This window comes from Phragmites australis, chromosome 2 (genome assembly GCF_958298935.1).
Source record: "Phragmites australis chromosome 2, lpPhrAust1.1, whole genome shotgun sequence".
NCBI classification, from domain to species: Eukaryota; Viridiplantae; Streptophyta; class Magnoliopsida; order Poales; family Poaceae; genus Phragmites; species Phragmites australis.
The window spans coordinates 5,710,517-5,780,902 of NC_084922.1; the positions used below are offsets into that span (position 1 = coordinate 5,710,517).

General features: G+C 43.2%; 6 protein-coding genes, 1 long non-coding RNA gene and 2 pseudogenes across 8 annotated transcripts; 3 read left to right on the plus strand and 6 right to left on the minus strand.

The window, feature by feature from the left end:
• Positions 1–6,150: 6,150 nt before the first annotated feature.
• On the minus strand, positions 6,151–7,271 carry LOC133895991 (16.9 kDa class I heat shock protein 1-like). Its single transcript, XM_062336517.1, has one exon. The coding sequence runs from the start codon at positions 6,957–6,959 to the stop codon at positions 6,360–6,362; it is 600 nt and encodes a 199-aa protein (XP_062192501.1). The 5' UTR covers positions 6,960–7,271; the 3' UTR covers positions 6,151–6,359.
• Positions 7,272–8,706: 1,435 nt separating this feature from the next.
• Positions 8,707–10,627, minus strand: LOC133909792 (uncharacterized). 2 transcript variants are annotated; one of them, XR_009908433.1, is made up of 2 exons: positions 9,792–10,627; positions 8,707–9,071 (listed from the first exon to the last, which is right to left on the minus strand). XR_009908433.1 is itself a non-coding variant. In XM_062352347.1 (1 exon), exon 1 carries the CDS (start codon positions 10,274–10,276, stop codon positions 9,866–9,868), a length of 411 nt encoding a protein of 136 aa, XP_062208331.1. In that variant the 5' UTR covers positions 10,277–10,627; the 3' UTR covers positions 9,713–9,865. The 2 variants fall into 2 exon arrangements, 1 of the variants encoding a protein (XP_062208331.1); XM_062352347.1 differs by lacking the exon at positions 8,707–9,071 and having other exon boundaries at positions 9,713–10,627.
• A 3,805-nt stretch (positions 10,628–14,432) lies between these two features.
• LOC133896002 (LEAF RUST 10 DISEASE-RESISTANCE LOCUS RECEPTOR-LIKE PROTEIN KINASE-like 1.2) lies at positions 14,433–19,799 on the minus strand. Its single transcript, XM_062336523.1, has 4 exons — positions 18,979–19,799; positions 16,233–16,265; positions 15,825–16,079; positions 14,433–15,666 (listed from the first exon to the last, which is right to left on the minus strand). Exons 1-4 carry the CDS (start codon positions 19,655–19,657, stop codon positions 14,744–14,746), a joined length of 1,890 nt encoding a protein of 629 aa, XP_062192507.1. The 5' UTR covers positions 19,658–19,799; the 3' UTR covers positions 14,433–14,743.
• Positions 19,800–24,793: 4,994 nt separating this feature from the next.
• Positions 24,794–25,771, minus strand: LOC133896012 (LEAF RUST 10 DISEASE-RESISTANCE LOCUS RECEPTOR-LIKE PROTEIN KINASE-like 1.2). Its single transcript, XM_062336531.1, has one exon. The coding sequence runs from the start codon at positions 25,716–25,718 to the stop codon at positions 24,819–24,821; it is 900 nt and encodes a 299-aa protein (XP_062192515.1). The 5' UTR covers positions 25,719–25,771; the 3' UTR covers positions 24,794–24,818.
• Positions 25,772–35,193: 9,422 nt separating this feature from the next.
• Positions 35,194–39,322, minus strand: LOC133896022 (LEAF RUST 10 DISEASE-RESISTANCE LOCUS RECEPTOR-LIKE PROTEIN KINASE-like 1.2). The gene is made up of 4 exons (XM_062336540.1): positions 38,432–39,322; positions 36,739–36,771; positions 36,340–36,603; positions 35,194–36,271 (listed from the first exon to the last, which is right to left on the minus strand). Exons 1-4 carry the CDS (start codon positions 39,153–39,155, stop codon positions 35,349–35,351), a joined length of 1,944 nt encoding a protein of 647 aa, XP_062192524.1. The 5' UTR covers positions 39,156–39,322; the 3' UTR covers positions 35,194–35,348.
• Positions 39,323–45,327: 6,005 nt separating this feature from the next.
• Positions 45,328–47,780, plus strand: LOC133896030 (LEAF RUST 10 DISEASE-RESISTANCE LOCUS RECEPTOR-LIKE PROTEIN KINASE-like 2.1; annotated as a pseudogene).
• A 2,496-nt stretch (positions 47,781–50,276) lies between these two features.
• LOC133910323 (uncharacterized) lies at positions 50,277–52,271 on the plus strand. Its single transcript, XM_062352819.1, has 3 exons — positions 50,277–50,671; positions 50,855–51,038; positions 51,621–52,271. Exons 1-3 carry the CDS (start codon positions 50,277–50,279, stop codon positions 52,269–52,271), a joined length of 1,230 nt encoding a protein of 409 aa, XP_062208803.1.
• A 4,040-nt stretch (positions 52,272–56,311) lies between these two features.
• LOC133910324 (PR5-like receptor kinase) lies at positions 56,312–60,321 on the plus strand (annotated as a pseudogene).
• A 7,057-nt stretch (positions 60,322–67,378) lies between these two features.
• On the minus strand, positions 67,379–69,279 carry LOC133909793 (uncharacterized). The gene is made up of 5 exons (XR_009908434.1): positions 68,989–69,279; positions 68,657–68,915; positions 68,156–68,572; positions 67,971–68,089; positions 67,379–67,893 (listed from the first exon to the last, which is right to left on the minus strand). It is a non-coding gene; the product is annotated as an uncharacterized LOC133909793 (long non-coding RNA).
• Positions 69,280–70,386: the final 1,107 nt, after the last annotated feature.

The window sequence follows — 70,386 nt, forward strand, 5'->3', positions numbered from 1 at the left end:
TTTTCATTACTGCCTCATCCCATATAATTAAAGAAGTTTGTAGAAGTAGTTCTGCAAGGAGTGTCCCACGTTTAATTTCGTAAGTTATAGTCTCATTTATATCAATTGGAATTTTGAATCTTGAGTGTGTTGTTCTACCATTTGGTAGCAATAGCGATGCTACTCCAGATGATGCGATAGTTAGAACTATTTTTTTACGAGCTCTAAGATAATAAACAATTGTAGTCCAATTTTTTTTATGTGTCACCGTATACATATACAAAATAGAAACCAGGTTTGTTATCTAACACATTCTATACTATTGTATGGAACGCGTGTTTCTGATCATTATTAAAAAATAGATATAATTTGTTAGCTTTTTCTTCTAATTTATCAACATGGTAACTCATCTCTTATTCTATTAGTCTATTACCATATTTATATGTGTTTGTATATGTTTTTTAGGTAAATTGAAGATATATATATATAAGTGTTCCATTTTTAGAAAGTATATATTCTATGTTCGATAATAACATGTCACGTAGTTGACAATCAATTATTGTGTATTGTATTGGATGAAATCTATTTTGTAGTTGGTAAACAAAATCATCAACCATGAGTTGCTAGTTGTTTTCAAAAAATTGATTTCCATTTTGGATCTTGCAAAATAGTAGCATTGTTGTAAAGAGTTGTTGTAATTGAGCAGAAGTTGCCCATGCTGCAGCCTCATTGAAAGTCCAATATCATTCGTCATCACAGTTTAATAAACCACATGCGACACATGCATCATTAAATGTACTATAGACAACTCCTTTATATGTTTTAATATCATCATAACTTTGAGCTCCTTTTACTATCATTAATAGCTTCCGCAAATAGAATATTTCTCCTTTCATATGGTTAACATAATATAAACGCCCGATTTTATGGCCATGGGTTCTTCTATTTAATGTACGATTTTTGCATCCCATGTAAATTTTGTTGGAAAATCGCAATATGTTAAATCTTGACCTTGTATAGTTCTTATTTGCTATAAAGTATTCAGTTAGCATAGTTTTCTTTTATTTAGGTCTTCTAATAGTTTTTGCAATTTCATGTTTTCTTTATATATAATGCTATTCATAAGTGGCAAAGGAATAGGAAGGCATTCAACCGAGGGTGTATGATGGTGTATCTCATACCCGAGCAATCTCCATAAGGCACCTTGCTCACATATGTATCTACAATCTAGATATTCTTTTATCTCATTAACTTCTCCGGTTTTTGTATCTGTAGGTATATCTTTTCCTTTTTTATCTCCTCAAAAATTATTTTACCTTTGTTAGGGTCTTTATTTACGTATTTGCATATATATTTAAGAATCTTACTTTTATTGACATATTTGACATTGATATGAGCTTGATATTTTTTAATTAAATACAAGTTGTGTGAAACTACCCATCTATTATCCAAGTCATATTCATTTCTCTGCACATGACTCCAATATTATGTCGCCTATATAATGTGAAACCGTTTTCGTCAAATGTAGTTTCTTCTTGGAATTTTTTTGGATAGTATTTAGAGCATTTCCCTTTTTTCATACAAGGGCAGTTTATATTTTTATCACCGTATGGTCCATGTACCATATGTTCTGCTATAAGTACATATCCTAAGGGATCTTCTTTTGGATTAGGTATTTCGGCGGAGATGAAACAATCAATTATGTCAGAAGTTATGTCATATTTATTTTTTTTAGCCAGACTAATATAAGAACATGTGGTAAAACTTGTTTTTGAAATTCTATTGAATATAAAATTGCATTAATTGCTCCAAATATTGATTTGGATTTTATATCATCTAGTAATGAATCTAGTTCATATGAAAAACTCATATTATTATATATGGTCTATCGCTAGGTTCTTGTCCTTCTAATAATACTATTTGAATTTCAAGATATTTAGGATTACATGTGAAAGTTATAAATAGATCTGGTGGTCTATAAACTCGACATATAGCTATACCATCATGATAGTTTTGTATCATGTATCATCTGCATCCCGTATGACTCGATGGTAGGAATATTCTTTTTCCAATTTGATCTCCCTATAGTAAGCCCTTTTTCTATAGCATCTGCTATGCCTTGTAGATATTCAACTCATAATTTATCTTGCTTTTTAGCTATGAATTCCAATCTTGATCTTCTAAAGCTCGAGCATCGACTATTATTTGCTTTGATAATCCACCATAGCATAAGTATGGATTTGGTTGACCTTCACGATAATATACATGGTATTGAAAAATTCATACATAGTTACTTTATTTTGTTTTATTTTTTTTGTCATTGTCAATGTTTTAATAATGGATACAGAGTTGGTTAGCCTCTTTCGCCATAAGGAAAGAGTAGTGGATATTGCAAGACCATCAATGTATGGTGTAGTATTGATATTTCCTGTAGGCCATGGTCCTTACTATAAACTATTATATTATGTTTGAAATTATCTAATGTTAAGTTACTGACTATTAACATAGCTAGATCATATGTGTTTGGCATTTCATATTGCACATGATCTCCTTTGTTAGCTCCAATAATATGAATGCTTATATCTATACCGGCATATTGTTTCATTATGTCTCTAGCAAAGCAAAAAAAAAAAAAAAAAAAAAAAAAATACTAAAGGATTGTGTGCATTTAACATTTCTATTATCGCTTTCACTATATTAGGATTGATATCGTCGATGTCATTTTCTTCTTGTTGTAAAGCACGTATTCTATTCAAAACTTCATTCTCAGTGTCATATATGTATAATTCTATAAATTTAGGAATATTAATGCTTTTAGGAAGTAGGTAGCCAATACGGTGATGTACTTGGCCATTGATACGGAATACTTATGGTCCTTGAGCATGGTTTTTCAATTTATCTATATTCGCTCCTATCGAAGTAAATGCAAATAGACTATTGTAATGTCTAATTTTACGTAGGAAATGTTTTGAGCAGCTATCTCCATTCCATTTTAATAATGTTGATAGAAAATTTGAGGGTTCTTTTAATGGAGGAATTACAAATTTTCCTTCCTTGCAGTATTGTGTGTATGTTAATTCTTTTTTCTGGTACGTTGGTTCCTTATTTCTGTCTTCCGTAGAATGTTTAAGACTCTCTTGAGGCCAATATAGAGCACCACAATATTTGCATTTGCAATTTGCTATTCCAAAGTATGATCATCCAGTACAGGACTCTTTTAGATATTGTATATACTTAGGGGATAAATAAATCATGCTATGTGAAATTGATAAGTAGGCAAATTTTTTCTAGATATTGAGGTTTCGTTTGTTATATATATTTGCTATGGATTCTTCACAATTTGTTTGGATGTCTACTATCTTGCATTTACTATTTCTTGTCCTCCCCATTTATAAACTTGTTATAAGTTATGTTAGTCGGTACAAACAGATGAACTAATATAATTTATTTAAGCAATACAAATAGATTATAGGTACAGACAGAATATATGCTGCTATGTACTAATACATTTTTTTCTCATTACTTTAAACTAATTAACAAGCAATCATCTTCAACAATTTTAGTTATGAGTGATATATGCTTAATTCTATATTTCTGTTAAACTTGTATGAATAATAATGTAGTAGGTAGAGCAGCATACCTTAAATTTTAATATATACAATATGATAGATTGATCTGTAAACAAAATTTATAATGTAGTTGTAGTTAGGAATCAGAAGTAAATAATAATAAGTACTATATGAATATTTTGAATTTATTAACTTGTATGTTGTTGTAGTTCATATACATAATTTTTTTCCCTATAGTGGCTGTCTAATAGTTGTTTAAATGGCTCTGGTAATATAATAAGAATGATCTTTTGCTTAGTGTGCTGGCTTAAGCCCTACAAATGTGATGAGAAGCTCTTCCTTTGTGTTAGTTTTTATTTCTTCCATAGCGAAATCAATATATCCTTATAGATCATCAACTGCATAGCAATTTAGTAAACATAAAAATATTTATTTGTGAAAATACAGTACAGATCGAGGAGATAGCTGCTTGTGTTCATGGCTTGCGTCAGGAATTAGTCTTCTACTAAAATTTGAAGGTTATATAACTTCCCAAATATTTGTAGTAATATTGGCTTTCTATCGTGCAAAATGACAAATTAAGTATATCCATTTCAAGTTGAGTTAGCAGGCAACCATTTTCACTGATTTCACTTGAGTGATGCGTATTTTATATTACATTTTGTAATCACATCATTCAGCAATTCTAGAAGCGAGGACTCAACACTAAATGTATGCAATGATTGAATTTTCAAGTGATAGGTTAGTGTATTTTGTTAGTGCATGAAAATATTGTGTTTGATGCATAGAGGAAGGGCATATTATGTAACATACCTTTTTTTACTTGCAATAGTAGTGTCGTTGCCTCTGTACTTCAATTGGATCGCACAGAGACACCACAGGTTATGATTTCAGGATCGTTGTGATAGATCTTTGTTGCTCTGCACTGTTTTATCTGAACACAAAGGTAAAATTCATTATATATTAGAATTATTATCATGTCTTCTTATTATGTAGTAGCAAGTTAAATAAGTACGCATAGATTAAAATCTCCGGCACATTTGAATTTTGAAGCACTTGAACAATACTTCGTTTGAGCTGCAAAATGAATATTGAGAGTATTAGATTCGATCATCAAAGTGAGACTACGATGGCAAAGAAGTGAAGAATGTTCAATGTGCTTTTGAGAAGAGAACAACACTTCAGTGATAACTATTAGCAGTATAAAGAACAGAATTGAAAAAATAGACATTGTAAAGCAAACTTGAATATAGTCATTAGGAAAACACAGTCTAGAATTGAAAAACCCAGACATTGCAATACATAGTGAAATTGTAATATCTTAGTTTGCTTTGGGATGTTTATCAGATCCATCTATTGAGATCTTAATTCCATTTGAAATAATTTGTTTACTAAACATTGTCATAACCAAAAATCATGAAGCCAGTGAAATTATGAATCAGTCATCTCTCTAACTCTTCAAATTCCAAGAGGGAAGAAATATATAATTTAAGTAACAATACTATCACCATATGTTAATTCTTGTCGACTGATTTTTTTGAAATCACAAATCATAGAAAAATAGTAACAACAGAAGGCTCTCTGTAGAATTAATTGATAGCTGGTAAGAGCAAAATGGAATAAATGGATCATATATTTGAGTTAAAAACACACGTTTTCGCAAAGAGTTCTTAGAATTTTGAGTACAAATGCTTGGAAGAATCAAACATCGTGCAAAAGAAGCATCCTCTTGTTTAGAAGTGATACTTTTCTCTCTTTTACAGAAGCAGACTTCAGATTTGGCAGAATAGATAAATTTGTAATGCTTTCTTGGAACATTGCACATCCTTTATTATTTCATCAAATGGAACATATTAAAAAGGGTTTACATAAGAAGAAAAGGAAACATGAATATATTGCAATCTGTATCATGTGGTCATGTAGAGCTTAAGCCTAGGAATTACTGTTTGAAAGTGCATGGATACTAAGACAAAAATTATGCATGCTTTTGCTATTAGTACAAGTGTCTGACAGACAAATTAGTAGATCCTTTTTCTAACGCTGATCGTAATAATCTGACAAATTAGTAGTGCATTCAAGAGGGCCCCTGTGCAGCAGTTGAGGTCACTTTTAACAGCTCTTTCAACTACCCTATTCAGAGGAAGACAACAACTGGAGCTAGCCTGCAAGCAAGCAGAGATGACCAAGAGGTGCAAAGCAAGCAAGCAGGGATGACCAAGGGGTACCAAGCAAGTTTGGGCCTACTAGGGGCATGGAGAAGGCTCAGAACAGTCGCGGCCCGCTAACGTAAAAGGCCTGGTAGTGGGTTGAGTCTGTAGGGTTGAAAACTTGGGCTTCAATGTGTGTTGGCTCAAACGGGCTTTGACTGGATTAGGGAGGAATTTGGCCCATCCAAAACGGGGGCATAGCTTTGGGTGGGCTAGTGCATTCGACTTCGAAGAGGAAGGATTTAGCTAAAATTTAGTAGCTTGTGGTTCAGAATATTTGCTTTCAGATCGTGCTGAATATATGCTTTTGGTGGAGACCGATCGGGCAAGCTACGATGGTAACTTATATGTCGAAATTTCATCAAAATAAACAAAAAACAGATACATGTTTATGGAAAACGCTTTATTTTGATTTATTGCTCAAGACACCAAAAACACGACTGGACTGACATACACAGTGTCAACAGTGTGCATCGGGTCGAACCGACAAAATCACATTGACCACGAACGAGATGACCGACACATGAGACACGATAGCACTCGAAACACACGGACCAAGCACGACCCGAGCACACGACACAGCTAGCACGACTTTGATGAGCCCTTAGCCAGAGATGTCAATGGCCTTCACCCCGGCCTTCTTCACCTCCGACTTGGGCACGGTGACCGTGAGCACACCGTTCTCTAGCCCGGCCTTCACCTGGTCCACCTTGGCTTTCTCCGGCAGGCGGAACCGCCGGAGGAACTTGCCGCTGCTGCGCTCGACGCGGTGCCACTTGTCGTTCTTGTCCTCCTCCTCCTTGCTGCGCTGGCCGCTGATGACGAGCACGTTGCCGTCCTCCACCTCGACCTTGACCTCCTCCTTCTTGACGCCGGGGAGGTCGGCCTTGAAGACGTGCGCCTCGGGCGTCTCCTTCCAGTCGACGCGGGCGTTGGCGAAGGCAACAGTGTCGGTGTCGGAGGACGCCGCCGACGGGACGATGGAGTGGAACATGTTGTCGAATGGGTCCCAGAGGTCGAGGGAGAAGGGGTTGAAAACGTTGCCGCGCCTCACAAACGACATTACTGCTGCTCTGTAGTGTGGATGAGCAGAACCGAGTGGATTAACAGGAGGTGTTAAGCACTTGCGCTTTGCTATCGTTTCGTGATCTCTTCGCTTGGGTTGCAGCTCACTACGACGCAGGGTATTTATAGGATCATCCATCAGCTAGAACAACCTATTCCTGAGACGTCTGGAGTTTTCTACTTCTGTTTACGCAGTACTTTTGTATGATTGCTTCTAGAAAGGACCCAATTCCCATCGACATCGAGAGTGGTCTGCCAGGTGGCCATTGACATCTCTTGGCCACGACGTGGAGCGAAGCATGGCCGTGAGGTGAAACTATGTGGCGTCAGAATCTCGTGGGTTTTGATGGTACTCGTATATTGTTACTATCTGCTGTTTTGGTTTACTTTCATCAGATTTTTTATAGCAATTTTAATCTTACGAAAAAATTATAAATATTTAAAAGTATATAATATAATATCAAAATTATTACGAAACTTTCAATATCTAATGATACGACGAATCTAATGACTCAAAAGTTTTAGATATCTATAATTTTTTTTAAAATATAATATTAAAATTACTACATTAAAAACTGATAACAAGTAAATGAAAACAAAGATATTACTGTTCTTTGTTATGGGTAGCGTGTACTGTTAAGAGTGTCATGATAATACCTACTCCGTAGTAGTGACGTGTACTTTGCCTTTTTGGTGAGCTCAGATCAGCTCAGTGTGTTCTGCGCGTGAGTAAATTAAAATAAAGCAGTTGTTGTCGTGTGTGTATTCATGTACTCTTGTCCCTTTCAGTCGTGTGATGTCTTGTACTCTGAGTTTTTTTTTCAAAGTAATATTAATTTCGAAAATTACAAAAATATTACTCTATTAAAAAAATCAATTGTAGCCTGCCGATAGGTGGTGAGACAGGAAGCCTATCCGGCATAAAAGCACCTGTCGGCAAGCTGCTTTCCTTTTTGTAATTTTTCGAGAATACATAATATTTTTGTAAATTTTCATTAAATTAATATTATTTAAAAAAATCTTTACTCTTGACCAGTAGTTTCAGGTTTTCAGACCCGTTCAGGCCAATGGCAGTCCGATCTTGGCACACAACTTACAGTCCGGGATGGACTTGTCCAATGGCAGTTCCAAGTCAGGTCTGAGAGTTAAGACAGGCTTGGTCAAGTATCCTAGCCCAATTGCAAGTTTCCTCTGGGGATGGGCCAAGATGAAGCCCAACTAATCAGATGCAACAGCTGTCCTCTTGGAATTTTCTTTATTTTTATATTCTAATATTTGCAAAAATACACTGCCATTTAAAATATTACACATCTAGTCTACCATCGTCCGTTAGATGGGAAACACTAAGATGTCGCCCTTCCAACGAGCGATAACTTTAAAAAAAAATAAAGGTGTCGCTATTCCAACGGACAACACCTTTAAAAAATCAAAAAACATTGTGTTCCACTGCTCTTAAAATTCAAAAAAATATCGAAATTATCATGAAAAATTCTGAAAAAATATGTCATAGAGGGTTCTATAATTTATCTAAAAAAAATCAAATCAAACAATAACTTGTACAATGAGAAACAAAAAAGTAGTGTTTTTTGTCGAAATTTTTAGCGCTTGATCATAATATCCCCTACGACATACATTTTTTCAGAACTTTTTATAACTATTTCGATATTGTTTTGAATTTTGAGAGTTATAGAACGTAGTGTTTTTTTATTTTTTGTAAATGTGTCGTCTATTGAATGGGCGACACCTTTATTTTATTTTTCTAAAGATGTCACATGTTGGAAGTGCGACATTTTGTATCGTTCATTCAACGGTAGTTTACTTATGCAATATTTTGAAATATAACCGTGTATTTTTGCAAATATAAAAATAAAGAAAATTATGTGCTGTTATGCCGCCTAGCCCACCCAATCTAGGTCCAATGCAGTCTGATACTCTGCGAAAGAGCAAAGACGAGTCTAATCGCCGAAAGCAAAGAACAAATTCCAAACAGTAGGCATGAGTGGCCCAGACTTCATTGGATGTTGTCGTGCCAAAGCAAACCTGTTTGTCGCTACTGTGCTAGCTTTTGATTGCTTAAGCACGACTATCCAGACACTGCCAAGCATCCCAGTCACGTCATTTTTGAAATTTGTAAATTTACACTGAAACATTCTTAGGAAAAGTTGGGATTAATCATTGGATTTGCTTTATCAAAGACCGAGTTAGCTGCAGATCGTAGCTCTGTACTGATTACTTTTCTCACCCTGTTTTGCTGCAAAAAAATTTCCCAGTGAAAGATCGTGTAAGTTATAGTAGATTACATCATACTAGGTGGATTGGCGCGTTTATACCACGCCCATTTTTTGTTAGACAGAACATGACAAAAGAAGACTACAAAATTAAGTTTATCCATTTTAGGCATCACAATATTTATTTATGAATTTATTAATATTTAACACATTCATTTAATTATGGGAAAAACAATGGTACGCTCATGCATGGACATAATTTTAACATGCAGACTACAGTAATACGAAACTAACTAAATTTGTTTCATATTTTTTGAGTTTTAGACATTTTCCTATACATTTTAGATTATTTCAACCGATTTATCAATATAACTATTATTACTTTCGCTGTTTTCTGAAATTTTGCAAAAAACTATATATACATATACATATGTATATGTATGAGCATACATACATATAAGTATATATACGTATATGTATTAATATATATATGTACGTGCATACATATGGACCTATATAGACAGTAGGTACGGTAATTTTGCTTTTGCCATTGCTCTAAATCTTAGCCCTTTAATATATGTAATAGATTCTGAAGGAGAAAAGGCAGCAGCGGAAAGGCGGGAAGTCATGCTGACATGCACCACAAGCAGGAGCGAACAAGGAAGAACCGAACAGCATGCAAAGTTACGGTTACAAGTGCATCTGACAAAAAAAAAAAATGAAACGCTCGAATACCGTCGTACGTAGTTGATCGGATCGACGCACTTGGATGCTGCAGTGATTGACATCATCAGACTTCCATTGATCCATCGATCGATCACTCCGGGATGGCGACAAGCATCGGCCGCCACGGTCTCCTCATGAGCAGCCGCCGCCGAAAGCCACCGAACATGAACCTCCGGTGCACGGCCGCGCCGTTGCGGCCTCCCCCACCTGTCATCGACACCGCCGCCGCCTCTGGCCGAGCTAGTGCCGGCAACAGTACCGCCACTGGCTGGTCGTGGTTCTTGGCGCACCGGCAGACGGCGGCGGTATCCCCTGGGGCGCCATCATCCGTCACCAGGAGGAGCTGCTCCAAACGGCTTCTACCGAGGAGACCGCTCTTCTCCTCCTCCGCGTCCCCCTCCGCTGCAGCTGGCGGCGGCTTGTGGTTCTTGCGGAGGAGAAGGCGGCGCACGAGGATCCAGAAGCTCTTCATCTTCGGCTTGTAGAGCCTTCCTGCAGCCATCCTTGATCCTCCTGCTGCTCAATTCTCAGCCTCTGATCCGATCACTCCGAAATGTGGCCATACGGTTATATACCCGTGTTCGTTCTTCCTCACTTTTCTCCGCCGGTGTTGGTGCCTGGGCTACTATATCTACTGTTGCCCACTTGAGATGATCTGGGATTCTGGAGCTGATCCTGGGACGGCGCTTTAGACTATAGTATGCCTCTCAATTTTGTCATGGACTCACATATGTGATTCTTTTATGTCGTAGGAGAATCATCCGCATTTGACCTTCGAGTACATGACCATTTGAACAAGGCCCTTAGACTGCAGCTAGCTGCAATAGCAGAGTAAGGGTTCCTTTGTTGTCCGTATGGCCTTAGTCTGATTTGTATTAGTGAGCCATATTCATTTGTGTTAGGTTGTGCTCATGCAATACAAAACTTCTGAATAGCACTTGCGATCTAAGGTATCCGCTCGTGCATGACTTCTGTGTATTTTTTTGGGTGAAAAAGGTTTCGTGTAAAACCTTTTTGCAAAAAAAAATTTCTCAAAAGTTTTATTCTAAACTTTTTCTTGATAATTTTCTCAAAATTTTTGAGCTAAATTTTTTCTCATTAACTTTTTCTTATAACTTTTCAAATCGAACTTTTTCTCAGCCCTGCTCGCGGTTCCTGCCGCAGCCTGAAGGCTGGTGGCTTGTGCGTGAGCAAGGCTGCACGCACGCATGGGCTAATTAGCACCATCCATATTTTGTTTAGTTCGCTGCATGTGCTCAGCCTAGTTAAAAAAAAAATTAAGTTTAGTTACCTATATTAAGTACATGTTGTATGAGATTGAAATAAAAAACAAGTATTAAAATAACATTTATTTTACAAAAATATAGTATATAGTACTTAATTTATCCTATTAAACCTTAAACTAGTTTAAAATATACCAATATGAGTTAATACACACTGATCATATGTTAATACTATAATTAGCCGAGGCACACCTATATCCCGAGAGCATGACTCTGCAGAAATAGCCAACTTCTACGTTTCCACTCAACCAGATTGAGAACACCTTTTTGCATCCCGTAAACTAGACACATAAGCGCATACAGACAACCAAATATTTGTTTCATACATTTCACGAGTCAGGCTAGTTCATATAAAAAAACCAAACACGTCCTAACCGAATAGCAAGGGGCTGCTTAGCACAGCGCATGGACGTCAAGGTGCAAACTGAAAAGAAAATGGCAAGATTCATTCTCAGATCTCTTTGTTTACGTGTAGCTTGCGAGAGCCGCAAGTGCAGAGCACATCGCCATTTGGAGGGCTGCCAGAGCAGCCCGGGGGATGTGTCTGTCTGCCCATTGGACGAAAGAAATAGGCCAGCGTCCGCATCACTGCATCAGTATCACCGTCAGACGCTAACGACCGGGGGGCTACAAGACGCGCGATTTTTGTTGGGACAAGGGGCGTGCTGCTCGAAGAGTCGGATCAACTTGGTGTCGCCATTGCTTATCATCGGAGCAGTGTTAGTGTATTATTACAGGCCCCTTTCGGATCCCAGTTGGATCGGGACAAAACCATCCATGTGTCATTAGTTTGCGACAGGATTTGACGCGTTCAGTTTTAAGCAGTGGAGTGGTACTGAGTGTGACTGGTTCCAGCTGACGTGAATCGAATCGATTTCTTGTGACATGTGGGGGTGTTGTTCAAATTTTTTGGATAAAGGGTTTATAGTCTGTTTGTTTTAGTTGAAAATTTTAGAAAGTAATTTATAGCAGCTGGATTGTGAAAAGCTAGATTGTAAAAAGTTGAATTACGAAACTTTTAGATTGTAGATTTAAAAAACTATAAAAAAAACTGTCTATTTGTTTCAGCTTCAAAGTGTAAAAGCTGAAAGCCACAAACAAAGCTGAAACAAACATACCTTAATTTTTGTTTTGTTTTGGTTCCTATTTGGAAGCTTGGTACTATGTTTGTGCGTACCGGCTTTCTTTCTTTTTAATCTTTCCAAGCCCATTTGTCTCAGTTGTTGGAAGTGTATTGGCTACGTCTTTTTTTTTCAAGAGCCAGGATATTATTTTATTTTAAAATAAAGCTTCTTTCATAAAAAATGTAGTTTTGCCGAATGAACCTAGCATTGTTGAACTGGGAGTGTACTGTGGCACACTGGCAGTTGGACGATGACAACCGCCAAGTTCCAGACTAATAAAAAAGCTCAAGGCTCAAGAGCCTACTTGGCTCATTTCTAGACTCGATTCGTCCTTTTAAACAAACTATGTTTTCTAGCTTATTATCTTAACGGCCCGGCTTATAAGCTGCTCACGAGTAAATATGACAATCTCAAACCCTAAGTTCAACAATTCAGTGAATTTATTATGTTTGGTCAAGTTGACTTACCGTCTATCCTATAAGCCAAACATAATATTCATAAAATTTATAATAAGTTTTGAAGCATCTATATTATTTGTATATGTTGTCCCATATTGGTATTTTTTTAGTGTCATCATAGGTTATCATTTTAGATATTGTTAACATACTTAAACATTGTTAAAGTGGTTAATCTTACATGGTTCTTGATGTTGAAAATGACTATATTTGGCTCATAAGCCAAACAAGTTAGCTCGAGCTTTCTAAAGATTTGTGTCAAACTTTTTTTTCAACTCATTAGTCTTAATGGGCCGAACCGAGCTAATTGTTTATCACGAAGCGAACCTTAACAAACCAAGTCTTAACGGGCTGAGCCGCTCATTAATCCACCCCTATTCCCAACCCCATACACGAAAGTGGCATACGTGAAATCTTTTTTATTATTTTTATTTTTTTAATATTTACAAAAGTACATATTTATTTTAAAATATTACACATCTAGTGTACCGTCGTTCTTCCAACGGATGAAAACTTAAAAAATAAAAAACATTACATCCTATTGCTCTTAAAATTTAAAACACTGTTTATATATTTATGAATTTTTTTTAAAAATATATGTTGTAGAGTATACTATGATCTAGCTTAAAAAAATAGGATAAAAAATAATTTGTACAATAAGAAATGAAAAAGAAAATTTCGTTGTACACGGTCTGTGTACAACGAAATTTTCTTTTTCATTTCTCATTGTAAAAGTATTAGTTTGAGTTGAATTTTTTTTGAGAGATTATAACATCCTCTACACCATATTTTTTAAGATTTTTTCATAACTATTTTGATAATGTTTTGAATTTTAAGAATAATGAAACATAATATTTTTATTTTTAAATTTGTTTCCTATTAGAAGTGCAATATTTTAAAATAGATATGTAGTTTTGCAAGTATTAAATAAAAAAATTAAAAATCGGCGTATGTGTGCACGAGACGGGCCAGACATAGAGCCCCGAACCCTTTCGTTGGGCTTTAGATTGTGTACGATAGCCTGGCCCGGTAAGCCTACATAGCTGAAACGGGACCGCGCTCCGTGCTGATGCAAAGCTACGCCGCCGCGCCGGTGGCCGTGTCGCAACACATCTCGCGCGGCTCCGGCTGGACACGGCCAAGGGCAGAGGAGGGCGATCCCATTCGCAGCCCGAGAGAGACCGGCGGCAACCTGCGCACTGCCGGCTTGCGCGATCAGCGAGCGACGACGCGATTGCCTTATGGCGAGACGGCTGGTTGCGTCCGATTCAGGTACGCATATGCGGATCTACTTCTATGTATCGTACAGATACAGGTTAAAACCTTTTAACACAAGACATACCTGTAGTTCTCTGATAAATGGAGTATCTGCCACCTCTAGGTGCAAATTTGAACTGCTCTGGTGATACTCACTAAGAGTCTAGGAGCATTCGTTTTTTTTTTTGGTCACTTTGAGAAAATGATAATTGCTTATTTTTCACGTGTCCTACATGCATACACTCAGGACGGCTCACATATTATCCTCAGTAGCAATTGTCATTTCCTTATAATGATAACTGAGCAATTATCCCGAGTCTAGGACATATACTGTAGTACATTAGTTAGTACCAGCAACTAGAGCATGCATGTGGCTTACACGTTAAGCAATCTATGTCCACTGTCAGAAAGTGAGTATAGATAGGAGCCAATGAAAATATAAGACGGAAGTGATTGTGCCAAACAGACCACAAAGCACCGGCCGGCGCCAAGACAAATTGAAACTTGGTGGATCAAAATGCAAGCCCGTCAGGCAATTAAACTACGTACTGGATTTCTTTGTTTCGTGTTGCTCAGTTCAACATCGTGCTTACCTTTCTTTTTTCAACATGAGAATACTACATATTACAATGTTTACTTTGACATTGCCTCCACTACTTGCCCACTTGTTGAATTTCTTGCAAGCTCAGAGTAATGCGTACAACATAAGCTTATACTTCATTATTAGTAAAAAAAAAAAAAAACTTACCTAGATGAATCAGCTCATTAGCAAATCTCTAAACTACATACAACTCATCCGACAGGGCTTCATTTCTTTAAGATCAGTAAAAGTATCTCATCCACTAGCATTTTATGCTACCGAGTGGTTAGTTGATTGACTATGGAATCCGTGGATAACCGAATCACGCGAATACTGTAGGCTATTCTTCAGCAAGTGTGCATCTTCCTTTGGAGATGAGTTCCTATCCATCCGTTTTGCCGGGCACTCCCCATTCTTGATACAGTTCAAGGCCTCTACTACCTCCTTGATCGATGGCCTCGACTCCCTTTCTAACTGCAAGCACTGAAAAGCCAACTCGGCGACAAGATCTATCTTTCTCTTTGTTTCGCTGTCAGTCTCGTAGCCGAGCTCGGGGTCGACCAATTGCTCAACTTCACTGTTCTGAATTCTGTTGAGAGCCATGTTGGCCAAGTTTATCTCACTGTGGCTCCTGCTCATATCCACAGCTGGTTTAGAGGATATTAGCTCTACCAGCACAACACCGAAGCTGTACACGTCGCTCTTATCAGTTAGCTTGTAGCACTGATGGTACACAGGGTCAACATAGCCTGGTGTGCCCTGTGGAACTGTAGAGACATGGGTGACCTCAAGAGGGTACAAACGCGATAACCCAAAGTCGGCGACTTTGACATGGAAGCCGTTGTCCAGCAATATGTTGTTGCTCTTAACATCACGGTGTATGATTTCGACTGCATGGAGGTATGCCAGCGCTTCAGCTGTTTCTATGGCAATGTTCATCCTTACAGGCCATGTAAGACCTCGTTCGGCTGCACGGGGTCCATGAAGATGGTCTGCAACTGTCCCATTAGGGATGAACTCGTACACCAGCAGAAGGTCACGGCTGCTACGAGATGTGCATCCATATAGGATGACAAGGTTCTGGTGGAGTAGACGGGACAAGATGTGTACCTCATTTACGAATTGTTCAACCCGTTTGTAATTGTTTTTGTAAAGGCGCTTCACTGCAACTACTCTCCCATCCCCGAGTTTTCCTGAAGGACAAAAAGGTCACCTTGTCATTGCAAAGTCAATATGAACATATTAATAATTGCGCGGAGCTCCTATCATTTGCAATTTCACATGTAAATGCAGAAATGATGAGATGCAGGGTTACTATAGACAAGGGATTTCTGCAAACATATTTTCCTACCTTTGTAAACAGTTCCAAAACCACCATCACCAAGTTCCCTCGAGGCACTAAATCCATCAGTAGCTTCTTCAAGTTCGTCATAAGTGAAAATATGGGGAGAGCCACCCAACTCAAGATCTTTGCTGTATGATTGCATTGAAGATCCATTACGCATGAGGTCATTTGGAGCTCTAGCTTGTTCCCTTCTCTTGCGCGTGTGCCAGACAAAAAGGAGGAAGCATACTACCAATATACCACCCGCTCCTGCTCCACATGCTGCCCACGATGACAGTGCAACAACATTAGCAATATGCGGTAACCAATTGATCCTACAGATTATGCAACATAGGATGCTTCAAAATTTGGGTAGTGCAGGAAATGAGAACCAATATAATAGATAAGCAATGCAGCTTGCGGGTTGATACTCACCAATTCCAATTATCTTTGTGTCCATCTTTTCTCCTGCATAAGAACAGTCACTGTGAATTGCCATTTAAGATGTAATGAAACATTATAGTAGTCACTCAAGAAACATAAAGAACATTATGTGGTCTAAATTAGTCTTGTTATGAAAACTTTGCCAGCTTTAGTCTATAGTTGAACTTCATTCATGACTGGCAGATAAGATATGACAGTATGTATGAGCAGAATAAAGCCTGAAAAAAAAAGGAAAAAAGAAACCAACTAGAAAAAGATAAGAAGTGTATGTCTAAACACAGAGATGCTCCTCATCATTTGGTTTCCAGCAATTAGTGACCATTGCATTTCCTGTCTTGACATTTTTGCATCTCTGTGTGGCATGGGAACATCAGTCTGTAAGCCATAGATGTACTAGCAAATATTACATATTGGTGCGGCCCAATCACCATTTTCCACCTTCGATATAGGATGGCTGATTATCAGAGCAGGCCGCATATTCCTGTATTGAAAATTCCTCTGATCTCCAGAAAGCTTATGGAAAAGCTGAAGACTGCTTATTTTACTACTTAAAACTGGCTGAAGTGTCTAGGTTTGAATCATCACAGTAAGAGATTGAAGGTGTAAAGTTGAAAATAGCAGCACAAAGAAAGCCCATCAACAGCTGGATTTCAGATTTTCAATTGAAGGTTGTATCATAACAAGGAGCTTTCCTATGTATCATCTTGCTAGAAATAATAATACTGACTTCTGGACCATGATGATGACGTCAAAATTGCATGTTCATATACATTATGTGATCATATTGGCTGTAAAGAAGGGAATCTAATAAATCTACACATAGTTTTCACCAATTTAAACTGAAAATAGGAACAATGTCTGTTTAAAAAACATTTCAGATAAGACAAAGAACCATGATCTGAGCACAACTGGGACAGGTTAAATGATCTAGTAGAAAGGTTGGACAGCAGTAACTCTGTGCCTCATCTGATGAAACTTTCTTGCATTATTATTGGCTTGTTGCCATTGAATTTGACTTTGTCTAAATAGTAGTGGTCCATGGCCCAAACTATCTATATTTTCACCAGCAACTGGCAGAAAAGTTAAAAACATAAAGAATGCTAAATAGTAATGGTCCATGGCCCAAACTATCTATATTTTCACCAGCAACTGGCAGAAAAGTTAAAAACATAAAGAGTGCTAAATAGTAATGGTCCATGGCCCAAACTATCTATATTTTCACCAGCAACTGGCAGAAAAGTTAAAAACATAAAGAGTGAAGATTTGAGGGTAAACTTTCTGACTTCAAAAGAGCCTAAAAGGGAGAGCAATATTCTAGAAATTGATGCACGGAGACAAATTTGTAAGATGAACGTGGAAGGGGATTGAAATCAATCTAGAAACCGGATTGGCCAGCTAAGTCAAGGGTCTTGGTCTAACTAGCTATTGATTACTTTGTTCACTACATTAGCCAAGGATGCAGTTAGGTATATGAAATAAGAATAAGAAAATAGTCCAAGAAAGTTCGTAGCTTAGAAAGTTCCCATGCATACTGGCTTGCATAAAATCCCAAGAAAAGTTTGATGGAAGAAAATAGCACATGCATGTCATGATCACAAAAGGAATCAAGGAGCAATACGATGCGATAAGAGGAAACATCAAACAAGACAATCAAGAAAAAAACAGCATGAAATTTTGTGAATATCGAATCAATCAAATAGTTGTGTCCAAGCCATGCATGCTAATCCATTTTGTTTCTTTCTTCCTTTGTTCAGAAAAAAAGAAAGATATTTATCAGTGCGCTCTTCACGATAATGGTTCGCAGTACTGGAGTGACTGTTCCCCATTTAAATTTACTACAGTATTCAATTCAACTTTAGAACCCCAATTCCACAACGGAGAGATTCAATTATCTGCTTAGAAAATAAAGTGCATTGATTGGCAAACGAGAACGATTTTTCTCTAGCCAGCTATCACTAGAAGAAAAATAGGAATATGGATTGGTACGGCATCATTGTCAAATAGTTTAGTTGGATACTTCAACCAAGCATTTGACTAGAATACAGTGGGCTCCAATTTTCCCATCAGTGGAATATCTTTACTAATCGAACAAACCGAAAATACTTTGCAAGTAGTTGAAGCAAACAATCTAGATTTCGAAACAAAATAATCTTTGTCCAATCAACGATTCTATATCCCTCCTAACATCCACAACGACCATGCCAAAATGCAATAAACACGCCGTGTTATTCTCGATAGCAACTATATGTCACTTGCAGTATCTTAATACGGGTCTTCTAATTCACGCGCGCCAATTACCAACATAGCAACTTTTCAGATAGCCCCTCCCACTTTTTATTTTTAGAAAATTTTCCCTCTCACAACTTTCCTTTTTTGGAAAAGTTTTTCGAACAAAATTGTTCCGATAAATTTTCTGGACAAGTTAATAAGAAAAATTTTGAGGGAAAGTTTTGAGTAAAAGTTAATGAGAAAAGTTTACTTTGAAAAGTTTTCAGATTCTTTTTTCCAAAAAATAGGAAGTGGGGCCCGGCGGGGAGGCGCGAGCAACACGCGCAGCGCGCGCGTGCTGATCAGTCTTTCTGGTCTTAATAGCGTTCACATTGTCGGTTAATAGCGCTCACATTGTAGGTTAAACGAACTATGAATTGACTAGGCTATTTTGTCGCACAATTTCAGATTTCTAAACTCATCGCACTTCTGACTAAGCTAATTTTATTAGTTCCAAGAGTGAACTTACCTGAAATCGGCTGCAGCAGCGGCCATGTCAAGAGGAAGCCGTCACTAATTAGTTCCTCGTAGTTGCTCGCGTTCGCCTCGCCAGACCTCGCAAGCACCGGCACGATGGTAGCATCACAGCCCTTCAGAAAGTAGCTGCCCGACTCATCGTATCGCTCGGCAACGCGAACAAACGTGTGGTTACGGCATATCGTCTCCACAATCCTCCCACCCGCCGCCGTTGCCGGCGCCTTGGTGCAGTTGTAGAAGATCAGGTTCTGATTGACAGGACTGATGGAGAATGGAAAACCAAGCTTGGTGGTGCTGTTGTTTGTCGGGGCGTGGCAGCCTTTGGGGCCGGAGCTACTGAAGTCGTGGAGCTTGTGGACATCGACGATGAGCAAGGAGCCGTCGTCGTAGAAGATGTTGAGGATCTGGAACCAATATGCACCCTCGTAGAACCCGAGGTATGGGGTGTTGTTGGAGCAGTGAACCTGGAACCCGAGCATGCCGCACTTGGTCACCGTAGCCTGCTCCGGCACGACTCCAAACAGGGAGGAGATGGTCACGTTGCCGCATAGCACCGGCGGGCAGTCCTCTCGTCGTTGCACGTCCGCCGCCGTCGCAAGCATCAGCGGTAACGCACACGTCCAGGCGGCCCACACCGAGGAGACAAAGAAGAGCATCAAGTTGGGAGCCATGTGAGCATGAGGAGTTTTCGACGATCTCAGTGGCGATCGATGATGGGAAGAACGGCACAGATGGCCGACTAAGAAAGGCACAAGTGGCCGACTAAATGGAGACGGTGAGGGGGCCTATAGGTGGGGGAGTTTGGTTTTCAAATGAGATTTTGTAAAGCTGTATCCTATAAGCAAGTTGAGAAAAAGTAGTTTAAGGAAAGTTATATTTGTTAAAAGGAATAGTGTTTAGTTGATTGTATATCTGAACAGATTAAGCTGAGTTTTTATTTGGTTGATTAAATTTGAAACCGTATGAGAAGATATAGGAGTTGAGATTATAATTGGTTACTCGAATGAAGATGATTTTATGATATTAATAAGTAGGTTTGTCTGTATGAGCAGATACAGAGTCTGCATCTGCTAGGGCAGGTTGCAGAGTTAAGTTACTCTCAAGCTAGGATGATACCGTATATTTACAACCATCGAGCTAAACTGCAACAATGGATACAGACAAACAAATATATTTCTTTTTAAGATTCTACTCATCCACTAAGTTAGAATGGAAGAGATCCGAGAAAATAAACATACCATATATGTACTGACCCAAACATTTGACTGGATAGACATTCAAGCTATCATCATCCGTGCACGGAAATTTTGAAGTGCCCGATGGACAGGGCAAGCAATGACTGTCGTGGACTAGTGTGTGATTGGTTGTTCATATAAAGTATTGTCCGTATAAACTTTATATATATATGTTGAGATGAGTCATATTTATTGAAAATAAGAGTGTTTGATTAATTGTATGTGTATGAATAGATTTAGCTGAGTTTTTATTTGGTTAACTGAATATAAGACTGTATAAACGGGTGCAACAGTTAATATTGTGATTGGTTGTACGCATAAAGATGATCTTGTGACGTTGACGAAGTGTGCCCATCTATACAAATAGGTATAAGAGCCTACATTCGTCAAATCAAATTCGAACAATAAATATAGATAAATAAACACATCTCTGTTTTATGTTATATACACCCGTCGGCCAGGACCGTCTGTACGGGCAACCAATCAATCCTCTAGTGACGTGACTGGCCAGGATGCCCGCCCTGATCAGCTCCGGATAATGCACGCTCCTGTCGGCCAACAAGCCCACCATAGTCTCTCACTATTTTTTGTCAAACACTTGACTGGTATCAGCAAGCGGCAACGAACGTACACACGTAAACCGATAAATGCTAAACGGTAAACTTTGAAGGTGGTCGGCACAATTTATGTTTCCCACCGTATGTCCTCTGTTTGTAATTGTACTGGATAAATTTTGATTTATAATTTCAACCTGAATATGTTGGCAAAAGCTACGAAAGAATATGACAATTCAAGGATTTTTATGACACTCTATTGGTGCTGCTTTTGCCCAGTTAATTTAGATATGTTTACCTTCGTTTGCAGTCGAAGTTTGAGAACTTTGATTGCACATCGGAAATAAAAGAGATAGTTTGTATCTTCTCTCAAACAAATTTGTGTTTCTGTCAATTTCTTAGGAATCTGCTCCCAAAGGTAACATTAGCTTTTTGCTGGATAAGTGCGAACATATCCATGCAGGGGAAAATATCTAGTGGAATCTTGGTTATTGTCAGCCAAAGCCATAGTTCTGATATTACCATAAAATCTTTAAACTCCCAAATAATATGTTTAGGGCCCCTATATGTTAGCAAAAACGGCATGCTAGGCTGAAGAGTGCAACCCTGTTATACTTGGTGGTTTAAATAAGATTTTATCTTTCTTGCAAATAAATAAGATTTTACTGATTCTCTTCAAAAATAAAATTAAAAACACTATATGCTTTGCACTTTAGATGAAACCATCCCTAGAAAAAGACAGCAAATGTGCCAAGGTTGATGAGTAGCCTGAGGTTCACCAATTGGCTCCCCTAAAGATATGCCAAATCCACCATCCATAGCGACCCACATGGCCAAATACTTTGTTCCTTTTCCTCCTTCGTCACTCATTTGCTCCTCTATTCGTTCCTACGTGTGTGTGCCCCCGCATGCATGCCGACAGCTACACATGTGGCCTTGCCAATCCACATGGCATCACCCTACCCACTGGTGAGTCGTGCGATGGCACAAAATTTGAGCGACGTACTTCAAACTTCACTAGAAAGACGCATAAGTCGATACCCCTTTAATAAATTTATGTTGCCATGTCTCAAACATAAACTCTAACTAAGTTTCTATATGTTGTAACGAAAATATAAATATTAGATATGGTAATATCAATCACAAACTCAATGTATAAAGATATAGATACGACATGAGAGAGCCGCCGAATGAATACATTCGAGAGAGATGCCATAATTTGATTTTAAATGTGATTCGACAAGGAGAATGAGATTATCCACTAATTTTCTTCTTAATTTTTATTTATTTTTGTTAGTAAAACGGATTCTATATCCGTAACCGGTTACGAGACGGGGTGGCTAGAGGACGCGGGTGAATTTCAAAAGTGGGTAAATTATTTGAATTTTAAAAATTTGTATTAGATGGAAGAAGAGTACAGTAAGATGTGACACGAGAATCAATTTATATTTTATATAGTAAAGATATGAGCTTTTCATGGTAAACTAAGATAAAGTTTGAAAGATTCAAATAACACAACGACTGCATTTGTAGTTTGTTAGATATACTAATGTGCCAATCAGCGAGCGGGATTGGAAGAAATAGTACATGACAGAGAGAAAGAGTTGGAGTCAAAGAGCACAGGGGAGAAATGTGATTTTTGTGATCAGATTGTCAAACAAAACAGGGGAGATGAAGATGAACAGGTGTCTGAAAAATTAGACCAGTCGCCATTTCTTTGATTTGACTTTTTCTACAAAGTAAAAAATGCAATGATCGATGACAAATACCCCAAGGTTCGGTTGGGCCTTTCATTGTCGTTATTTGTTGCGATTGACGATGAAGATTGAGTCAGCTGGGAGATTGAGTCAGCTGCCATGACTTGTCATTTTGTGTGGCAGGGTCTTCCACGTCACAAAAGTAAAAAATGGAACAACGTACCATAGGGAAGTGAATTATCCATCACAAATGCACGGAATTTCTTTCCCTTGGAACAGACTAAAGATTTTTTTTTCAAACGATGGCATAAGATTTGCCTATTTTATTAAGAAAAGAATTGACTCGGTTTATGAGGTAAATTGGGTTCGAAAACCATACAACCGTACGGTTAATTAGGGGAAATTGGCAAAGACCCCAACTATGGGAATGACAAAAACCAAATCGGCGTACTACCACACACCCGAACAAACACAATTGAAGGGGTCCGACATGAGTCATCGTTGTCAAGCTGCGTTAGCAGCACAGTAGCTCCGACTTCCCATGAAAAACCCTAACCACATCGCAACAAGCCCTTAACGAGGTTGTTTGTGAACAAACTTCATCGTCGATCCCAACCGTACAGGACCCAAGTCGACAGCCACCAAAATCACAGTGAGAGTCCTCCAAGACAATACCTCCAAGAAGGACACGACGCCAATGGTGCCGCCATTGCCGGTCCAAAGCATAGACTGGGTTTTCACCCGAAATGGCTCATTTGAGGTGGAAGAGAAGCCCCATCGACAGACGCCTCCGTGGAGGGGGACGGTGGGTCACCATCATTATCACTAGCAAAACCAGGTTAGACTTTCGCCCTAGACTCCCCCATCCCACCCACTATGAAGATAGCCCAACAATGGGCACACCACCACTACTGTTGCCATCGTCTTCACGAGAGCACACCACCCTAGAGCTTGCCGCACATCGAAAGGCTCCTCGCGGGCCAGATCTGGGGGAATAGACAAGTCCGACAAGGGTAGGAGCTTGAGTGATGGAGAGACAGGGGTGGTAACATAGCCATGGAGACCGGCAGCCACAATAGCAAGCGGCTAACACGCGCAAAGCAGTCGTGGGGAAGGTCAAGCCACTACGACGGCCGCCGCGGCCCATCGCGAAGCCCTGACCATCCATCCAAGACCCATCCAAAGTTCCCGACCGCACATCACGCCGACTGATGGTGCACATCCCGGTGGCGATGGAGCGCAGGAGCCTGGCGGCAGGACGTAGACCAACTGCCCAAATGACGCTGGTGGGGGTTGGCATATCACCATTTGGGTGGCTAAATAGTATCACGCCAACCCTCACCAGCGCTAATTTTTCGCGCCTAGGAATTCAACTCGCTCCAAATCGAAAGCTTTCAAAAGAAGGAGTCCAAATACCACGTAGGATTTGCTAACTTGGTAAGCAATTATGACATACCGTAGTCGGTCATGTTAGTAAACGGTGAGAGCTGAAGCCTGTAAGTATGACGTGTGAGTCCATCTTGTCAGATATGTTCATAGTAACATAAGTGTAGTTTTGTGATAAAGTGATACAAAATAGTGTGATTTTGTGAAATAGGAGGGGGAAAATATAGTTTTGTAATAGTTAAATCAAAAGAATTGTAGTTTTATGATAAAGTGATACAAATTAAGTGTGATTTTATGAAATAGGAAGGAAAAATGTAGTTTTGTGATAGTTTAAAGAAAGTGTAGTTTTGTGATATTCACTAAAACAATATGACCAATGGTATCTCTGTGAATTAGTTACACAAGATGATTTTTGTAGATGCAGACAGCTGGTGAGACTAAATACACCTTGAGGGCTCAAAGTACCCACAATAATTCGTTAAGAAAAATAATAATTCCTAAAAAGTTTTATTAACTAAGAGAAGAGGAGGAGGATCTACACTATTACTAGTACTTGTCTGGTGATGCAAATTAGTCCATACTATTAACTAAAGAGTACGCAGAAAATCTAGAAAACATTTTACTTGGCCTTTGATAATCAGGTTATGTGTCACTTAAATACTTTTACAACAATGGAGTTGTGCAAACACATGGTAGAAACTATGCATTGTACACACTGTATCTGCATACTAGAAGTTCCTGGGTTTCTCTCTCTCTCTCTCTCTCTCTCTCTCTCTCTCTCTCTCTCTCTCTCTCTCTCTCTCTCTCTCTCTCTCTCTCTCTCTCTCTCTCTCAGCTATTACCTAAGTCCAGTGACCTTGAAGATTCCTTTAACATTTTAGAGTTTTGGCAGCTAGCTTGATTTGAGATTTATCGTGTTGATGGAATGATGGCTAGCTTGCCTTAAAGCTGAAAATGCAACTAATGAATTCCATTGACATTGTGCAATGACACCAAATTTAGTTTCGAGTCGGGTATACGTATAGCAAAGGCAAACCAAAACGAAGGAAACAGTAGAGAAATAAAATAAAGCACGAAATTATAAGCATTGGAAAGCTCACCGCAGATCACCGGGTACACACCGTCGGAGCAGTGGCACTCGAACACATCGTCGCTGACATCGATCCTGCACCGGCCGCCGCTCGCCATGCAATCCTTGCAGTCCACAGCCGTGTACTCAAGCAGAAACCCGCCCTTCATTAGCCGCTCATAGTCTGCACCCGTTGCAAACTCGTATGCCAGCACCGGCATCATCGACACGGTGCAGTTCCCCGGCAGCGGCGTCCAAGTACCCTCGGGCCTGTACTGCCCAGCAAGCCAGGCAAACGAGTTGGACGAGTAATCAGCACAGCTCACGGGCGCCCAAGAACGAGGCTGCCGTCGTGCCTGCTGGTTGCAGTCGTAGAGAAAGAACAGCTCGTGGTTCTTCGGGCTAATCTTGAACGGCGCGAGGCCAAGGTCGGAGGAGGCGTTGACGAAATTCTCGACGTCGCAAGTGCCGTCCAACAGGTCGACGTTGGTGACTCTGAACGAGCTGTTTTTGTAGAAGATATCCAGGATCTGGTACGTCCAGAGCGAGTTCTCGAGGGAAGCGTTGCCCTCGGCGCATGCAACCTGGAAGGCCTGGTAGCCACACTCGGGCGGATGCGTGCCGGCGAGCCAGAACGGGTAGGCGATGGTGAGGCGGCCGCACAGCGCCGGCGCGCAGTGAGTCGCCTTCGCCGTGTTCAGGGCGACACCTGTTATGGGATTGGCTAGCACAGTGAGCAGTAGTATGGCTGGGCAGAGCAGGGTGGCCGAAAGAACAGGAAACGCACACATCTTCGCGACAGAAGTGAATACTAGGGGATGCTCGAGGTCGAGGAGGAGAAGATTTGGGAAGAACACGGAGAAGAAGGTGATGCATGCAGCGGACCAGATAAATTAGACCGGAAGGCGCGAAAGGAGTTGCCGAATGTGTTGACAGATCTTGGTCTCCGAGTTTGACTGACGAGGAATTTCTGAAGGGTAATTGCGCGAAGCCAATGCTTGGAGTGGCAAATCTGCAAAGTCTACTCTTTAGGGTGGTAAAAATCCAAATTCCTCTTCGCTGACTGCAAGATTCCAAAGACTCAGACGCCGGAGGCTTTGAGCAGGAATTGCTGATGTGCATGCCAGCGGGCCCCCTTGCTATAGGGCCTCACCTGGTGATTTTTTTTTTTAAACCAGAACTCTTTATTTGGAGCCTTCATTGAAGACTATTTTTATCGAATCCTGATAGACTTGGCCACACTCTTGTTTCTTGCCATTGTGCTTTGTGCTCCATACACGTTCTCTGGTTGTGAAAATTTCGTTACCTACCCCAGAAGAAAACGTGCTTAGTCCACGCTGATGACTGAGTATGAAATCAGGGCAAAAGAAAAAAAATAGAGTGGGAAGTGGATTATTCTCGAGATTATACGCGTTACATTTGTCGATCACAGACGAGTGAGGGTGAAAAGATTGAAGAGTACGTGGAATGGTGGAACTAGAACACACGGCGATGCCGACGAGTGCTTGAGACCGGGATATGTATGCTTACATGTTAAGTCTTCGAGCATCGCGTTGCAGTTTTTCAGTCTATGCAAGTGGAGTAGCAGGCAACCGAATCGAAATTTCGCAGCGAACGTTTCGAATCTGTTTCCCCAAACGAGTTGGAAAGAAAAAAGAAAGCTTCACTAATAACTGGTCCGATGCGTGAGGTCACACCGGCTCACCTATAACTGTTGTTACTGTTGGACCAGGCTACCACATAATACACCCACGCATATACGACTTCTCACGTTTGGTACACTGAGTGGGCCATAGACGCAGACGGATGTGGATCACATTTCCTAGCCTGGAACGACCCAATCCATATATGAGCACAAGAGCCACCTACCGTACCCTGAACCCTTTTTTTTGCGATTACCACGTGACATGCGCACACATCACTTAATCAATACTATATCTTAACGGAGATGAAATCGGTGCCCTATCAGGACGGAAGGAAATTGTATAAGGCCCGCTCTCAGATAACCCGCGTGAGACCTTCATCCGCGTCATTCATGCCGCGATCGGACGACGCGCGCGTGCATCGGCGCGCGCGTGGGCAGACGCGTGTCGAGCAGCGACGAGGGTCTCCACGGAGGACCCGTCCTTATACAATTTCCTTCCTGTCAGGACTCCTGCTATTGTAGCAATGGGCTCTATGTATGTATATGTGTATATACGTATAAGGTATATATGTATAAGTATACATATGTACATATATACATATAGGTATACATGTATATGTATATACATACATATATATATATATATATGTAATTTTCTTTTTCTAGAAATTCTAGAAAAATATCTAAATGAATATTAATTACTGTCGGAGGGTTAACTCCTGTCGCAGGGATCCTGAGGGACCCCTTTTTAGATATTCGGCTGGGGGATGATCCTGAATATGTTTGCCGGAGAAATAAATGGGTATAAATGCGATGGCTGGCGGGTGGAATGATCTAGTGCGGAACGAAGTAAATGCACTGGGGTTTAGACAGGTTCGAGCCGCACGGAGGCGCAACACCCTACTCCTGTATAGATACTATAAATGCCCTGAGAATGTCCCTCAAGGATGTTGCTGGTTACAAGAATGTGTGTCTATCCTAGAGCCTGGGGCTCCTTGTTCTTCGGTCTGTGTGTATCTGCTGGCTTTGGGTACTCTTAGGCTTGTCGATCTTCTCTACTCTTCTCTACTCACTTCTTCTGGGATTTTCCCACTTCCGAGAGATTGTCTAACTTGTCGAGCTTGTTCATAGTTTTTTTGCGCCTGTCTTTGTCCGTGCTGCCGGCTGCTTTAAATACCCACCAGCAGTAGCACGCCCCGAATGGGAGGGCACGAGTTCCAAGGCATCATAAATGGAAAGGGCGTCATCATAGCCTCTGTGCGAAGTGACCGGGGGTGGAAAAAGCGCCCCGCGCCCGGTCATCCGTCACCATAAATGCACTGGCAACGGGTGCCGTGGAGAGGGCCCACCGGGCAGCCGCAGAGCGGCCCGGCGTGCCCGTCCTGTCTTGTTCTTCTGCCACAGCAGCACGGCAGACGGAACGCCTCGGCCCTCACGACGTTATCCCGAGACGTGCCGGATGACACGGGATGGGACCCGTGCATTTAATGTCTCCACGCCCTTCTGCCAGAATGTGGCAGGAACTGACACCGAGCGTGGCGGGAGCAGTTGGAGGTGACAGGCCACGCGCGCTCTTAAATGCAGCCTCGGGCCTTTGACTGGCTGACACCTCATCAGTGGGCCCCTGTGGGAGCCACTGTCAGGGGGCTTCCTGGGTCGTCGGGGAACCGAATGCTCGGGGGGTCACAGTTCACCTCCCCGAGCACTCTCTCCCGAGAATGCCCTTTCTTGGTCCTCGGGGAACCGAGTGCTCGGGGGTTACTGTTCACCTCACCGAGCACTCTCTCCCGGGCATGCTTGTACGGATCCTCGGGAAACCGAGTGCTCGGGGGCCGCTGCACGCAGCCCCGAGCACTCTCTCCCGGAACTTCCTTCAGTGGGTCCTCGGGATACTTGGGTGCCCAGGGGGCCACCGCTCGCGACTGCGGGCACACTTCTCCCGGTACTTAGCTTTCCTGGTCGTCGGGGGACTCGAGTGCTCGGGGGTCACCGTATACCTCTCCGAGCACTTTCTTCCCGGCACTTAGACTTCGCAGATCATCGGGGAACTTGGGTACTAGGGGACCACTGACTGTGGCCCCGAGCGCCCTCTCCCGGGATTTAATCGTTTTTGCCTTGCGGAGACGACCCCGCGGGATGGCATCACGTGGCGGATTGCTAGCCTGGCCTCGGGATTCGGGGACCTCCGGTTCCTGATTCACTGACAGTTACATTAATAAATCGGCTGAAAAAATCTAAAATGTAAATAAAAATATCTAAAACTCAAAAAAATATGAAACAAATTTTTTTAGGTTAGTATTAGTTTCAGCTACATGTTAAAACTATGTGCGTGTATAAAAGTACTATTGTTTTCTCTATAATTAATTTAATATGTTTAACATTAATAATTTCATAAATAAATATTGAAATGTACAAAATTTATGAACTTAATTTTTTAGTCTTCTTTTATCGTGCTCTACACAGCAAAATAAAAATGGGCGCGGCGTAAACGCGCCAATCAGACTAGTTCAATCCAATCGGTCGTCTGAGGTATGGAACCACTGTGGGTTACTTGTTTTTTGATCTCTTCCAACTTGTCAATTTTCCTCATGTACCCCCGCGAGCTAGTTCTGTGGGGGTACAAGTTCTTGTGGGAGTTGGCCTTGTTTGACTCACTTAGCCGTTGTGCTTCCTCTGACCATCTGTGCTCCATGAAATTATTCCAAAATGGTTCCACCGTCGGATAATCATCCCATTTCGGTGTTTGGCCCTTCAAGTAATAATTTCTCCATAGCTTTCCCTTAAAATTCCTGAACATGATACCCCTTGTTGTTATGACATGGCTTTTCAATTTGGACATATTGCATCATTCAGGGTATTCGAACTTTACCACTAACTTGCCCCACATAAGTTCCTTGATGTTATCGGAAACCACCCACCTGTCATCTTGCCTGCCTCTCCAACTTCTAAATGTTACTGCGACATGGTCCCTCACGAAACACCCGATTGCTGTACTGAATGGCCCCAGAACGACTTTAGGTCTCGTAGGCCATAAACGCAGACGAATGTGCAAACGGGCACATGGCTCACTGATAAGATGTAAGGGCACGTTTTTAACGGTTCGAGATTCGAATCCTGGGTTTATACTCTTGTTAAAAGGTTTTTAAAGAAAACCCCGGAATAAAGGGATCCGATGCTTAAAAAAACACAGACGAATATAGATCAGATTTCTTAGCCTTGACCGATCCAATCCGTACTAACAGAAGAGCCACCAACCATATGTTGAACTCTTTTTATTACAAGGCGACACATATGCACACACGAGTACATCTCTATTACACGCATATAGTTAATATCGCTGAAAACACTCGTGTATATGTAAATCGTGAGCATTATAATATGATTTAAATCCTAGTGGGTGGAATAGTACCCTTACACACTCTACCGCCACAACAAAAGGTAGTTTCCGTGTCTTGAACATTTGTGATCTTCAAATGTGAAAGACGGATCTAAGAATGGAGCGTGTGTATGGGATTGACGGGAGGGGGCTAAGTAATGGAAGTCTAGAAATCTCACTAGCTCTAAAGTAAAGTAAATGATGTAATAGACATAATAAGTAACACAACTAATAATATTAAGGTAAAATGCTCAAACGGCATGCAAAAGAAAATTCCAGTAGATAAATACCAAATAAAGAAGATTTGATCAACCAAAATATCACCGATATGTCTACACGCCACTTTGGCCAACATCTTTCTTATAATACCTCTTCATCCTACAATATGCAATTGAAATTAGTTTTCAGGAATTATGAGTGGCCTTCTACTATTTCACAACTATCACTATCAGCAGTTAAAATTAAATTGGGTTCAATTTGTTTACCTGATGTGTGTGCCTTGTGCACTTCACTACTCGCGGCATGGCGAGTGGCCTGTGCCTGGGGCTAACCGCGGACGGTAGGGAGGAGGCGCAGACCTACGGATGAATGCGGTAAGAAGGGGAGCACCAGAGGCCGCAGATCGCCGGCCTTGGATGGAGCAGTAGCCAGTAGTGGAACACGGTGATTTTAATAGAAACTGCGACATACACGGATATTGGCATGTACAATACACGATAATTATAACCTAAATCAGTACCACGTCTAAACCTAACAACTTAAGGGAATGTAAACAACGTGATTACAACATATAGTCTACTGAGTGCAATATGTATACTTTCCCCTCCTCACCGATTGCGGTCCTGCCTCACGCGCCTAACATGCCATCTCACGCTTCCCCTCCCTCTACCTCATGGGCCTCCACCATTATGCAGTTACACTCCTCCCTCATCTTCTGTTGTTTCTCCTGAATACACTTACATGTTGCCTCCCTCCTCTCATCAACTTCCATCTTATGAAAGCGTTTTCAAGCAGTGCGATGCTCAATGTGAAGGAGAAACACATCCACTTCGGACTGCTCAGTATCCATCCACTGTAAGAAGTCATATAGTGGTGGTGGCAACTGCAACGGAGACAAAAATATTATGCGGTAATTCTCAATTGTATTTGGAGTAGTTTGGCCAGAATGGTTTCCTGGTGGCGGGAGCCGACATTGATGCTTCCATGCGATGGATCATACTCGTAGTTGTGGCACATGAAGAACCTCTTTCCGTAGGTGTAGAAGAACTTGAATGACTTTATCATCCTACAACCTCATCAGGCATAGTATCCGGCATGTATTTCTTGGGGAATGGATCGAACGCCATTTTTGTCCAAGTTTTGGAGGTTGAAGCTACTGGTGTGGTTCTACAAGTGGGCAGGAGATCATCTATTTATACAACGGATTCGTCCTTGCTTATGGACTAAGTCCACAGAAATCAGCCTTACAAAGTAGTTGATTCTGCAGGAAGGTGGGGTCATATCAACTGAAAATGCTACTTCTAAAAAGGCTACTTTCAAAAAGCTTGCATATGAAAAGGCTACTTCTGAAAAGTCTACATCTAAAAAGGCTACTCGGAGGTACATCTCACATATTCCATTGAGCTGGAAGGATTTGCTTCCGCGGGGTTAACACTTGAATTTTAGACTCCTCTTGATACTTTGATATAAAATATTTCAAGTAAGCTAGCTTTACTTAAAATAAAATTTGGTGATTTTATGAATAATATAGACTATGAAATGTTACATTGTTGATCACTATTTTCGTAATTACTTTGGCTTAGTCAATGCTTGTGTTAAAGCTAGTTTGATGAATATCTTGCTCTAGGCTTCTTGATTCAAGTCAGTGGATTAGGGAATATTGCACTATATTTTTTATTTTTGTCAAATGTTTAGCTCATGATAGAACATTGGGGGAATATATGTTACTTGTGTCGTAAAGACACTACTTGACTTGATCTTGTGAAAACTTGATAACTTATGAAATTTAAATAATCTTGTGAAAATCAAGTTTTTGCGCAAAAATGTGATCCAATACGGTTGTTTTGAGGTGTTTGAATAATCTTGTGAAGCCTCGAGGTGTTTGCCGTACCCAGTCGCGAGACACTTCGCTTGGATAAGATAACTTAAGGATAAAAATGAAAGAAATATACTTAAAAGATCAATTTTATTTTAATCACTTGATCTAACTAAGTTAAGAGGTAACTTGAGGATAAAAACGAAAGAAATGTGCTCAAAAGATCAATTTTGTTTTTAATCACTTGATCTAATTAAGTCTTAGTTTTATATATGAGTATTTGCAAAGCCTACTGTCATGAATACTTGTTTGCCTAGTTTGAGATTGAAGTTGGCTAGTTTTTAATGCTTGTATTGCATCGGCACGAGTGAATCCTTATGTGCTAGTCGTTTTGAACATGATTTGACTATGTAAAATTAAATGTGCCAACTAATTCTTCGAGTTTTGCTTGTGAAGCTTTATGTTCTTGTGTCAATGTCTCTTTTTAAGCCTTTCTGCAATTGTGAGCTACACCCTCTACTTTTTATAGCCTTTTGATACTTCCAGCATTTGTAAATGCTTTGTGGTATACTTGTGAAAGATCATTAGATTTGCATATTCATGTATTACATAATATTTTATCCTTGATGTTTGCATTGTCAAAGAGAGAGAAATGAAAAAATACAACAAATCAAAGAAAAATCTTACATAAACGAAAAATATGCATTCATCAAGGGGGCATTTAATTTTTTGTTTTTGAGCTTTTATTGATCTTTTGAGGTTTTTGGATTGTCTTTGCCTCTCTTAGGCCTTATGCAATTTTTTTATGCTAAGTGACATGTTTTTGCTATTTCTTGAGTTTTTTTTTCACTTGGATGGGACTATCTTCTTCAAACCAAAATCTTTGTTCTTTGAGGTGTTATCAATGCACTCATTTAAGGGAGAGATTGAGAAACCAAGTTGAAATATGTCTTGGTTTATATGTGATGAATGATTGGCAAGGTTATCGATTTAGTTTGTTGAGTTTTGGATTGCTTAAGATTTGTTTGAGCATTTTGATTATGGACTAATTGGAGTTAGAGTTGGAGAAATGTTTTTACATGTCTCATGGTGTGTAGGTGATAAATGCAACTTAGCAGTCACCGGTGTTGAACGGGGCTAAGTGGGTGCTAGGTATTGGATGATCAAGGAGACCGGATAGAGTCAAGGGTGTTCCTAGTTGTACACGTTGAGGTTAAGCAAAGTATGAAACAGAGGATGAAGACAACGTGCTGACAAAGTCAAGCGAACGAGATGTCAGTGCAAGTGACAAGGCGGCCCGAGAGATCAGGAGAGGGAGAGACTTGCCGGCGATTAGGATCATAAGATGGAGTACACGTGTCGATATTAGAGCGCTTGCTTAAGGTGTAAGCAAATAGCGAATCACGTTTTGAGAAGCATGCAGAGAGTTTCACATTTGGGCCTCAAAACTATGGGAGGGTTGGAGGAGTATGGGCCTCAAAACGTTCATATACTCATGTATTTCGTGAAGCTTGTGTCGATGCGAAGCAAAGTTGTGAAGATGCTATGACCGTTCGATAGACGAAGCAAAGTATTTCTGGTAGATAGGAGTGTACTATAAGAGAGGAGTATTTTGGTAACAGTTAGAAAACTTAAGGATCAAATTTCCTATGCCTACAAATAGAGGGATAGGGCTATGTGAGAGTTGAAAATCAGCCACTTGAGCCTAGTGCTAGGGTTTTAGAGGAGAGAAAGATGAGTGTTTAGTCTATGTAATAGTTGAGAGTTTTTTAGAGAAAAATTCTTGTAATCTGCTTAAAATAGAGCTGATTTCTTTGAGTAATAAAATTTATGTTTTTGCATATGCTTGAATTCCCTCATTCTAGTCTCTCTATTGTTTCATTTGCAAGTTTTTCTTTTTTGGTTATGATTTTCTTGTTGATTTTTTTTTTGTCTTTGAGCTGCGATTTTTTCAAACTTAGAAAGTTGTTCTTCTTGTTGTTAGAGGTATAAACGTTCATATACTCATGTATTTAAAAGGGTCTTAAATCTCCTTATCTCTAGACCATCAACTTGGAGAGTTGCTTCTTTCGGTGACTGTCTTTTTGTTTGGTTCTTTATTCAAGTTTCAAGCTTTTGTGCTCAAAGACACATGAAATAGTTTTAATAGAGTCTATGATTTATATTCTATTTATAGAGTCATGTTGTTTTGAAACTTTCTTTCTCGTTTTATCTCTCTAAAGTTTATACAGTTTGTGTGTTTTTTTGATGAGTGTTGGGTGATCAAAGAGTAAGCTATCTATTTCGTAAAAAATTTATAAGGCACCTATTCAATTCCTCTCATCACCTTTCTCGATCCTACCCTGCTTCAGTAGTGTGCGCGAATCCTTCAATCTTCCTGACAAAGACACTAACATAAGGCCCTGAACACATGTATCAATTTACAGGTTACCAATTGCTATAGCATAAGGCCCTAAATTTACAGATTCTGCACATAAGTCACTGACAGAAATATTTTTCAAACTCTCAAAAGGGGTAGGGCTATAGAAGAGTTGAAAACTAGCTATTTGAGTCACTTGTGTCACTCATTTAAGAGCCTAGTACTAGGGGTTTAGAAAAGAGGAAGATGAGTGTTTAGCCTATGTAATAGTTAAGAGTTTTTGAGAAAAAAATCTTTGTAATCTGCTTAAAACAGGGTTAGTCTCTTTGAATAATGAAGTTTATATTTTTGTAAATGCTTGAATTCCCCTCACTCTAGTCTCTCTATTGGTTCTTTTGTAAGTTTGTAAGTTTTCTTTTTTCGGTTGTGATTTTCTTGTTGATTTTTGTTTTTTTGCCTTTGAGCTACAATTTTTTCAATTTTGAGAAGTTATTTTTCTTGTTGCTAAAGGCATAAACGTTCATATACTCATGTATTTAAGAGGGTATCAACTTGGGGAGTTGTGATTGTCTTTCTGTTTGTTTCTTCGTTGAAATTTTAAGTTTTTATGCTAAAGACATAAAATTATCTTAAATAGAGCCTATGATTCATATTCTATCTATAGAGTCATGTTGTCTTAAAATTTTCTTTCTCGTTTTGTCTCTCTAAAATTTATACTTCCGTTTATGCATTTTTTGATGAGCTTTAGATGAACAAAAAGTAGAATCTATTTCACAAGAAATTTCTAAACGTATATTCACCCATATATATCTACTCTAGTTGCCGTTCTCGGTCCTATGCTGCTTCAATAGTTGGCGTGAATCCTTCAATCTCCCTGACAAAGACACTAACATTAGGCCCTGAACACATGTATCAATTTACAACAGGTTACCAATTGCTATAGCATAAGGCTATGAATTTACAGATTCTGCACACAAGTCACTGACAGAAAATATTTTCTGAACTCTCAACTGCTGTTATTGGCAGTGGTGTACGGGCTTATCCACGGGTACATGACGGAGTCAGGCGAGCCGTCCCTGCTCTTCTTCAGCAACCCCACGTCATCGTCCTTGACACATCTAGCCTGGTCCATACTCTGAGCCTCTCTCAGCACGTCTAAGACCTCCCTGATCGGCGGCCTCACGTCCTGCTCCGGCTGCAGGCACCGGAACGCCGCCTCGGCGACGAGATCGACCGTCCGCTTCGTCTCGCCGTCCGCCCCGTACCCAAGCTGCGGGTCCACCAGCCGGTCGATCTCGTAGCACTGTATCATGTGCACGGCCATGTTGGCCAGGTTCACGTCGCCGCCGGTCCGGTTCATGTCCACCGCCGGCTTGGAGGAGATGAGCTCCACGAGCACCACTCCGAAGCTGTACACGTCGCTCTTGTCGGTCAGCTGGTAGCACTGGTGGTACATGGGGTCGACGTAGCCCGGCGTGCCCTGCGGCGCGGTGGACACGTGCGTGGCGTCGGGCGGGAACAGCCGGGACAGCCCGAAGTCGGCCACCTTCACGTGGAACGCGTCATCGAGGAGGATGTTGTTGGTCTTGACGTCGCGGTGCACGACCTGCTGCTCCACCGCGTGGAGGTAGTCGAGCGCGCTGGCCGTCTCGACGGCGATGCCCAGGCGTGTGGGCCACGAGAGGGGCTGCGCCTGCGCGCGCGCGCCGTGGAGGTGGTCGGCGAGCGTGCCGTTGGGGACGAACTCGTAGACGAGGAGGAGGTCGCGGTCGCGGGAGCTGCCCTGCGAGGTGCAGCCGTAGAACGTGACAAGGTTGGGGTGGCGCAGCCGCGACAGGATGTCTACCTCGTTCAGGAACTGCTCCACGCCCTTGTAGCTGTTCTTGTACAGCCGCTTCACCGCCACCACGCTCCCGTCGCGCAGGGTCCCTGCAGAGCACGAACTCCATTTCTTTTTTACTCCGAACGGATCGATCAAAGAGCTAAAATGCACGTACCTTTGTACACTATGCCGAAGCCGCCGACGCCGAGCTCGCGGGCGTAGCTGAACCCGTCGGTGGCCTCGTCGAGTTCCTCGTAAGTGAAGATGTGGGTACGGGGCGAGCCGGTGATGCTGAACTCTTTCCTGAGCGATGCCAACGGCGTGCCTTCACTGACGAGGCCGGCCAGTGACGCAGATCGTTTCGTCTTCCTTCGCTTGTGTAGCGTGAACAGAAAGACAGTGCCAAGTATGATCAGACACAGCAGAGCTGCTGCGATTCCTGCTTGTGTAAGTGGTCGAAACCCCCAGAAATAATCATGTCAGGTATGAATTGTGATATAGTAGACTAAAATATCTTCTTCTTTTTTTGCGGGAATGCTAAAATTTCGTTTAGCGTTAAGTAAGATGTCATTACCTGCCCCGATTTTGATTCCCAAGCCGCCTCTTTCTGCATGTTTTGTGTGCAAATGTAGGTTGATCAGAAGATGTAAAACCAACTTACTCGCAGAAGAAAAAGCAATAGCATAAAGTGTCGTGAAAATCAGAAAGAAAAATTATATATGTTACTTAATCCTCCTTAGAACGACCGGATAAAGAACGTTACATGTCCATTAATTTTCAGATCAATGTTAAAACGTCTAACTGTCTGCTAGATTTATGTAAAAAAATCAAGTACACTAATCTTCTGAGCTACTCTTGTATGGTTGCACTGAATGACAGTTTCTTGATTCATATTTTTAGTATTAGTAGGCCATGACCATAATCACCAGATAACGTTTGCTGAAGTAGGTACTTTGTCAATGTAAGACTAGCTTGTGATAATAGTTTACAGAAGTAGGGACGGGAGCCAAAAAACAATAACAAAAACACGACAGCTACTGGACAGGTATCAACTGGATGAGATGGGACTGCAGCCGATAAATCTGCAATATTCACTTGTGATGTGATACATGCAAGAAGGAAGCATCCAAAAGTTCAGAGAACAAGACAACATTGTGCACGAGGACTTCGGAGTTCAGAAGAAGAGCATATTTCTATACCCGGCTTTGCACGACAGGTCACTTGTTGCGATCGTCCTGGCAGGAAATATCCAATAGAAACGAATGGTAATCTCTATCCAATAGAAGACTTGGGAGAAGACTTGCAGATCAGGTAGGCCTGAGTCACTCTCTATCTGCACCTCATCTACTACACTCATTACTGAAGCTTTATGAGTACCAGTACGATTCCCCTTCAGATGAGTTACCCCGTTTCCTGCTACAAAAGGCATCATCTACGGTCTTACGTGCTATGCAAATCATTGCTCTGAAAAATGTCTATTGTATTTATCAGTCAGAATGGCATCGAATATGGTTGGACCAAACCACCTGACTAAGGGTTGAGTGGAAACCGACTTGCGCCTCACAAGTCACAATCGAGTGCACAACTTGACGAAGCAGCATGGCCCGCTGGCTGCTGCTCTCCGTTGACCAGTGACCACAGGGATTGGCTCCTGCTGCCACGAGAGAGCCCCTTGCTAAAGTTTAAAGACATAAGTGCAAAACAATTTGCCACTAGCGATATATATAACCTAAGTAATTAAGAGGCGGTTCAGCGAACGTGCCCGGGTGGTTAAGGCTCCTGAGCGTAACCGGACAGTCCTCGGTTTGAGTTTGTGGTGGGGCTCGTGCAATTGTGTGTTTGTAATAAAAAAGTTCAGAGGCCGTTCAAAGTTCTAAGCATAGGAACTGACCATATCAAAATTCAGATGGTGCTGGCTAGACCAGTCAAAGGGGAAGTACCATTGAAGCTTGAGGCCGCGGTTTAGTTTTAGCAGCCTTTGTATTCGAAGAAAAAATTAGCAAACGTCGATTCTATTATCTTATTCGCGTGAAATGAACCTCAATTTTACATACAACATATGTATATGAACAAAACTTGCTGTTTCATCTCTTTTGCTTGAAGTTATTGTGGGAGTTCTTTGAGCTTCTTCATGTTTAATGCAAAATCACAAGAACGCGAGAAAGACCAGGCTCTAGCTAGATAATAAAATGGCAGCATATGGTGAGATCATCCCAATGTATTGCTTCCCAAAGATAATCCAGCCCGAGGTAACACACGCTGCTTACCTCGAGAAGTAGCCGAGGAATTGGAGCAGAGCCGCCCGTCGGGGCAGGCGCACTGGAACGCAAGTTCAACGAACCTGCACTCCCCACCGCGCCCCGTGCACGCATCGCAGTCTCGTATCGGTGGCCACTCCAAGAGGAAACCCTCTCTGATCAATCGCTCGTAATCACGACCTGACCCCCGCACCGGCACGCTCACAGAGCTGCAGTTCGTCTGAACCCACTGCGGCCGGCTGCCCTCGCCGTCGGGCCTTTCAGAGATGTAAGCTCCCATTGTGTGGTTCGCACACAGCCGTGACAGTTGCTCGCCACGAGGAACCTCACAGTTGTACACGAATGTGAGGTTCTTGTTCGTGCGGCTGATGTTGAGCGGGAAGAGGGCGAGGCCGGAGGACACGTTGAAGTCCGGGATGTGGCATGTCTTGTCGCCGGCGAAGGTCGTCTCGACGGTCACCACCAGCGAGTTGTTGTCGTAGGAGATACTGTCGACACGGAAAAGTTGCTCCCTGAACGCTCTTGCGAGGTATGCGCGACCACCGTCGCAAGTCAGCTCGAAGGCCGGGTAACCGCAGTACAGCGGCTGCGTGCCGCCGAGCGAGAACGGGTACGTGATCATCATGTCCCCGCATCTCGCCGGCGCGCAGCTCGCGTTGCTGCCGGTCCAGTTGGTGGTGGCTACCGCCAAGCGCAGCAAGGAGGAGATGGGGAGCAGCACGGCGAGATGCATTGCGAGAAGGGAGAGTTGGTGGCTCTTGTTTGCATCTGCGCGGGGATGAAAAGGGAGGCGACTGACGTTTCTCCCTGCGGTCTCACAGTCAGATACTTGGAATTTGTTCCCGGGTTCTGCCGCGCACTTGCGCTCGCTTTCTCGACGGCCGGGTAGTTTCCACGAGACGGCCCAATTTTCCTTTTCTTTTCTTTTTGAAGGGCCAGGAGGCGTTGGCTATTCTTGAGAAAGGGGTGCGTGTCGAGGGTTGAGCACAGATGGGTAGCCTCTTTAGTGACGGGCGTACCAACCGAGCAGAGCTTGGTTCGTTGCATGTCAAACCCTTCCTTTTGAGTCTTCTCGTGCAACTCGTATAAATCTATGGATCAGTAGCACGTACATATTTTTTAATAGAAATAAACATCACAGCTATACAACATATTAGAAAATTAAAACGAAAGCGACCAACTCTACATGTAACTTAGAATGCGGACAAAACCTATCTTTCCTACTCTTCCTTTTCACATTCGACGAATTAGTATCAGGTTCATTTGAATATAAATATAGTAAGATTGAGTACATAGATTTACCTCAAAGGAAATAAGTAAATGCAAAATGGTAGAATAAGGATAATACCATAAAGTCTTTAGGTTTTACGGAAAGTCGGTTTTGATGCAGGATTCAGTTTACAAAGACTTCTCAAAAGTAGTTGAGAAAAACAGAGTTGAGTTTAAGATTATAGGGGTTGTTGGCACCCTAGAGGAGATACGACTCATCCTGCCAATTCCCAAGTTTACAATTGGTGGACACCCTGTCCTCGCTAACTCAAAAGACGCACAACCTGCACTTTCAAAACATGAGCACACTGGCTACTCGCGCGTCAAGGAATACTGACTCCATTAAGCTAATCATTAAGATTAAACCATAGTATCGTTCATGACCGTGGACACGATTATTCGAACATATTTACACTCTATAGAAACTATACAATTTTATTCACACGATATGCACCGATCAACACCACTATCGTGGTTGCAACTGGCATAACGCATACGAACCAGCATTGCCATAGGACTAACATGGGCCTAAAGCAACGCATCCCATTTAAATATGGCTCGAACACAACCCTTAACATAGTACCATCCGGACCTCAGACTGCGCATAGTCCGAATCTTTTTCTGGTTTGCTGCAACCCGTACCTCCTAGGTAGGCATCGAGCCAAATGCTAGTGAGGCCTGAGACCAAATCCTACACGATGGTCGCTAGATGAGATGTAAAAATGAACCGGTTCTTATGTGATCAAGTTGAATGTCTCTTAGCAAGGACACCTCATGAATGAACCTTGCTCCTAAGGTAATTCCCGCCAATATGGGGTATCTTACTCACTTCCATCGAATAAATTTTTGGGATTTTCTTTAACACTTCGCTTATCCCACACACACATCAAGCACACAACATTTTGCACTTTTCAAAAAAATCATGATTAACACAAGTTATCATCGATTTTTTTATTAAGCAGAGCAATCCTAAGCGTGCTAGTAGGCAACCTATCATCCTAACAATCAATATATTTGATATTGAGGATCTTCTAGAGTTTCAACAAAAATTGAGATAAACAATTTTACACATGTGCAAGCTGGGTCATAACTACCTCATCATTTTTAAATTAAAGTTAATAGCTTAAGCATGCATATTACTATAGTTTGAAATAAGACTCTACTGATTGTGTTTGAAATTATAGACTCAACATGATCACCGATGTAGGACTTGCCTTCGTTATAGTCCTTGTTTGCTTTTTCTTCATACTTCGGGTCTTCCTCGAACGCTTCTTCCTCTAACATGTGCAAACAAATGACAATAAGCACTTACTCAAACAATCGAACAAAAATCTAGGTCAATGGCAACACATACACCAAATTAATAAATTATATAAAATCTAGTTAGAACGGAGAAGAAACGAACTTTGAAAGATTTGTCTGGAGGTTATTCAGGAAAATAGAAATAGGGAATATTCCTAAAATATTCTAAGTTCGACTTGCGACTTTACTCGATGGCTCAATGGCTTGACTCATTTAAATGGGCCTCACATGTCAGCATGGTGAGAGTATAAGGGAGGGAGTGTCCGAGCAACGACTTATGGTTGGCTCGGGCAGATTGAGCGAGAGAGAGGGGGAAACAGAGAGGAGGGAGGCGGTGGTGTGGCAGGGGCAGATAGTTGAAGATTGAAGATCAACTCATTAGATAGTCCGATAATAATAGAGATAGTTACACTGGAGTATTTATAAGGAAAAGAAGAGAAGGTTCAACTCACCGAATGGTCCGATGTGAATGGGATGCACACCGAATGCTTACACTGGAGCATTGTACACAAAGATGCTACAAAGGCGTGGATTAACTCAAGATAATTCACTGGATAGTCTGGTGATAGAGATGAAGTATACACCGAAGTGTCTGGCGTTCGCAGTGGCTTTGAGTAGGAGTATAACGGCTAATTTCTATTGGTGTATATGCCAAATGGTCCGGTGCTTATACCTTTGTTGTTACCGGATCATCTGGTGTTAACAGTAAAGTTGAGTCATTGGGGGCAAACACTAGTTGGCGGGTTTGAAGCTATAAATACCCATCCACTCGATCATTTAAAGGTGCTAGAGTTCAGAGAAACACACAGACACTTAAGAAAACATCCAAACCACTAAAGTTCTTAAAGTGATCATCCAAGGCAAATTAAGTACAAGATTAGTGAGTGATTAGTGCTTATAGGACTGGAGAGAGTGTTTGTAGGTGATTGCTGCCTAGAAAGTGGATCAAGAAATGATCCTAACTTGTACCAAGTGATATGCTGACACCTTAGAGTATTGGTGACTCATCGACAACTTGAGCCGGAGTTGCTCAAGCTTGTTAACCGTCGACTTGGTGTGGAGCGATGGCAAGAAACGTGTACGGAGATGTGGAGATCCTTACCTTGGTGGCTCAAGCTCCGAAGTGGTTGCTACGGCAAGTAGACCGGAAGAGAGGCTTGTGGTGAGATCTTGTCTTGGTGGCTCATCCGACTTGAGGCATTGGTGGCTCAAGAGTCGTGACCAGGTGTCATCCATGAGCATATCATTGGTGGATCTTCAATGTGTACTAGGGGTGATATTTATGTCATCGATACCACGGGATCAAAATCTCTTATGCCGAGTTTGATCTCTCTATCTTATTTATATTTTTGCATTTACATCTTTACAATCTACCTTTGCGTATTTACCTTCATAGGGTAGTTTATTATGATTGGCTATAGGTTACAAATCTTTTGAACGGTAGAGTAGACATACTAGATAAACATAGAACACATTTAGATAAAAATTGATGTAGGTTTATCTTATGAAGTTTTTAGTGTCGGTTAGGTTTTTAAGTGTCTTAATTCACCTCTCCTCTTAGAACATCACTAAACCTCACAAATGGCCTAGGTCGCGGCCCGTGTTCTGCCCTTAATTTTCCTGTAGCTCCCATAGGCCATCAGACTTTGGTACGCCTATGCCTGGACGTGGCCCGGGTCTTAGGCTAGGCCTAGCTCTGCCCATGTGGGACAATGGTGGAGGGCGGCGTTGGCTCTAATGATTGGCCAAACGGAAATTGCGGCCTCAGGAGATGGAAGATCTAGGGTTGGGCGGAGAGTTCTGACAGATTGGTGGCTACGGTGGTAGCGGGGGTGGCTGACAATGACGACTGCGGAGGCCCAGGTACGAGGTGCTTGAGTAGGGTTAACGTTGCAGGGATCTCGGCTTGGGGTAGGAGGAAATGGAGGATGAGGGGGGTGCGGTGCTCACCGGTGGCAAAGGGCCTTGAGCTCGGGTGGAGTGGTGGCACAGTGGGTTTCAAGAGGAGGATGGGTGGTGCTGCTCGGGGTGTTGAGAGGAGCAGGGAACTCAACCCCTTTGATAGGCGACCGGGGTGAGGGAGAGGTGGTGACCACTGTGCTGGGATTCGTGGCGATGGCATGTGCGTGAGTAGGGCAACATGATTCATGGAGTGATGGTGTTGGGCGCGCCCAAGAGTGAACAACTGCGATAGAATCGAGCGACGCGGCAATGTGCCGTGCCCGACGGTGACAGAATTGGACCAGAGAGAGTGAAGATGAGAGAGAAAAATGAGTCAGGGAGAAAATTTATTTTTATTTGTTTGGTTTTCTCTCTTCTCTCTTTTTTTTGGGTTGTTGTTGTAGGGTCTCACGGATGTGACGTTGCATGCCAATTTTGAACATGCACGCAACAACAGCTGTATCACAAATCAACAAGATTGATGTTGTTAACCAGTGGCGGAGCTTGAAAAAAAAATAGGGAGGGGTGGGCAATTTAGCAAGAGCTCCGATTAGCGATTAGAGATCAAATTAGCCATTTAAATTAAGTGCTTCTTTAATAATCTTTCAAAATTAGAGAGCTCCCACTTTGACCCCACTAACCTCTGCCACTGTTGCTAACCACTCTTGGGAAATTTTGAATGAACAAGATTAGTTTTAGTCGCATCTCCTTTTGCTAAACACACCATGCAGACAGACGAATCCTTGTACCACACCGCGGTATCGACTCTCGAGTCCATAGTCCACACTCTGCAGAGGTCTTTCGTCACCAAACGAGCCTAGCCCAGAGTGCTGCCAACAATCAAGTGCACGACTGACCAGAAATCTCTCCGTTTGTTCACTCGACAAGCAGCAAACTGCTGAAAACCACGCACACAAGCCTAGGGGCTTGTGGCGAGTCTCCATCAACTCTTCCGTGGAAGGGACGGCGTCGCAGTCGGCATGCGGTCGCGGCACGGCTCCGCGCAGCAAAAATAATCTCTTTAGACCGCCATTGCCACAAGATTTCTCTGTGTATTTTTATCCTTATTTTCTTTTGATTATAGATGGTCCTTCTAGATGATAACAATGCAATGATAGTAGTTAACTTCGTTGCCCTGGGAAAAACGGAGCACTTAGAATACAAAACTGGCATTTAGGAGTACTAAATGACACGTGAGAAAGTGCTACTTAAGCAAAATTTGTTGACTTTGAACAAGACCCAAGACTTCACGAGAGGCTCGAGACGAAAGAACAGTATAGAATATAACAATTTGCAAACTGTCAGCTCAATCATAACAAGTTACTTCCTGTTCAATAATGTAAGATATATTTTATTTTAAAAAATCATTAAAAATAAATTTTAAGTGTTTTTCTTATAATATATTATTGATTACTATAAATCAAAATCATATTAAAAATATTTTAAAATGCAAATCTATTAAAACAAAATTGGTATATAAACATACATATAATTTAACTAATTACCTATCAAAATTTATAAAGTTTGAATTTTTTAAAACAAAATATACCTTACATCCTTAAACTTCTTGGACGGAGGGAGGACTACACGGTTACACTACACCGTTGGTTCCCAGTACAAGACGAACGAAATGTTTTCACTGGAAATACAATATACAACCACAGACTCCAGATTAAGCGTAATCACTCAGGAATAGGCGGATTCAGGATACTACTTCGCCCGGAATAGGCTCGGATCGGTCATGGCACGCACAAATCAATTGGAGCCCTCATGATTCCGTGGTAACTTGGGCAGAATGGAAATCAACTAGTCTGGCTACAAGGCACAATTGAGAAGTCGAAGAGTTCGATTCCAAGTGATCCCGAATTCCTGATATGTGGCATACTGGCAGGGATTTCATTTCCGTTTTGAATTTTTTTCATTCATGTTCGGAATTACTGAAATTTGCTAATTCTGGAAAATTTGCTTAATTAGTTAGCTATGGAGAGGTAGGGAGTTCAAACCCCCAACCCTTAATAAACTTTATTTTCTTTTTCGTCAAGTTGTGGGCTCGTAGCCGAGAGCACTCCACCTCAGGAGGAGGTCGTGCATGCGCGCGAAGGATCTTTCCACCACACTATCCAATTTTTTTGGTTCCTAGGGTGCAATTTACCAATTTAAGTGCTGAAAAAAAATGAAAAAATCAAACAAACCCGAATTCTTTCTACCAAAATCATATTTTTCACTCATGCCCGGAATAACCGAATTCAGGAAATTTCGGTTAGATTCCACCGAAATCAAAATCCTACTGGCATGGCATTCTAAGCCAAGTTGAAAAGTCAATGTGACCTTTCCCTATATCTGTATGAATCCTAGGCTCCTAGCTCAAGCATTCCCATATATGGTAACGATGTTTTTGTCAATGAACGCCAAAGTCCAAACTGCATCAAAATTTGCCAATCTTACCTTACAACCATGGTGAAATAAACTCTTCTCGTCTCAATTCCTATGGAAAGTTTCCACTGCACAAGAAAAACCTAAAGCACAGCAATGCATCCCAAGTTGCTAGTGTTGCAAATCTTGGCCTCCTTGCAGCTGCTGACCACCGCCGTCAATGTCACCACCACAGACACCGGCTGCCCGCCGGCGACATGCGGGAACCTGATCATCACCTACCCTTTCTGGCTGGGCGGCCGGGACACGTCCTCCTGCGGCCCGCCGGCGTTCCAGCTCACGTGCAACAACTCCGCGTCCGGCGCCTTCCTGAGCAGCTCCTACATCAAGATCCTCCACATCGACTACGGCAGCCGCTTGCTCGTGGCCGTGCACGCGCTCCTGGCCGCCGACGCCGACAGGTTCAGGATCAGCCCGACCGACCAGGAGCCTACGTCCTGACCAGGTGCATCGGGACGCAGCCGCCCGGTGCGGTCCCCGTGACCAACTGCAGCGGAAACAGCAGCCGCAACTTCGTTTACCTTGGGGGAAGCTATGGCACGGCCGGGCCACCAGTGAACGACGGGCTCTGCGAGCTCTCAGTGTTCCTGGTGGTCGGGTCGGAGGCGGAAGGCGCGACGGCTGCCAGTTACAGACAGCTCATCAAGGACTGGTTCCGGTTGGAGTGGGAGCCTGTCGGCGACTGTAACGCCTGCAGAGCAAGCGGAGGCCGGTGCCGGTACGATGCCAACACGGCGGCGTTTGCGTGCCTTTGCTCGGACGGCGGCCTACGGGCGTCGACTTGTGGCGAGGTAAACATTAAGCCACGGATGTATAGTAAAGTTGTAAATATTCAGAACTTTATTTCAGAACATGTAATGTCCCTCATGTGCATGTGGTCCATAATCTTAGTTTGATTCAACATTCAACAAGTTTTTTTAAAATATATTTTGATTTAACATGACAAAGTTACATGTTTTGACCGCAGATGGCAAGCACAAGAGCAAGTTAACCTTGATTGGTGAGCATTCTTCTACATAATACAGTGTAATCTAGTCAAGCAGAGTTCTATGTACCTATGTAAATTTACAAGTTGCATCATGCTCAGTTGCTCACATTCTGTCGCACTTTGTTTTTTACAAAAATACTTTCAGTGTCGCTGTCTGCTGCGGCTAGCTTCATTTTCATTTGTCTTGCTTGGCTGATGTATCGTCAGAGGCAAAAATTCAGATCAGCTGTCTTCCAAGTGTACTCTACGAACAGATCAGATGCAGAAGAAGTACTAAGAAAATGTGGATCTCTTGCTCCAAAAAGGTACAAGTACTCAGAGCTGAAGAAAATAACTAGTTCTTTCAAGGAAAAGCTCGGAGAAGGTGGCTGTGGTGTGGTGTTCAAGGGAAGCCTTCGAGATGGCCTAATGGTTGCCGTGAAGCTCTCGAAAGGTTCCAAAGGCAACGGAGAGGATTTCCTAAACGAAGGTATGAGCATTAGTCAGACATCTCGTGTTAACATTGTCACCCTACTTTGTTTCTTTTTAGAGGGACCCAAGCGGGCGCTTCTCTTCGAGTACATGCCCAATGGTTCTTTGGAGAAGCACATTTATTCAGAGAGTTCCAAACTTGCCATTGGATGGGAAATTCTGCTAAAAATTGCAACCGGTATTGCACGAGGGTTGGAGTATTTACACCAGGGATGCAACACTCGCATCATCCATTTTGATATCAAACCTCATAACATACTTCTAGATAACGAATTCTGTCCAAATATTGCAGACTTTGGTTTGGCAAAGCTATGCCTCCTCAAGGGCAGCATACTTTCGATGGCAGAAACGAGAGGAACCGTTGGTTTCATTGCACCAGAAGTGTTCTCTAGGGGTTTTGGAGTGGTCTCGACAAAATCAGATGTTTATAGCTATGGAATGATGCTCCTACAAATGGTTCGAGGAAAAAAGGAAATGAAAGAAGATGCAAGCAACACTAGCGAAACATTTTTTCCACATTGGGTTTATGATCATCTGGTGAGGAAACTGCAGAGTTGAAGTTGCACATGGAACTGAAGAGACTGTAAGAAAGCTGAGCTTAGTTGGCTTGTGGTGCATACAAATGACACCTGAAGCCCGCCCTTCCATGAGCAGAGTTATAGAGATGTTGGAGAGGAACATCGATGAATTGGAAATACCGCCCAAGCCGTTCCTCTGCTCTCCATCGCAGTCAACAAATGTTTCATCCTATACGTCTGTGGTGGTTATGATGTCATCGTCATGATATGCATCAGGTTATCATGGCATAAGCATGACAATAGGATAGTATTAGTTCTCTTTTCTTTGTTGTCAGGTGTATATATGTAACCTTTCAAGGCTACAGTGTCAACCTCCTTGTATTTTGCGTTTATGTGGCTGTATTCTGAGATGTATATTCGAGCTGATGCTTTCTTATCCCCTTAGGCTTCACTGTGAAATGAAATCTCCAGCAAACATAGATTCTTCTCCAAAATCTAGCGGTCATGAGCTCCTTTCCTTCATGCGAGGGACCCTCTGTAGACCAACTAGTCAAAGAAGCCCAATCTTACCATCCTTTTCGGTTCATGTGTTTCGGCCAGTACACAGTCCCGCTTACAGACTTTTACTCACCGTTTCCATATATCATTCTTCCCTCTTCAGTTATATTACGTCACTAGCAACTTGTAGGTCCGAAAATAACAACTAAATGTGATGGATAGGCGTCTTACCAACTTTTTAGATAATTTTTTTATAATCAATCACTCAACACGTCTTAAAACAATACATGAAAGCAAAAACGTAAGAGAAACACGTTGTACCAAAAGATCCTCTAAGAAAGCATAGCTCTCGTAGATGAAATTGAACACTAGATTCCATTAAAAACCAATACATTCGTCATCGCACATAAAAGCTTACAATTTAAGAAAGAAACACTTAAATCCTAGGAGATAGTCACTGGATGCAGAAACTCTTCAAGTTGATGATTTAGAGGCAAATGAATTTAAGAACAATTCTGAATGTAAATTTTATATCTCTAGCAACCAGAAGAACCACTTCAACATGGTGAAAATTTTCAGCTCTAAAACCAAAACGAAAATCACAAAAGAAAAACTGAAAAACTTACAACGAAACAAGGGAGTCAATAGAGAAAAACTAGAAAGAGATGAACTCAAGCATAAGAGGCAACATAAACTTCATTACCTGTAAAGAACAATCTTATTTTTAGCAGATTACAAAGTATTTTGTATAAAAAAACTCTCACCTAATATATAAGCTAAACACTAATCTCGCTCTCCTAAAACCCTACCACATAACTTTCAAATAGCTAGCTCAAAGGGCTCAACTAGCCCCCCTCTATTTATAGCATAGTTTTCTTGACTCCTAAGTTTCCTAGATTGTTCTAAAATACCTTTCTATTCCAATACACTCCTACCTACCATCGAGGGTATTTTCGTCCATCTTTTTTCTCGTCCATCGGATGGTCGTGGCGCTTTCATGACTTAGTTTCGTCTCGACATAAGTTTCGCGATGATGCCACGTGTACTCCTCCTTCTCATGGTTTTGAGGCAAAACCGCGAAACCACGTTGCACGCTTCTCAAAGCATGACTCGCCACCACTTGCTTATACATTAAGCAAGCCTCATGATGTCTACATGTGTACTCCGTGTTGCGATCTTGACCACCGATAAGTCTCTCCTGCTTTCGATTCCTTGGACCGTCTTGTCACTTACACCAATATCCTTTTCGCTTGACTTTGTCAACACGTTGTCTTCATTCGCATTCTCACGCTTTGCTTGCTCTCCACGTATACAACTAGGATCATCCTTGACTCCGTCCGACCTCCTTGATCATCCGGCATCCAGCACCCTGCTTAGCCTCGATCATCTCACTATCGACCACTAAGCTGCATCCATCATCTACACATCATAAAACAAGCAAACACATATCTCCATCTCCATTATAGATTAGTCAAAATCAAAATCTTCAGTTGAAAGCACATCATAGAAAAAATCGTAAACACCAGATGATCCGACGTATATTGCCCTCTGATTACCCGACCATCCAGCGTGTGCAATACTTCCTTCACTGACACACTCCTGGTAAACCCGCCGGTGTGCACACCTTTAATCGCTGGATCATCTGGCATGTATATTCTCACCAGACAAGCTTTGCATCCTCTCTGAAAAAAATTAGTCTGGTGTGAACATCCTCCATCGCCGGACCATCCGGCGTATAGAATTACATCAGACATGTTTTGCAACCTATATGAAAAAATTAGTCTGGTGTGTTGTGCTACCCATATCCGAACTATCCGGTGTTTTAATGGATTTTCTCTACTGAGTCAAAACCCTCTGGCGTGACATCTTCCTGAGCGTCGGACCATCTGGTGAGGCAAATTTTTCTTACTTAGAGACAAAAATGATAACTCCATTTTCTCTACACTTTTGGTTAGTAATGATCATAATTACAATATATAGATATGCTTATATAATCCAAAAATCATCAAACCAAATTAACAATCTTGTCAATCACTCATTATAAATAAACAAATCACATTTCAACTTGGTTTCTCACAACTGCATACGTGTTTCACACACGTGGAATCAATTCAGAATATAATAATGTATGGAAGGTAAATATTATATATCTAAGTATAGAAGACAAATAATGAGATATTGAATGTATTTTTAGAATGTATGGAAAATATCTAGATATGTAAAACAATTAATGTGAGATTAAATATATTTTTGAAAGGCGAAACGGGAAGAATCTTTACACGGTGATCGTTTGACCAGCTTGAGTGAATGGTGAAGATTGTTCGATTGCGTTATAACTCGTATATTTTATAAAAGTATAGATATATATTTTCCCATAACCCTCAATAATTCACCTTGTTGGTCAGGGCAATTGCCAAAACCTTCTTATGCCCCGATGGCTCAGAGCTTGTTGATTTTGTTCGTCTACTCGGTGTGGGCAGCCTGGTCGTTACCATTGACGCTTGCGACCGCGGTGGTGGCCGCAGACATGCGAGGAGGAGAGCGCTGCCCTCCCCTGCTATGCGGCAACATTACCATCTCCTCCCCGTTGGGGCTCGTCCCGGAGCAGGCGTCAGAGACCAACTGCGGGGTGCTCGGGTTCCAGGTCCTTTGCCCGAACAACACCCCGTACCTAGGGTACTATGAGGGTTCTTATTGGTTTCAAATCCTCAACATCTTCTACGACAACGCCTCCTTGGTCATCGCTGATGTCCACAAGCTTCAATACTTCAATAGCTACGGCTCCAAAAGCTGCCACAGCCCGAAGTCCAACAGCTCCTCCAAGCTTGGGTCCGTTTTCCATTCTCGATCAGCCATGTTAATCAGAGAGAAATTTTACGTGATCTCAGAGTAATTTAGGATATTTATTTTTTTAATCGAATGATTCAGATCGGTTAGAATACTCTCTATTATTCAGAGGTAATATAGGGAGTATATGATAGTAGTATAAGAATATATTTGGAAAAAAAAAAGAAATAGCCGTCTCCCAGCTTCGTCGCCCCCGCCGCTCCTGCACGCCGCCGCCGCTCGCGAGCTGCGAGCTCGCGCACGCCTCATCATCTACAACTGCACCGGCGCCTGGCGGGGGAACCTCATCTTCTACAACTGCACCGGCGCCTGGCGGGGGCCTTGTGGAGACGACATGCCGCAACAGAACGTTTGTTCGCGTCAGAGGCGCTAGAATGAGACGGGCGGCTACGGTATCTTCTTTCTGGAGGGCTCCTCTGGAGATAAGGCAAGGCAAACGCAAGCAGCTACTAGGAACTCAACAGTGACGGCTTCCTGTTGACATGGCAGCTGCCGTCGTTGGCGCCATCAGCAGGTGAGTTAAGATCACTCTTGAACCTATTATTAAGAATTCAAGATAACTAAATAGGGAGAACCGAGAGCAATGCATGCATTTCTGTCATAGAAATTGCGATTCTACTCGTGCAAGAAAATATCTGGAAACACTGATGCCGATCGCTGACTAGTCAGATTTTTTTCCCCGTGAAGGGACTAGTCAGATTGAATTCACTTGGGAAAATAATTAGATGAGACTGAGCAGCCTTGGAGGAGACTAAAGACTTGACCTGGTCACCCTCCCATACCAGCAACCTTTTCTTGCTCCTACTAAACCTCCCGGTGATCGCGTTCTGTGGTCTCCACTATTCGGCCGCCTATTCCGAAATCTGCAGTGCGCAAGACTTCAATGCTGAAGCCATTACTTCCTCTCCACATCGTAGCATTTCTGCTACAGATATCGATAGCTACGACCCAAACAACACAACCTGAGCAGCAAGGCTGCTCGCCCAAGGAATGCGGGGGCCTGGACATCCCCTATTCGTTCTGGCTAGAGGAGCCCGGCCGGCCGTCTTGCGGGCCGCCGTCCTTCCAGCTCAAGTGCAACAGCAGCGGCGTTTCCTGGAAAACTCCCATGTTCCAGTACTATCGGGTGCTCAACATCTTCGTCGACAACAGCTCCTTCCATGTGGTCGACGATAACCTCCCACTCGCCACCGGCTGCCCGGCGCCGTCGTTCAACATCACCTCTGGTATCGGGTTGGGGCCATTCCTCATCAGCAAAGCCAACAAAGTGCTCATCTTCCTCTACAACTGCACCAAGCAGGAGGCGGAACCACCGGGATTTCGCCCTATGTCTTGTCCAAAGGAATCGTTCGTTCGCCTAGACGACGAGTTCGACGGCCACCGCATCCAGCGGGAAATACCGCCGGGCTGCCGCTTCTCAGTGGTTCCAACACTTGGGGCTCCTGATGGGAATGGGGACGACTACGTTGGCAGCATGAAGCACGGGTTTCTCCTTGAGTGGACGGGGGTGTCAGGGGATTGCCCCGAATGCATGGCAAGCGGCGGGAAATGCATGTACAGCGACAACGGCCTGGGTTTATAGGAGCGCTGAAGTCTTGGCAAACCTGCACCTAGATCCCACTTCTTTATGATTGAGGGGTTTCACTTGGGTTTTGTTATCCACTAAAATGAGTGACGAAGGAGGACAGGGAACAAACTCTTAAGAGTTAGGCCATGTGGGTCGCTATGGATAGTGAATTTGGTATAATAGTGATAATATCTTTTAGAGGAGCCAATTGGGGAACATAAGGTACCCACCGATCCTCTAATCTCTAATCGTGAGAGGGTATGTAAGTACCATTAGGTTCACCAATTAGCCTCCTTTGATGTTTTGCATTTGCTGTCTTTTTCTAGGGATGGTTTCATCTAAAGTGCATAGCATATAATGTTTTTAATCTTATTTTTGAAGAGAATTGGAAAATCTATACTCTTATATAATTCATCAGTTATGGCTGATTCGAACGATCTCCACCATCCAGAGTTCATCAAACTATCATCGTGCTAAATTAGACCCCGTTTTCCTTCAAAAAATACTATCAATTACCTTTTATTTGTCTTCCATACTAGACGTCTCCTTCTATCTGGTAATTCATCATGTTTCAACATTATTAATTACACAGTGTTACTTACACGCTTACTATCTTATTTAAACCACCAAGTATAACAGGGTTGCACTCTTCAGCCTAGCATGCCGTTTTTGCTAACCTATAGAGCCCCTAAACATATTATTTGGGAGTTTAAATATTTTATTGTAACATCAGAACTATGGCTTTAGCTGACAATAGCCAAGATTCCACTAGATATTTCCCCCCGCATGAATATGTTCGCACTTATCCAGCAAAAAGCTAATGTTACCTTTGGGAGCAAACATTCCTAGGATATTGATGGAAACATTTGTTTGAGACATTCTGTCAAAAAAGAGCGAGGTGGAACGAGTAGGAGACTACAGACCTATCAGTCTAATCAATAACTTTTGCAAAGATCATTACCAATATGTTGGCAAACTGCCTCGCCCCGCATCCAAATGATCTAGTTTTCAAATGCCAAAGTGTTTTCATAAAAAAAGAGATGCATTTACGATAATTTTCTATATGTGCAGAACGTGGTCAGAGAGCTACACAAAAAGAAGCAGCCGGCTCTGCTCATAAAGATAGATATTTCAAAAGCATTCGATTCCGTAAACTGGGCATATATACTAGAAGTCCTCCAAGCTCTAGGGTTTGGGCAACGACGGCGCAACTAGATCACAAGTATGCTGGCCACAATATCATCACGAGTACTTCTCAATGGCAAGCCCAAAAAACCAATTAAGCATGCTAGAGGCCTCAGGCAAGGTGACCCTCTCTCCTCGATGCTTTTCATACTAGCAATTGACCCTCTACAACGCATTATATCTATGGCGGCTCAAAGAGGCATCATCAACTCGATCCTTCAAAGAAGGACACAATTAAGATGCTCACTATATGCTGATGATGTGGTGATATTTGCAAACCCTGACTAGGCTGAACTGATAGCACTCCAAGACATCCTACAGACGTTCGGAAGTGCTCGGGCCTAATAACAAATCTGAACAAAATAGAAATATTTCCAATAAACTACCACGAGTTGCCGATCGAACAAATTTTACAGAATTTTCCTGGAAGGCTGAAAGAATTCCCGGCCAAATACCTAGGGCTACCACTACATAAGAGAAAACTGAGAAAGGTCGATATACAACCGATGCTGGACAAAATGGGTGACATGTTACCAAGATGGAAAGGAAAGATGCTAAATCTTCCAGCAAGAGAAACACTAGTTAAAATTGTCCTCTCCTCTCAACCAATTTATCAATTCACGGTGTTCCCGCTTCAGAAATGGCTGTCTAAAAAGATTGATAAAATACGACAAAGTTTCTTATGGAAAGGGGAAGAGCCAGAAAAGGTTAATGGTGGCCATTGTCACATAAATTGGAATACGGTTTGCAGAACGAGGGCGCTAGGAGATTTGGGTATCCTTGACATTCAGAAATTCGCTTGGGCCCTTCGAATTAGATGGTTCTGGTTCCATTGCAAGAAGGATGATTGGCCATGGAAGGGTATGGCAATCCCATGTAGCCAGGACGACAAGGATCTTTTCAACACTAGCACAATAGTAACTCTTGGAAATGGAACAATGGGCCTCTTCTGGTCGTTGAGCTGGGTGCATGGGCAGGCACCGCGAAATATAGTGCCAGACCTATTTACAAAAACAAAAAGAAAAAAACATCACCGTACAAAAGGGGCTCACAAACCACAATTGTATGAATAACCTTGGAGCCCTAACCACAAAACAGGAACTCCATCAACTGGTCCAGCTCTGTGAGGAAATTCAAGCATTCTCCATCAACGACAACTCCCGTGATCAGTTCAAATGGCGTTGGACAACGGATGGCGAATACACGAGCAAAAGTGCATATCACATCCAGTTCATGGGAAGCAGCAAGCGTTTCAATATGAACTAGATCCGGACAGTAAAATCTGAGCCAAAATGCAAGATGTTCACATGGCTGCTAATCCAGAACAAAATTTTGACAGCTAACAACTTGAAAAAAAGGGGATGGCTAAATAATAGGACTTGCAGGCTTTGTAATAGTCAAGATGAAATGCTGGTGCATTTATGTAAAAACTGCCCTTTTGCCAGGCAAGTCTGGAACGAATTGGCGCGCTGGTACAATCTCTCAGGACTCCCTAATTTGCAAGACTTTGCCACAATCAAAGGATGGTGGAGAAAAGCCAGAGTTTGCTTCCAAAAGGAGACCAGGAGGGACTTCGATGACATTGTTTTCTATTTTTAGTGGAATTTATGGAAAGAGAGAAATAGGAGTGTCTTTCGAGCCAAGCAATCCAGTGCGATACAAGTTGCCTTCCAAATAAAAGAGAGTAAATTTTATAAACCTACAACTATTTACACCAAAGTATCACAAAACTACAATTTTTGAATCATATTTCACAAAACTACAACTATTTGTACCTTGAGTAACACAAAACTACAACTTTTCGCTTCCGGCCCACCCGTTAGGCACACATTTTCACAAAACTACAACATTTTCAGCTCGTGTGGCTGACGGGTGGGCCTAAAGCGAAAAGTTGTAGTTTTGTGTTACTCAGGGTATAAATAGTTGTAGTTTTGTGAAATATGACTCAAAAGTTGTAGTTTTGTGATACTTTGATGTAAATAGTTGTAGGTTTGTGAAATTTACTCAATAAAAAAAGATATACAACAGAGAAGAAGAGCTTTCATATATGAGTGAATGTGTGAACTCTGTCGCCTTTAGGTGCGGTCGATTTATTGGTTGATTAATCGTTGTACCAATAGCCTTTTTGGGGCATACAGCTGGTTATGAAATCCTATCTACGCCTAGGGGATGAGATGGATTCCCACCTATGTAAACCTTTCTATTTTGGTTTTTACTCCTTCTAATAAATTCTCGATAACTCTCGTACCGTCCTTTCTCAAAACATTTGTTTGAGAGAAGATACAAAGTACTCTTTTATTTTCGATGTGCAATCAAAGTTCTCAAACTTCAACTGCAAATGTAGGTAAACATATCTAAATTAACTGGGCAAAAGCAGTACTAATAGTGTCGTAAAAATCCTTGAGTTGTCATGTTCTTTCGTAGCTTTTGCCAACATATTCAGGTTGAAATTATAAGTCAAATTGTATCTAGTACACTTTTAAAAACAGAGGACATATCTAAATTAACTGGGCAAAAGCAGCACTCATAGTGTCGTAAAACATATCTAAATTACCAGTCAAGTGTTTGACAAAAAATAGTGAGAGATTATGGTGGGCTTGTTGGCCGACAAGAGCGTGTATTACCCGGAGCTGATCAGGCCGGGTATCCTGGACCAGTCACGTCACTAGCGCACGACAGTCGTCGCTTGCCCCGTCCATCGGGCACTTCGGAAATTCCCATGCGCGGATGATGATGGCCTGAATGTCCAGTCAAATGTTTCGGCCAGTACATACATAGGACTCCCTCACCGTCTCCATTTAGTCGGCCACCTGTGCCTTTCTTCCCATCGTCGATCGTCACTGAGATCATCGAAAACTCCTGATGCTCACATGGCTCCCAACTTGATGCTCTTCCTTGTCTCCTCGGTGTGGGCGCCCTGGACGTGTGCTTTGCCGCTGATGCTTGCGACGGCGGCGGACGTGCAACGACGAGAGGACTGCCCGCCGGTGCTATGCGGCAACATGACCATCTCCTCCCCGTTTGAAGTCGTGCCGGAGCAGGCTACGGTGACCAGGTGCGGCATGCTCGGGTTCCAGGTTCACTGCTCCAACAACACCCCATACCTCGGGTTCTACTAGGGTGCATATTGGTTCCAGATCGTCAACATCTTCTACGACAACGGCTCCTTGCTCATCGTCGATGTCCACAAGCTCCACGACTTCAGTAGCTCCGGCCCCAAAGGCTGCCACGCCCTGACGAACAACAGCACCACCAAGCTTGGTTTCCCATTCTCCATCAGTCCTGGCAATCAGAACCTGATCTTCTACAACCGCACCAAGGCGCCGGCAACGGCGGCAAGCGGGAGGCTTGTGGAGACGTTATGCCGCAACAACACGTTTGTTCGCGTCTCCCGAGCGTTACGATGGGTCGGGCAGCTACTTTCTGAAGGGCTGTGATGCTACCATCGTGCCGGTGCTTGCGAAGTCTGGCGAGGCGAACGCGAGCAACTACGAGGAACTAATCAGTGACGGCTTCCTCTTGACATGGCAACTAATCAGTAAGTTCACTCTTGGAACTAATAAAATCAACTTAGTCACAAAGTGCGGTGAGTTCAGGAATCTGAAATTGTGCGACAAAATTGCCTAGTCAATTCATAGTTCGTTTAACCTACAATGTGAGCGCTATTAACCTACAATGTGAGCACTATTAAGATACTGCAAGTGACATAGAGTCGCTATCGAGAATACCACAGCATGTTTATTGCGTTTTGGCATGGTCGTTGCAAATGTTAGGATGACTATAGAATCGGTGATTGGACAAAGATTGTTTTATTTAGAATTCTAGATTGTTTGCTTCAACTACTTGAAAAATATTTTCGGTTTTTTGGATTAGTACAGATATTCCATTGATGGGGACATTGGAGCCTACTGTATTCTAGCCAAATGCATTGGTTGAAGTATTCAATTTAACTATTTAACAATGATCCCGTACCGATCCATATTCCTATTTTTCTTCTAGTGATAGTTGACTAGAGAAAAATCGTTCTCGTAATTGCCAATCAATGCACTTTATTTTCTAAGCAAATAATTGAATAGCAAGTAATTGAATCTCTCCGTTGTGGAATTGAGCTTCTAAAGTTGAATCGAATACTGTAGTAAATTTAAATGGGGAGCAATCATACCCGAATAATGTGATTGTCAGACTTAAAGAGTTGTGGAACAGTGGCGTAATCACTCCAGTACTGCGAACCATTATCGTGAAGAGCGCACTGATAAATATCTTCTTCTTTTTTCTGAACAAAGGAGGAAAGAAGAATCAAGTGACGATTTCTAAGTTTTAACTCGAGCAATTTCGTAGAGAAGCTTTTCCTAGGTCTATCAGCTATCATGCAACGATGCAAACTACAGGCCTGATGGTGGAATCCTTTTCGAATACCGATGGGATCCCTACTTCCAGGCTATGCAAACCAGCGGGCCTGTCACAGTCAATTCCATTAGCACGGCATTAAGCAGAGTATAGCAGACTTTGACCAGCCTGCTGATAGCCTGATACTGTGGGTTTGGCCAACCTGAGCATCTCATTCGGTTTGCAGTGAGTTCAACGTGTCTACTGGTCTAGACTTTTCAGGCTTCACTTTGTTTTTTCCTTAATTTCAATCTTTCCATTTAGTTTCTATTCACGTATCATACTATCATGTATGTCAAAATTCCAAGGCCTAAATTAGAATGCACGCCTCTGCTTGGTATGCAGACCGAAAGGACCAGCCACTGTATTGCCCTTGCAACGTTAAAAAAAAAAAAAAAAAACTGTACTGTCCTTACAACTAATGCTTCCACAGACACACTTTCTGCAATATTTTTATAGGATTGATTATTTAGAAGTAAGAAAAAGTGGTGGAAACTTTGAGTACTCCACCAACCAAGTTTGGGTCCTCTTTGGCTCAAAAATTGGGTGCCTATTTTCTTCTTAATCCACAATCATTCCTCCTAGGTGATTTCTTTTTGTTAGTAAAACACTGCTACCTGCATATTGTTGGTGGGCAGAGGATCTCTTCCCCCGCAGGCCGCAGTATTGTTAATACTAGTGGTCATGATAATCGGTTTGATATGCAATCCAGTAAAAAACTAACAAAGTAGTTTTCCGCCACTATATTGAACGCATAATTTCTATGACTATGATTGTATCAAACATGAATTTAAGTGAGATGCTTCAATCAAAAGAAAGCCAAATATGTATCACCTGCCCTTCACCATCTAGCAATGTGTCTCCCTTTTCTCCTCTTGTATTAGTTCATCTGCAAAATATGGAAGCTTTAAATATTATACTCATTCCTTTCTTTTGGAAAACTTGTCAATATAGTACTAGTAATATTGTTTTTGTTAATTGATATTATGTGCCTTTCCAGGTAGCAAGAGTACAGGCAGAAAGATGATACTGATAGGTAATGCTATGTTTGGCCATCTTTCATATCGAATCATCTATTTCAATAATCACATACAGTTATTCTCTATAATAAATTACCTTTTGAAATCAGTTTGTAAAAGAGCATATAAGCACTACTTTAAAACTTATCTTGTTAACAATCATTTATACGTTGATTCCAAATGGAAATTAAGAACAAACAACCCTCAATTTATGCCTTCTGATACAACACTGGTCAATTTGGAGCAAAATTTGTAGCGCTTACCTTTTTACTACACTTGAACCCTTGCAATTCTTTTACAAGAGAATTATTGATGGTCATGGAAAACTAAATGTCCATAATATAACCTTTTTAAGAGGAAAAAACATCTGCTTTAATCTCAGTGTTGACGGCAGTAGCTGGAAGCTTGCTCCTTCCATGTATTTATGTGCTGATATGGCATAGAAAGGGGCAAAACCTATGTTTTCTCCTCGGCAAAACAACAAGCAGAAGCAACGAAAGGAACATTGAGGCCCTAATATCATCGCATGGATCACTAGCTCCAAAAATATACAAGTCCTCAGAAGCAACAAAGATAACATCTTCTTTTAATAATAAGCTTGGAGAAGGTGGTTATGGTGCGGTTTTCAAAGGAAGACTACATGATGGTCGCCTAGTTGCTGTGAAATTCTTGCATGACTCCAAAGCAAAAGGGGAGGAATTTGCGAACGAGGTTATGAGCATTGGCAGGACCTCTCATGTTAATATTGTTAGCTTATTTGGGTTTTGTTTGGAGGGATCAAAACAATCTCCTATATACGAGTACATGCCCAACGGTTCTTTGGATCAGTACATTGACTCAGAGAATCCCAAAGCAATTTTAGGATGGGAAAGGCTCTATGCAATAGCAGTTGGGATTGCTCGTGGATTAGAATACTTGCACCATAGCTGCAATACACGCATTGTCCACTTCGATATCAAGCCTCAAAATATCCTTCTTGACCACAATTTTTGCCCCAAGATTGCTGATTTTGGTTTAGCTAAACTGTGTCGTACCAAGGAGAGCAAGCTTTCAATGACTGGTGCTAGAGGAACAATTGGATTCATCGCTCCTGAAGTGCACTCAAGAACCTTTGGAGTGGTTTCAGCAAAATCAGACGTTTATAGTTATGGAATGATGTTGCTAGAGATGGATGGAGGCAGGAAAAATGTGAAATCAGTGGTTGAAAAGTCAAGTCAAAAGTATTTTCCAGATTGGATTTATGACCACTTTGCTCAAGATGATGTATTACAAGCTTGTGAAGTTACACGGAAGTTGAGGACATCGCCAAAAAGATGAGTTTGATTGGCTTGTGGTGTGTACAAATATTACCTATGCATCGTCCTACAATAGCTAAAGTTTTGGAAATGTTCGAAAGAGGCTCAGATGAATTGGACATGGCACCATGTCACGAGCAGGATTATTGGTGGACGGGTTACAGCGCAGATAGTATTTGAAGGTAGTTGAAGGTCGAGGCCCTGGACCTCGTCGGCACGGAGGAGCCGTGATAGGCAACCACGTCGGCGAGGCAGGGAAGGGATAACAATGGGAAAACTCGATTCTTCATTGATCTTCCGACTGCCGTGCCTCTGCTTATAAAGTGCTAGAGCCGGCCCTAACGAACCGAAGCTAACAAATCTTATCACTAACAACCGAAGCTAACAAACTAAAAGGAATTATCTCTATGATTGAATCTCTACGCCTGCTGTCGTCTGCTTCTTGCGTCTTTGATAAGTGAGGCCTCACATGACATCTCCCCCCCCCCCACCCCCGGGGACAATCAGCTCGTCCTCGAGATGAAATTTTGGGTAGAGCTAACGGAATTCATCTAAGGTGACCCATGACGCATCCTCCGCCGGCTGGCCGACCCACCGCACAAGTAGTTCATAGCGACCCCGGGCCAAGCGGCTCTTGATCACAGCTTCTGGTGTTGGGGAGGCTCGTCCGTGGCGAACAACAGGAAGAGGTTGTGTTGTCTCTGGTGGGGAGCCCGTGAACAGCTTAAGCAAGCCAACATGTAAAACGTCATGTAGTCGGGCGCCCGCTGGGAGTTCCAAGCGATACGCAACGTCTCCAACACGCTCCAATATCTTGAATGTCCTGTAATACTTTGGCCCCAGTTTGTCACGACCGCGAGCACCTAGTGAGGTGGTCGGACGATGCAATAGGTGCAACCAGACCCACTGGTCGACAGCGAATTCCAGCTCCCGGTGCTTGCGATCATAATAGTGCTTGTAATTTTGCTGGGCCTGCTCCGATCGTTCCCTGATTTCTACCAAAAACTCGTCACATGCCTTGAGTTGCTGATCGACGGCCGAAAGGCAAGCGTCCCCGTGCACGTAGGCGTGCACCGACGGCGGGTCACGGCCGTAAACCACACGAAACGGTGTAGTGCGGATGGAAGATTGATACGTTGTGTTGTAGCAAAACTCCGCCCACGGCAGCCAGCTGAGCCAGTGTTGTGGACGATCTCCAGTGAGGCAACGGAGATACATGATGATGATCTTATTTGCTGCCTCGGATTGACCATCAAACTATGGGTGGAACGCAAAGCTCAGATGTTGCTTGACCCCAGCGAGACGAAATAGCTCCCGCCAGAAATTGCTGGTGAAAACTGGGTCGCGGTCGCTAACGATGGAGCTCGGGACGCCATGGAGCCAGACGATGTCGTTGAAGAAGGCACGTGCGACTGAGTTGGCTGTGTAGGGGTGGGCGAGCGGCATGAAGTGGGCGTACTTTGAGAAACGGTCAATCACAGTGAGTATCACTGACTTGCCGTTCACTCGAGGGACCCCCTCCATGAAATCCATGGCGATGTCCGCCCACACCGCAGATGGTACGTCGAGCTGCAACCTGCTCGCCTTTGTTGCGCTGGCAGACCAGGCATGCGCGCACAAAGTCTTGGACCACGGTGCGATCGTTAGGGGTGTGGAAGTTAGCCCGTAGCCTGTGGAGGGTCTTTTGAACACCTTCATGTCCCATGCCATGCGCTCCGGCCAAGACTGCCTGCAAGCAAGGAGATGAAGCCGGCAGGAACACTCGACCACCAACCGTGACCAAGCCATCAACGATGCTCCATTTGGCCTGCCGTGCGCCGGAGTGTATGTCATCGCGTAAGGCCCGTAGGGTGGCGTCTGAGCTTGTCTCTTGACGCAGGTCAATGAAGAGGGTGAAACGGGGCGCGGGCAGGGCCAAAATCTCAGTTACGCCTTCTGTGTCACGTCGGGACAATGCATCAGCAACGACGTTGGTGCAGCCGGGCTTGTACTCGACTCGGAAGTCAAAGCCAAGCAATTTGCTGGCCCACTGGTGCTGTGGGATCGTCGATAGGCGCTGGTCGAGGAGGAACTTCAAACTGAAGTGGTCCAGGCGGACCATGAACGGGCGCCCTCACAAGTATGGACGCCAATGGCGTATGGCCTGCACCAAGCTGATCAATTCGCGCTCGTATGCCGCCAATTTGGCGTGCCTGGGAGTGACTGACCTGCTGAAGAACACCACCGGTCTGCCCCCCTGGTGCAGCACCGCTCCGAAGCCCGAGCCAGAAGCATCGCACTCCACGATGAATTCCTGTTCAAAGTTCAGCAACCGTAAAACTAGAGCCGTCGTGAGGGCACGTTGCAGCGCGTAGAACGCCCCCTCGGCCTCGGCCATCCAGGAGAATCCTTCCTTACACAATAGCTTGGTGAGAGGTGCTGCAGTGGTGCCATAGTCACAGATGAATCACCGGTAGTAGCCGGTCAGCCCGAGGAAGCCACGTACGGCGCGCACGGTAGACGTCACAGGCCAAGAGAGCACTGCCTGGACCTTCTGCTCATCCATGGTGACGCCGTCCGCCGAGATGATGTGGCCGAGGTATTCCACCGAGGTCGCCCAGAAGAAGCACTTTGAACGCTTGAGGACGAGGCGATGGTCTTGCAGTGTGCGTAGTACGATGCGCAAATGGCGAAGGTGATCCGACTAGGACAGGCTGTAGATCAAGATATCATCAAAAAACACCAAAACAAAGCGACATAAGAATTGTTGGAGCACATCATTGATTAAGGCTTGGAAGGTGGCAGGGGCGTTGGTGAGGCCGAAGGGGCATCACCAGGAATTCGAAGAGACCCTGGTGTGTTCGAAACGCCGTCTTCTCAACATCCTCCGGATGCATGAGGACCTAATGCTAGTCGGAGCAGAGATCCAGCTTTGTGAAGAACTTAGCGCCGTGCAGCTCGTCCAGAAGTTCCTCGACCATTGGGATCGGGAACTTGTCCTTGATGATCTTGTCGTATGCTCAGGCGAACATGATGGCCTAGTATAACGTGGTCGGTTGCTGCAGCGCGACGTCGGTCTTGAGGGGGTTGACGAGGCCGACGGTGAAGAGCTGGATTTGCTGACGCTCGGTGAGTTCGCCGTCGCGGCAAGCCAGAGCCAGGAACCAATCGCAGTAATCCGCCACTGATTCGATGCGCCGGAGTGACACAATCTCGCCTAAGGGGTTGTCCATCAGGGGAGGCCCGAAACGCGTGTTAACGAGCTGCACGAAGCGACGCCACGACGGCTCCCTCGAGTTGAGCTCCAATCTGTAATACCAAAGCTGGGCAGGTCCCGTGAGATGAACGACGCGTACCGTGCTCCGGCGTTCGTTGGTCGCGGAAGAACTGGTCACACCAGTTCAACCATGGCAAGGGGTCATCTTTGCCATCGTAGGTCGGAAAATCGAGCTTGTGGAAGCGCGCGGGGGGGGGGGGGGGTGGGAACCCGGCTGTCCGACGCATCGCCGGAATTGCCGCTGGCGTGGTCACGAGGATGGTGTTGAAGCACCGAGGCGGAGGCCTTGGTGTGGTCATCTATGATGCCCTTTCCGTGTGGAGAGGTGGTGCGGTCCTTGCTAGCTTCTGCCTCGGTGATGTTTGGCGGGTTGTGCTCGTGAGAGAGCAAGGTTGAGCACCGCCTGCTGCTAGCCTTGCTCGGCCACGATCTTCTGAAGCGTAGCCATGTGGGTAGGGAAATCAGCCATTGGTCGAAGCATGGCCTCCAGGCAGTCCAACCGGGCCGCCAAATCCTGCACGGTTGGCTCTGCTCCGGTAGCCATGGTGCCCCGAATCGAGATTGAATCTGATACCAGATTGTCACGAGCAGGATTATTGGTGGAAGGGTTACGGCTCAGATAGTATTTGAAGGTAGTCGAAGGTCGAGGCCCTAGACCTCGTCGGTGCGGGGGAGCCGTGATAGGCAACCGCACCGGCGAGGCAGGAAGGGATAACAATGGGAAAACTCGATTCTTCATTGATCTTCCGACTGCCGTGCCTCTGCTTATAAAGTGCTAGAGCCGGCCCTAACAAACCGAAGCTAACAAATCTTATCACTAACAACCGAAGCTAACAAACTAAAAGGAATTATCTCTAAGACTGAATCTCTACGCCTGTTGTCGTCTGCTTCTTGCGTCTCTGATAAGTGAGGCCCCACATGACACACCAAAGCAAAACTTCAGTCAAACACTGTAAGTTGATATTATCTCTACACATTTCTGCAGCTGTTCAGTACAATTTTCAATAAAGTTGATATATGCAACTATGTTTTTTCCTTTTTTTTCAGAGGAGATTCAGTTTACAGTTTGAATGCAGAAAGCACAAGTGCCAGCAGTCCTACCAAAACACAAGCTTATAGCGAAGCTCTAAAGATGGAGGAGATAAGCCTTGCCAATTCAGAAATCCTATGATGGTTACCAACTCTGTGAGACGGGCACCTATTCTAGAGTAAAACATACCCGTGCAATAACCTTGTATACGTACCTTGTTTATAGGTGAGGGTGTTCAAATCTGAAGTTACAGCAATACTTCTTTTCCAAAAGAAAAAGGCCACTTTCCTTCAAAAAAAGAAAAAGGCCACTAGCCTACTATAATATCTTGCGTCGGAAGTCATACATATAAAGGCCCCAAGATGGGGAAATATATATTGTCCAAGTATGCATAAATATTAGACATAATCCTAGCATATTTACATTTGTTGATTTACAGCTTATCACTTCTCCACTCATGCGCCGCGAATCCGCGATCCCCATACAGTTGTCCATCATCCAATTTTCCCACATTACAGCTATGGAATGATGAACCTTAGGCGGGCAACATCAAGTTAGATACTGGAGTGATGGCATGTTGAAATATGAGGGGGATGATGATCGTGGTCATGCCATGTAAAATGAAGCGGAAAGGGGCTTAGATTATGCTTGGATATTTGAGTTAGGTTTCAGATACCGGTGCATCATTTCTGAAGTCTTATCAGCTAATCATAAGGGCGCACCCACATTCCAAAAGTCGTCCAACTGAATCCCAAAAAATCACCAAATCCAAACGCCCGTGGTTTCAATGCAAAATCAGAATACGTTTTCCATCAATCTATGCACCTATTCAAATTGATCTACGCGTGTGACATTTAGCAAATCACAGCAATGAGTAAATCTAAGGGACAATCAAAGTGCACGCTACTTACTTGGTTCCTTAGATGCCACCGATTGTCCGATTCTCCCACGTCAGCAAGGCTAGGGTAGGCCGGCGGGCGATGGAAGACCTAAGGGAGGGACAAGGGTTTGCGCCATCGGTGGCACGAGATTGGATAAGTGCTGTGATCCCCCATCTGCCGCCCTAACCACCGGCACCGAGCCGGCGAGGCCACGGGGTGGAGGTGGTTGCTCAGTGACTTCCGCGTTGCGATGACATAATCTGCGATCGCGCGTAGGAGATGACCGAGAATAGTAGTGGCTGGTGTTGGTATTCACCGATGCGCCTCATGACGGCGAGACGGCAATTGCAGCGGCATTGGCAGCAGAAGCTGCCGCCGGTGGCGCATGGTGGATCGATCTACATGGACTCACTGCGCTGCCAAGTCCATCCAGATTCAGCCCAAACATGAGGAAATTGTTGTGGGCCCATCATAAAAAGATGCCTCATGCCTGGGGAGTTTTTTTATATTTTTTGAATTAAAAATTTAAATAAATAGATTCTTCATAGGAAAAATTGCAAAACTAGGCGCCTGCAACCCCTTGAGAGGGTGGTTAGGCCAGCTAACCGCCCATTGGGAGGGCGGGAGGCCTAACCGCCCCCTCAGAGGGCGGCAAGGGGGCTAACCGCCCTCTCTGGGCCTACAGTAGGCCCAGAGAGGGCGGTTAGCCCCCTTGCCGCCCTCTGAGGGGGCGGTAAGGGCCTTTTTTTTTTTCCGAAAAATGCCAAATTTTGTGCAATTTATAAAATAAAAAAGGCTTTAAGAAAATTTGGAATTAAAATTTGGAGTAGGTTATGTAATAGTTGGAGAATAAAAAATCAGTAATTAGCACTTGTAGCATATTACGTGGGTATGAGGTGCGAATGATGAGAAATATAATATTAAACATAGGGTAAAAATATTACATAAGACTGTAACCACGACGACACGACGAAGAAATGAAGGTGGCATGTACGATTCGCACTAAGACATACTTATTAGTGCGCCGATCCTAATATGCTTTAGGGAGTGAAAGTATGTCGTGTTACATTAGATACTCTCTACTGAGTGCATCTAGAATATTTTTCCTTACGGAGGGCATCGGGACCTGCCGTCTTAGCACGGCGGGCTCTCTCCCGCTTCCTTACCCTCTCAGCCTCCCGAGCCTGAGCCATGGTATGGTCGTGCACCGCCTTTCTCGTGCGCTCTTCTTCCTCCCGCTTAAGGCGAAGTTCCTCTTGTTGTTACTCGTACTCCCGACGTGCGTACGCTTCCCTTCTCCACCTCATGTTCATGTCGACCCACTACTTCTGTTCCTCAGTTTGCTCATTGTTGAGCCATTGAATAAAATTACAGAGCGGTGGAGGGGACTGAATAAATAGAACAAGATGAGCGGTTAGTAGAACAGGGTGCGAAATCGGCAGAGATGAGGCTGATATCTGTTGTTATACCGGTCGATACTCATATGTTGCATGTTGAGGCTTGTCATACTCGTAGTTGGCACACATGAAGAAGCGCAGTCCATAGGTGTATGAGATGTCCTGTGACTCGCGGAACTTGCAAAGGTCACCACAGAAGCACATTGGTAGTTCGATATCTTGAGGTACGGTAGTCCCCCAATGTTTCTTTGGTGGGTTTGATGGAGCTGAGGAGGATATTGCACTTGAGAGATTTGAGAAATGAGTGGTGCATCAACGTAAGGAGGTTCGGCTATTTATGGTTGGGGGAGGCAGAAGCATTGGATTCGCTCTTAAAGAAAGGAGTGAGTGCAGGGGCCCAGATGGTGGCAGGAGCATCAGATTCCATCTTGAAGAATGGGAAAGTTGTGTCACTGATGATGGTCAGAGATTCCACATTTATTGGTACGTGTGTTGTCATTTATTGTTTAGAAAAAGCTATCTAGTGTTGTCACTTATTGTCTAAAGCCTGCGCAAGGAGGCATGTGTTGTCATATTATGGTTAAAGTTTAGTAGTGTGGTCACTTCGTGATTAAAGTTATACTCCCAACTCGTTGCATAAGTTGCTTTGTAAGATATAATGATGACGATATAATATAGCATGTGGTCGTGTCGGATTAAGAAAAACAACTACGATACCATCGTTTTGGAATACAAAATGCAGTTACGACATGCTAAGTGGACCATAAAGAGTAAACGTGTCTGAATACGTAGGAGTACATCGCGAAACGAATATGCATATGTAAGTTACAAAAAATCTAAAATTCTACTGATGCCTCCCCCGTTGCCGTAGCCCGTGCTCCCCATCGTAGTCCCGATGCCGCTGGTTAACCCTCACGTGGCCCCTGGAGTAGGTGAGGGGGTCGGGTGGACCGACCTGTCTGGTAGGCCTAGCAGGGAGCACCGGTGTCGAGGCCTCGTCCTGCGTGGGCTGTGTCCGAAGGGGAGCACTGGGTACCTGGGACCGCTGGAGGACGTCGTAGTCAGGTGTGCCCCCGAAGAAGTCATGAACGAGATCGTATGCGGCGTCTAGGCCAGCCTCATCCTCCTTACTAGGGTAGGAGGACTGTGAAGGCTCTCCTGACGTCCATGTGTACTGGCTGGAGGGGCCTACGAACAAATAATTATTTTAGATACAAACAATGTGGTATAGGAAGTAGTAATAAAAATTATACAATTGTACCTACGTGGTATGCCGGTGCAGCAGAAGAAGGCCAGATTGTCGTGCCGTAGTATGGCTCGAACGATGCTGGTGGGGTCGAGCGTGGGGCCGCTGAAGACGGACCGACCTCATCACCGAAGTAACCTGTGCACAATATTACCTTAATTTGCTGAATGTATTGAAAACTAGGATGAAGGGGGCGGCCAGTACCTGAGGGTGGACGCACAGGGCTTGGTCTACGAGGCTACGTCGAGGCTTGTGTAAGTGCACCTAATGAAAGTTTAATAATCAATGCAGTAGTAAGTAACGAATATTGTTGAATGTCGGAGCACCTATTTGCTCCGAGCCTGCATGACGTGGTAAAAGGGGTCGTGTGGGTGCCGACACCGATGAACGGCGGTGCACATCTGACCGCCAAGACGACTCGGCGTGAACACCACTAGACCTGAGAGGCGCCCCTGCTACATCTGTGGTGGATCGGCAGGAGGTAAGCTTTAAGGTGCGCACGGTCTTGTCGAAAACCCGCTTGATGAGGCCCGCAACATCCGACGCACTGAGGTGCTACCCTTGCCGGAGGTGGTCCATGGCACCAGCTGTATCCTTATGTACATCATAAATGATATCTACCTGCGGATACGAACAAGAAAAAAAAATTAAAATATACGGTTTTGTTTGTTGAGTATGAACTATTGACTTGAAAAGAAAACTTACCGCTAATGCAGCGTCCTCGTCCCAATGCATCGGGTATGCCTCCGTTGTCGACGCGATGTGGGGTCGGACATCCTCAGGGGTGTAGGTGACCCATGTGCGTGTACGTGGAACGTACCACTGTAGGTACTCGTTGAAGCTCCGGTCGTTGTAGGGATGGGTCTCCTCCACGACATCCTGTAGCGCTTGGGACCATGCTGCCACGTAAGGGGCCAAGCAATCTGCCCAGAGGTTGCCAGCCGGCTGGCCTTTGCGTGTGTACCTGCAATTGAACTATAGTAAATGTATGTCACAGTAAGACGAAGGTTACGAAAACTTTAATTTTGCATATGTACCTGTGGACGTGCACGGGGACGGTACGAATGTGGACGAGAGGGAATGCATGGTGACGACCAAACTGTCGCATGACGCAGTGCGGTGAGTATTCTTCGACGTAGATGTCGAAGACAAGCGGTGCCTTCGTGAGCCAGTAATCCTCGTCGTAGGTACACAACGGTGACAAACCCAAACCTGCACGCCCTTGCACGGCCAAGATGTTGTAAGGCTCTCATACCACGTCGTCCGAACGTAGCCTGTCGAACTGGGCCCGAAAATGCTCGTAAGCGCTGCGAGATTGCTCATGCGCCCAGTGTGGCTGCGTGACAAACATCGTTACAAATCATTAGAGGGAACAGGCATGTGAACGAAGTGTTAATATAAAATACGTACCCGACGACGGCACCACATCGAGGCCATAGTAGGCACGTCCTCGTCCGGCTCGCCGTAACATTCCTCGGGGTACGGGGAGTGGTCCACCACCAGCCTGCCTATGGCGAAACGCTCGTAGGACCACAGCTGCAGAAGAAGTGGACACTCGGCAAAAGTGGCTAGTGGCTCTTTCTTCGTACACGCGTCGCAGAGCGCCCGATACGTCGCAGCAAGGACAGCGGATGCCAAACTGAACTGCGGTACCTCCTCGCCATCAGCATCCGCTATCAACCTGGAGTACGGCACAAGCGTCCTCGCAACCAGGTGGTCTTGGGCGCTGGTGAACATAACCCACCCAAACAACCAAAGCAGAAAGGCCTCCAAATGCCTGTAGACCGAGTATGCGTTGGCATGGAGGTGTATGTACGCCAGCTGCAAATATGACTGGTGTCAAAAACGATCAATACTACATACTAGAATAGTAAATGATAGGTTGTATTGTACCGAACCTAAAACTGTAGGATCCACTTCTTCGTTAGCCCTCGTGCATCGGACAAGAACTCAGGCACGTGGGGGAGTGCGTCCGCCTTCCGCTCCACCGGGCAAACGTGCTGATGCATGACGTTGATCCAGTCAGCATCCATATCGATGACCCCAACCGCAGCTCTGGCGTAAGGTAGGCCTAAGAGGTAGGCTATGTCCTGCAAAGTCGGGGTCATCTCGCCGCACGGGAGATGTAACGTATGTGTCTCCGGCCTCCATCGGTCGACCAGGGCTGCTATCAGCAACCGGTCAAAGTAGAAACAACGCGCCACTGCCTCGGGGTTCTTCGTCGATCGGGCCTCAACCAACCGATAAAGCGGTAGGAGTCCCTCCGCTGCCAACCTAAAAGTATTGCAGTACATCAATAATATGGAATTACATCAGTGATATGGACATTTCGTCTGAAATTATCAAAGTATCTGTGCTTCCATCGCTCGTCGATCGTAAGCAGCTCTCTAGGGCCCCATGGTCGAAACACTCCTAGCTCCGTCTGGTGCTCGACG

What these genes read in the sequence shown, in the direction of transcription:
- LOC133895991 (XM_062336517.1), bottom strand. Translation starts at nt 6,959, where the DNA reads ATGGATGATCCTATAAATACCCTGCGTCGTAGTGAGCTGCAACCCAAG.
- LOC133909792 (XM_062352347.1), bottom strand. Translation starts at nt 10,276, where the DNA reads ATGGCTGCAGGAAGGCTCTACAAGCCGAAGATGAAGAGCTTCTGGATC.
- LOC133896002 (XM_062336523.1), bottom strand. Translation starts at nt 19,657, where the DNA reads ATGGCTCCCAACTTGATGCTCTTCTTTGTCTCCTCGGTGTGGGCCGCC. An exon ending in GCTGCTGCAGCCGATTTCAG is followed by an intron (nt 16,266 to 18,978) that starts GTAAGTTCACTC and finishes GTTCTTATGCAG; the next exon opens with GAGAAAAGATGGACACAAAG. An exon ending in TTTTGGAACTGTTTACAAAG is followed by an intron (nt 15,667 to 15,824) that starts GTAGGAAAATAT and finishes TTTGTCCTTCAG; the next exon opens with GAAAACTCGGGGATGGGAGA.
- LOC133896012 (XM_062336531.1), bottom strand. Translation starts at nt 25,718, where the DNA reads ATGTGTGCGTTTCCTGTTCTTTCGGCCACCCTGCTCTGCCCAGCCATA.
- LOC133896022 (XM_062336540.1), bottom strand. Translation starts at nt 39,155, where the DNA reads ATGCATCTCGCCGTGCTGCTCCCCATCTCCTCCTTGCTGCGCTTGGCG. An exon ending in GGGAATCAAAATCGGGGCAG is followed by an intron (nt 36,604 to 36,738) that starts GTAATGACATCT and finishes TTACACAAGCAG; the next exon opens with GAATCGCAGCAGCTCTGCTG. An exon ending in CTTCGGCATAGTGTACAAAG is followed by an intron (nt 36,272 to 36,339) that starts GTACGTGCATTT and finishes CGTGCTCTGCAG; the next exon opens with GGACCCTGCGCGACGGGAGC.
- LOC133910323 (XM_062352819.1), top strand. Translation starts at nt 50,277, where the DNA reads ATGGCTCAGAGCTTGTTGATTTTGTTCGTCTACTCGGTGTGGGCAGCC. An exon ending in AACAGCTCCTCCAAGCTTGG is followed by an intron (nt 50,672 to 50,854) that starts GTCCGTTTTCCA and finishes GAAAAAAAAAAG; the next exon opens with AAATAGCCGTCTCCCAGCTT. An exon ending in ACGACATGCCGCAACAGAAC is followed by an intron (nt 51,039 to 51,620) that starts GTTTGTTCGCGT and finishes TTTCTGCTACAG; the next exon opens with ATATCGATAGCTACGACCCA.